Genomic DNA, 72,089 nt, shown 5'->3' with positions numbered 1-72,089 from the left:
GTTGTCTCTTGTATGCTCCTGTTCTGTGTTTGTACACTGCCTAGAACAATAGGGGCCTGATCCATGACTAGGGCTCCTAGGTGCTACAATAATACAAATATTAATACTAATAAAGTATTGTGCCTACACTTTATTATATTGTGTCTTTGCTGGATATTTATAGCTTTTGTGGGTTTTTTCTTTTGTCGCAGCAGTTTATCGTGTTTGTAGGATTTTTTTCCTGAGGAAAGAATTAAGCAGATTTGTGGTTTTATGTTTCTGGTATGTTTAACAAAATAAAGATATAAAAGGTCAAATATTAAAACTGGCATCTAAGGACCTGACCCTGTTGAAATGAGGCTTCGGGAGTTTGGATAGTGACCTTACGAAAACTGAAACAGACCCCAAATGATCTTCTATTTTTACGATAGAGAGACTTCATCACTACTGGTCTTCATCACTCCCTGTCTACTAAAACCATGAATTCAGTTTGGAGTGGAAAGGAAGAACTCCGTATGATGCTGAGAAAGCCATGATTTCACTAGGATTTTGTAGCTTCTGATTCTCAAGGAAAGGAAGTGATGAAGAACAATGCTCAATAGAAACCAGAAGCTCTTAGTGAAACCATGGATAACTTGGGGATGGAGAGCACACAAGGGTTTCAGTAGGAACTTTTGGTTTCTGTTATTTATTTAAGGAGCATCTGGTAGTGACGCTTATATTTAGGTTGTCCAACCTTTTCCATTATAAAGTATTCTTGTGAACTTTTCTTTTAGACGCATTAACATTCCCATTGTTTGTAGCAGGCCTTTGATATTCAGCAGGGTGAAGTCCCTCAAGCTAGGGAAGAGTCTTTTCATCCTCCTATGAGATTCCATTCCAATTTTGCTGATGGTAGTTTTGAACAGACTATTTCCCTTTTGTTGCTTATGTTCCTCAGGATAATTTTGACAATTATAATTGAGCATAGAAACATTCTAAGGCTGGGCTCATGCTGCCACCAAAGCAGCAGCAGCAGACTCAGTATTAGGAACATCTGGGCACTCTGGAGCCACTGTACAGGGATTGGGGAAAGAGGGAGAGAGAGAGCTGGGCTACATAACTTCCCCTGCCAGACCTGGCACAGGACCCAGTTACCCTCACTCCCTTAAGGGACACCACATGTGGTAGAACCCAGCTGGGCTCCACCCTCCGTAAGTCCCCCCAGACCCAGCAACTGGCCAAGTATCCCATTTTCCTCTGCCCTCTAGGGAATTACATTTGTCTGAAGCTCCCCCAGCTCCCAGGGTGGGGATAAAGGAAGCCAAGATGGACTGGACTCTTCCTTCTCTACCTCCCACTCCTGAGATCTTGTACCTAGACTCAAAATCCATCCTCCCCTATGGAATAACAGTTTTCTCTTAGTGCCAGCTAGCTTAGTTAGTTTTCCACCTCAAGTGATGATAGTCTGCGCTGAAGGTTCAGGGTTCAATCCTTGCTGAGGCTGTATGGGGGCAGAGAGGAAGGTAGAAGAGGTTGTTAATTTAATTTTAACATTTTTCATTTTTTAAAAAAAAATCTAGTACATTACATACAAAAATAAATTATATTAAAAATACTACTTAGATTGCAAAGTCAAATACTCAGAAGTTGGGAAATGACAGATGTAGGATTTAAAATTGAAATTCCTGGGCATTTATTTATAGATATATATATCAGACACACTATATATATCACACGCACACACACTTACACCCTTTGCAATTATATATGTTCACTATTCCAGGTTGCAAAATATCTGTGCATCAAACCAGAAATCCTACTCCTCACAAATGAAGTTTAACACCTCAGTAGTCACAAACAAAGATTTTCATAAACACATACTTCAGCAAACTGTGTTTCTGACTCATATTTGGTACACAGGCAGTACCCATTGCAATTCACTTAGAAAGATGAAGATATTCTACATTATAAAAACAAGTATTTTAATGGTGCGGACAGGGCCATGATCACAAATGTGTTCTGTAAAAATCTAAGCACTGATTTTAGAGACACATAATACCTTAATACACATCCATCTTATGACAGGTTTTGCATTATAAACCAGGAGCCAAATCTGCACCCTGTCTGCCAGGCACAGAAACCATGCCCTTCACAGCTCAAGTGCTTATAAGCCCTGATAGTCCTTATGACATATGTTGTTAATGACCTAATACTTTGCTTGTCAGTGGGACTGCAAAAACATAGGTTAGATTGACATGTACCTAATTTGCCTGCAATACCTTGCATCTTGGAACTGGAGGAACAAAGTCGTAGAAGTACATCAATGTAATGTACTCATTTAGGGGCTGTGCCTGGAAGTTAGAGTTAATGGGAGTTAATGTTGCTCAGCATCAATTTTGGGCTTTGGAGCAATAAAAGATGATGCGCTCTACATAAGTTCATTCAGAGGCTACCCCCAAGTGATGCAGCAGGGCCAGTTCTACAAGTTGGTGAGCCAAGCAGTTGCTCAGGGCACCACATTTTAGGGCAGGGGTCGGCAACCTGTGGCACACGTGCCAAAGGTGGCACGCGAGCGGATTTTTAGTGGCACTCTGCTGCCGGCCTGGGGTCCCGGCCACCAGCCCCTCTCAGCCCGCTGCCGGCCTGGAATCCCGTTTGTGGGTGGGGAGCTGTAAATGTAAAATGTATTACTAGCATGCAAAACCTTAAATGAATGAAGACTTGGCATGCCACTTCTGAAAGGCTGCCGACCCCTGGTTGAGGGAGTGTTGCACTGGTCAGCCTTTCCCTCCCTTCCCCCTGCCCCCGCCCCCCCCCCCGGCTGCCTGTTTTTGCTCTGCTTGATTGGTAAGCTTTTTTTGGGTGGAGGGCACCTATGGGGAGGGTTGAGCACCCTGACAAAGTTTTCTATCCTGGGTAGCAAAACATCTAGGACTGCCCCTGACTGCAGCCTCCCAACAAGCAGACCCATGAGTATATGCCCCAAAGGGTTAGAAAGATCTCATTCCCCACTTTCCTCTCCACTACCTCAGGCAGATTTGATTAGTTCTACACCCATGGCCATCCCAAAAATGAATCACGTCACAAACTTAACACTAAACACAGACATGTTAACAGAATGACTGCTTCCAGCTGTCTCTATCTTATGTGCCAAATAACCCACTTCTTTTCCTTCAAATCAGGGCTGGCCTTACCATGAGGCAAGCTGAGGCTGCTGCCTAAGGTGCCAGACTGTGGGAGGGTGCCACTAGGCCCAGAGTGTAGAAAATTGTGTCTGCTGCTGGTGCATATGTATTCTCTCTGCTCTAGATGCACAGAGATGGTGGAGTGCTGTGCCCTCCTTCCTTACTTCAGCACAAGAGACATAACAGGCAGGCAGGTAGGCAGAACAGAACAGGCGAGAGGGAACAACAGAAAGCAGCAGGAGCTGCAGGGAGAGAGAGGAGGAGGAGCCTCTTATGTACCTCTCTAACACCCCCAGGAGCCTGGACTGATTAAAACCAGCTTCTCAGGGAGCTTCCTGCTGCTTCCCTGAACCCACTTGAGGAGAACAGGCAGTCAACTGAAGTAGTAGGAGCCAGTTAGGCCCTTAAGATACTGATCTCTTCCCTCACTCAGGCCCTCCTACCAGCCTGCTTCTTTGTCCCCTTCAAGTGAGTGTTGAGCTGGCATCAGAACACAGAAAGAAGAAAACTCCCCTCAGAGGCAGCATTCAGAAAAAGAAAGAAAGCAAAGGAAGCTTTTCTATCTAAACAGGAAGGAGCTCTCCTGAGATACATACACACAAATGTTCAGGGTGAGCCTTCCGGGCCCAGTGAGGACGTGAGTGGTGAGGAGATGCCTGATCTTCCAATTAGAGTGCAGGTGACCTGGCAGGTACTGCAGCATCCAAGTCTCCACCTCAAATGGATCTAACCATGCACATTCCTGAAGTGTAGATCAGAGAAGAGTGTGGTGGAGGTGCAAGAAACAGCTGCTGCTGAGTTTAGTTCCTTAGATCTAGATGATCCAGGACTGTGGACCCACTTGAGCAGCAGTCTGAGGGACTTCCTTATACTGCATGGGCCACAGCAAGTGAAAAACATCATGTTCCCCAAAGACAATGAAAATAGAAGTTTCCATCCAACACATGACTGGCGTGAAATCCCCAATGGTGACAAAGTAGAGAGGCCATGGTGTATGTACTCAAAAACCCAGAATGCCGCATACTGTTTTTGTTGCAAAAAAACTCTTCCAGTCTAATGTTCCAGCCACATTGGGTTCTACAGGAACAAAGGACTGGAAAAATCTGGCTAGAAATCAGACATGCCATGAGAAGGCAGCAAATCACCAGAGAGCATTCCATAGGTGGAAAGAGCTTGAGATGAGACTAAGGTTAAAGGCCACCACAGATGATCAGCATCAAGAGAAGATTGCATCGGAGTCTCTTTACTGGCAAAATGTTCTGAAAAGGCTCATTGCCACATTGTGAGAATGCTTGCTACCCAAAACCTAGCACTGTGTGGCACTTCAGATCAACTGTATGTGCCAAATCATGGAAACTTCCTTACAACTGTGGGGCTGATAGCTGAGTTTGATGCTGTACTCCAGGAGCATCTAAGAAGAGTCACCACCCAAGAAATGTACACACACCACTACCTTGGAAAAATAATTCAAAGTGAGATCATACAGTTACTGGCAACAAAAGTCAAACAGAAGATTGTGGCAGATCTGAAGTCAGCAAGATATTACTGTGTTATTCTGGACCGCACACCTGACATCAGCCATACAGAACAAATGACTTTAATGGTGCGTTTTGTAACACCACCACAACCTAGTGAAAACATCCCAGCAATGGTGACTGTCAGAGAGCATTTTCTAGAATTTATTGACATTGATGATACCACAGGAGCTGGTATGACAAATGTGCTTCTTAAAAAGCTGGAAGATACGGGAATTGCGAGAGCTGACATGAGAGGTCAGGGCTACGATAATGGTGCCAATATGCGAGGAAAGAACAGAGGAGTTCAGACACGGATCCGAGAGTTAAACCCTCGAGCTTTTTTTGTCCCATGCAGTTCTCATTCATTGAGCTTTTTGGTCAGTGATGCAGCACCAGCTTCTTGTGAGGCTGCTGAATTTTTTAATGTAATTCAAAGCATCTATGTATTTTTCTCTGCATCAACAGCAAATTTTGCAGCAACATCTGGGAACATCCTCTCCGACATTGAAACCACTGAGTGCCACATAATGGGAAAGTCAAGTGGAGGTGATATAGCCTCTCAAACACTAGATTGGGAAGATAGATGATGCCGTAGTTGCCATTATGGAGGATAATGCTATGACAAGATCAGTTTGTGGGAGAACAGCGGCAGAGGGAAATGGAATAACTAGAAACATACATAACTTCAATTTCTGCATGGCTTAGTGTTGTGGCATGACATACTGTTTGAAATAAATGTTGTAAGTAAGAGACTCCAAGGCGTTGACCTTGATATATCTGGAGCAATGGAACAACTGGACAAAGCAAAGTCATACCTACAGTCTTACCGGTCAGATGAGGGATTTCAAAACGTTCTGAAGAGTGCACATATGTTGGCAGAGGAACTTCACACTGAAGCTAATTTTCCCACCTATTCAAGAATACAAGAGTCACCGAAGAAGACGACATTTTGATTACAAGGCATGGGATAAGCCCTTAAGAGACCCCAAAAACAATTCAAAGTTGAATTATCTAACCAGGTGCTAGACTGTGCAATACAGTCAGTTGAAGAACGTTTCATGCAGCTCAAGGAACACAGCTGTATATTTGGGATGTTGTATGATATTCCAAAACTCCTCACTATACCTGAAGAAGGCCTACACCAGCAATGCAGGGCACTACAGACAGTGTTGACGCATGATACCATGTGTGATATTGATGCAAGTGATTTAGATGATGAACTGAAAGCCCTTTCAAGATACATTTCAGCAGGATCAACTCCAAAGGCTGTTCTGGAATATATGTGCACAAAGAAGATGACCACCCTCTTTCCAAATGCTTTTGTTGCTCTGCGCATACTTCTAACACTTCCTGTAACAGATGCCAGTGGAGAACGCAGCTTCTCCAAGCTGAAGTTAATAAAAACACATCTATGCTCCACAATGACACAGGAAAGGCTGGTCGGCCTTGCAACCATCTCAGTAGAGCATGAGCTGGCCCAGACTGTGGACCTTCAGCAGGAAGCAGTTCAAATCTTTGCAACCAAGAAGGCATGGAAAGCACCACTTTGATTATTCAAACAGATAAAAATACCAGTGTTTACTATGCAGAGAAGAAAAGTTAACTTTCAAATGCCTGAACAGCAAATGTAAGTGTTACTTAAAATTTTTGAACAAGGCATTTTAAGTTGTTAGTTCTCCTTTATTGGGGTAGGTAGCAGAGCAGTACCATGAGAGGAGTAGAATGGGAAGAAGGCAGAATTGATACCTTTCAAAGTTTTGGCCCAAGCGAGGGGACATGGGGACATCATTTGAGCTCCCCGCCGCAGGTGCCAAAATGTTTTGGGCCGGCCCTGCTTCAAATCCCTATTTAAAAAACAGAGTTCTAAAAAGGCCCTTCTGTTACATCCTCTCCTTACTTTCCCACTTCAAACAAGCTCTTACGCTAGGCTTGCCATTATGACATGTGGGTAAGGAAGGATAGTCTTGTGGGCAAGGCATTAGACCAGGAGTTCTGCTTTCTCTTCCTGGCTCTGGCACAAGCTTCCTCTATGACCTTGGCAATTTGTGTAACCAGTCTGCCTTGGTTTCCCCATCCAGAGTACACAGTGTTTCGGGCAATCCTCAGCTAGCAGAGACATCCCTATGGGACATAACTTTGAGCAGTATTTATGCCATGGGCAACCCCTTCCCTTAAGATCAGAGCAGCTCTTAGATTCCCTGTATACAACTTGGTCAGTTTCAGAGTGAAAGCTCAGAATAGCTGAGGATCTAGCCCCGAGAATATGATCATGTAATTAAAGATTATATTATAATGAGTATGCACAAGTACATTCAAGGGCTTGGTTTTGAAACCTTAATATTCTAACATCTTGTGTGTCTAATTTCCTAAATTTTTAAAGATGAAAATGGAAAAAACCCAGAAATTTCATCATGTGGTGTCATATTGACATATTGGGTTATCAACAAGGTTGAAACCTTTAAACCATCACATAGACCTCCGTCACTTGAGCTAACAGAGTAACTAATAGCAATAATAGGCTGTCATCCTCCATCAGGACCACCACTAAAGGGCAATGGGATACTTTGCCAGTATGTTTCACAAATATTTGCTGTCAGCGGAGGAATAATGAAACTCGGGTATGTTTGGTTCCATTCCAGGCTCTGGAGGGAAGTCTGGATTAACGGGCACTGACTTTTTTGCCCATTCCCAACAAACTTCACCCCCTTCTGCCTTGTCCCCTACAAATTATCCCTGTCCCAGTCTGGTCTCTTCCCCAGTCCCATTCAGCCAGTCCCATTCTCCACTCTTCAGGTTTCTCATCCAGGTCCAGTCCCCATATCTAGCTCTTCAACTAAACTCAGTGTACCTCCCTCTACTAACCACACACTTCCTTCCCTGGCTTCCAATCCCTTTGTCTAGTCAGTCACATTTCCTCCCCCACCTCCAGTTCCCTTGTCCCATTCCCTTTCCCCCAGGCTCCTTGTCCAAATCTATCTCACCCCAGTCCAACTCTTGCCCTCCTGTATTTATATCAGTCAGCTTTCTTCATCAGCCTGAGCCCAACAGGGAGGTTATTTTGAGCACAGGAGAGACAATTTACCTGCTCTTAATTCAGGTGCCTGCCTGTACACAGACCTGCAACTGACTCAGCCTGCAGCAACCCATGGGTGCAACTTCAAGGAAAGTCCTGCTGAGCCCCAGGCTGGAGCATGCCCAGTCCACATAGAATCTTTGGGGAATTTAGTTGTTAAAATCTAAGAAGCCTCTATTGAGCATCGGCAAACTGCTATATTTCAAGGGTTCATAACTTAGTCAAATTTGGGCAGATTTTCATGTGGTCAGCAAAAGACACATTCTTGATACTAAAGCCACCCACCACTGCCAAAGTTTGGTTCCTTCCCCAAAGCACAGAGGTGCTAGAGCTCTTTTCTTTTAAAGGTCACCAGAATTTAATGTGAGCAAAACAGATTTTGCATAACCTTATTTTCAGAAACAGCTGAAATTTTCAATAAAAAAAAAATATATCAGCCTGAGGCAGACATCAGCATGAAAAATTTTAGCGTGAATGGTAAAAGTTTTGCAAAGTAACAGGAAGAGTAAACTGTTCTAGAAAGAATAATGTACTTAAGGAAAAAATGAATCAGGTTTAACTCAAAGGAGATGTAAGAGCTCTGGCCTTCATATATTCTGAAATGACCTATGTTCTTATGTAAGAACATATTGTGCTGAAATGCTTAGAGTGAAGTGAACGAGAGTGCATACTATTTTAATAGGCTCTCTCACAACTCAAAGTGTGCATGTTGTACTGAGAAAAGGAGGACTCGTGGCACCTGAGAGACTAACCAATTTATTTGAGCATAAGCTTTCGTGAGCTGCAGCTCACTTCATCGGATGCATATTGTGGAAAGTGTAGAAGATCTTTTTATACACACAAAGCATGAAAAAATACCTCCCCTCACCCCACTCTCCTGCTGGTAATAGCTTATCTAAAGTGACCACTCTCCTTACAATGTGTATGATAATCAAGGTGGGCCATTTCCAGCACAAATCCAGGATTTAACAAGAACATCTGAGGAGGGGGCGGGGCGTAGGAAAAAACAAGGGGAAATAGGCTTGAAGAGAGACTGGGAGTGGCTAAGTCACTATGCAAGGTAACCTAAGTTAATTGTATCCAATTTGCAAATGAATTCCAATTCAACAGTCTCTCGCTGGAGTCTGGTTTTGAAGTTTTTTTTGTTGTAATATCACAACTTTCATGTCTGTAATCGCGTGAAGTGTTCTCCGACTGGTTTATGAATGTTATATTTCTTGACGTCTGATTTGTGTCCATTTATTCTTTTACGTAGAGACTGTCCAGTTTGGCCAATGTACATGGCAGAGGGGCATTGCTGGCACATGATGGCATACATCACATTGGTGGATGTGCAGGTGAACGAGCCTCTGATAGTGTGGCTGATGTTATTAGGCCCTGTGATGGTGTCCCCTGAATAGATATGTGGGCACAGTTGGCAACGGGCTTTGTTGCAAGGATAGGTTCCTGGGTTAGTGGTTCTGTTGTGTGGTATGTGGTTGCTGGTGAGTATTTGCTTCAGGTTGTGGGGCTGTCTGTAGGTAAGGACTGGCCCGTCTCCCAAGATTTGTGAGAGTGTTGGGTCATCCTTCAGGATAGGTTGTAGATCCTTAATAATGCATTGGAGGGGTTTTAGTTGGGGGCTGAAGGTGACGGCTAGTGGTGTTCTGTTATTTTCTTTGTTAGGCCTGTCCTGTAGTAGGTGACTTCTGGGAACTCTTCTGGCTCTATCAATCTGTTTCTTCACTTCCGCAGGTGGGTATTGTAGTTGTAAGAATGCTTGATAGAGATCTTGTAGGTGTTTGTCTCTGTCTGAGGGGTTGGAGCAAATGAGGTTGTATCGCAGAGCTTGGCTGTAGACAATGGATCATGTGGTGTGGTCTGGGTGAAAGCTGGAGGCATGTAGATAGGAATAGCGGTCAGTAGGTTTCCGGTATAGGGTGGTGTTTATGTGACCATCGTTTATTAGCACTGTCGTGTCCAGGAAATGGATCTCGTGTGGACTGGACCAGGCTGAGGTTGATGGTGGGATAGAAATTGTTGAAATCATGGTGGAATTCCTCAAGGGCTTCTTTTCCATGGGTCCAGATGAAGATGTCATCAATATAGCACAAGTAGAGTAGGGGCATTAGGGGACGAGAGCTGAGGAAGTGTTGTTTTAAGTCAGCCATAAAAATGTTGGCATACTGTGGGGCCATGTGGGTACCCATAGCAGTGCCACTGATTTGAAGGTATACATTGTCCCCAAATGTAAAATAGTTATGGCTAAGGACAAAGTCACAAAGTTCAGTCACCAGGTTAGCCATGACATTATTGGGGATAGTGTTCCTGACGGCTTGTAGTCCATCTTTGTGTGGAATGTTGGTGTAGAGGGCTTCTACATCCATAGTGGCCAGGATGGTGTTATCAGGAAGATCACAGATGGATTGTAGTTTCCTCAGGAAGTCAGTGGTGTCTTGAAGGTACCTGGTAGCGTAGGGCCTGAGGAGGGAGTCTACATAGCCAGACAATCCTGCTGTCAGGGTGCCTATGCCTGAGATGATGGGGCGCCCAGGATTTCCAGGTTTATGGATATTGGGTAGTAGACTATCCCAGGTTGGGGTTCCAGGGGTGTGTCTGTGCAGATTTGATCTTGTGCTTTTTCAGGGAGTTTCTTGAGCAAATGCTGTAGTTTCTTTTGGTAACTCTCAGTGGAATCAGAGGGTAATGGCTTGTAGAAAGTGGTGTTGGAGAGTTGCCGAGCAGCCTCTTGTTCATATTCCAACCTAGTTAGAGGAGGAGACTAGAAACCAGGTCTCTAGCAATCTCTGCCATGAACTCGCTGTGCAACCTTAAACAAGTCTGTTAGGCTGGGAATTGAAATTCAACTGGAGTAGGGTGCCTAACTCCCCTAGGCTCCTTTGAAAATCCTAGCCTTAGCCTTTCCAGGCCTCATTTTGCCAATAATAGCGCCTTACTTCAAAAGGGTGCTGCAAGGCTAAGTGTGTTTGTAAAGCACTTGCAGATCCTCAGCACTAAATGCAAAACATTACAGAAAATCTTTTCCATTGAATATGGAAATTAATTTTCATTTTATATATTGTATGTCACCTAGTTTCTCTCAAAAGCAAAATTATCAGAGATTTTTATTCTGAAAGAAGATAGATTTAATTGCAAGAGATTGTTTTTAAAGTTCTAGCCAATTAAGCAAATACAGACATAATAAAACCTAAGAATGATAAATATGTATTCCTATTACTGTATATGCTTTTCTATTTCATTAACTGCTTTCAATAGTATTTTTGTTAAGAATTCCATTTTAAAAGCCCACAATAATTTATAAGTCACACTTAACTGACATCACTACTGTGACTGGTTACCAGAGCTGATCATCCTCACAGAATAGCAATGCATCTAACTCACTTAAGAATTCAACCAAGAAATATATTTCACTGTCTTAAAGTATAATAATAAACTCAGGGAAACTATTGAGTTAAATGACCTGTATGTTTTAGCATCTAAGTCTTTTCACACACATACCCTAAAAAGTAAAATGTATGTCTACAGTATGAAATTAGGTTGAATTTTAAAAAGTTGTTTTTTTAGAAATTGTTTTTAATATAGTCGATTGTGTGCGTCCCCACACAAAATGCTCTAAGTGCATTAAGTGCATTAACTCGGCGGAGTGCTTCCACAGTACCGAGGCTAGCATCAACTTCTGGAGTGTTGCACTGTGGGAAGCTATCCCACAGTCTCTGCTGCCCATTGGAATTCTGGGTTGAGAGCCAATGCCTGATGGGGCAAAAAACATTGTCGCGGGTGGTTCTGGATACATGTCATCAGGCCAGCCCTCCCTCCCTCCCTCTGTGAAAGCAATGGCAGACAATCGTTTTGCGCCTTTTTTCCTGAGTTACCTGTGCAGACACCATATGAAGGCAAGCATGGAGCCCGCTCAGCTCACTGTCACCGTATGTCTCCTGGGTGCTGGCAGACGCGGTACTGCATTGCTACACAGCAGCAGCAACCCATTGCCTTGTGGCAGCAGATGGTGCAAAAGGCCTGAAAACCATCCTCATCATGTCAGAGGTGCTCCTAGCCACCTCGGTAAGGTCAGTCAGGAGCACCTGGGCAGACATGGGCGCAGGGACTAAATTAGGAGTGACCTGACCAGGTCATTCTCTTTAGTGCTGCAGGCAGTCCTATTGTATCATCTTACGGTGAGCAGGCAAGAGATGAGGATGGCTAGCAAAAATCTGCTGCCAGTCAAAGATGTAAAAGATAGATGGAGTGGATCAAAACAAGAAATAGACCAGATTTGTTTTGTATTCATTTGTTCCCCCCTCCCTCCTTCCCTCTGTGAAATCAACGGCCAACAATCGTTTTGGTGAGGTCTGTCAGGGGCACCTTGAAAACCTTAATGGAGATTCAGTCCTGCCTGAAATACCAGAGGGAGGGATAGCTCAGTGGGTTGAGCATTGGCCTGCTAAACCCAGGGTTTTGAGTTCAATCCTTGAGGGGGCCATTCTGTGTGACAGTTTTTGTTTCTCTTTGATGTAAAGCCACCCCCTTTGTTGATTTTAATTCCCTGTAAGCCAACCCTGTAAGCCATGTCGTCAGTCGCCCCTCCCTCCGTCAGAGCAATGGCAGACAATCGTTCTGCGCCTTTTTTCTGTGCGGATGCCATACCACGCCTGCCAGCACCCAGGAGACATACGGTGATGGTTAGCTGAGCGGGCTCCATGCTTGCCGTGGTATGGCGTCTGCACAGGTAACTCAAGAAAAAAAGGCGCAAAACGATTGTCTGCCCTTGCTTTCACCGAGGGAGGGAGGGAACGGAGGCCTGACGATATGTACCCAGCACCACCCACGACAATGTTTTAGCCCCAGCAGGCACTGGGGATTTCTACCCAGAATTCAAATGGCGGCAGAGACTGCGGGAACTGTGGGATAGCCACCCTTAGTGCAATGCTCCGGAAGTCGACGGTTGCCTCGGTACTGTGGACACACTCCGCCGACTACATGCACTTAGAGCATTTGTGTGGGGACACACACAATCAACTGTATAAAAACGCTTTCTACAAAACCGACTTCTATAAATTCGACCTAATTTCGTAGTGTAGACATACCCCTAGTGTAGACCAGGGCTTAGAAAGGTGATGTAAGATGTCTTAGGTTTAGAAGGTCCACAGTACAAACAATTAACCTTAGTGGGAAAATGATGTAACAAAAGGAGAATCAGGCCCACGTTTATCTGAAAGTCACTTTCGCCTCAGAACTTCAGACTAAAAACAGAAAAAAAAAACCACACACACACGAAAGCCACCTCTAATTTCAACTGCAAAAAAACTACCCTTCTGATCAACAGATTCAGTAATGATCCCCATCTTTAAGTTAAGAGCTAAAGTTATCAGTTGTAGATTCTGTAGTTCCTTTAATATTTTCAGCATTTTGATCTTTTATGTACACATAAAAAGTAATGAATTTTTTCCATTCTGAAAGCCAACTATCTTCATCATGATGGGCACATATGAACGCCAATTTAAAAATTTTGACTTGCCTGCGTAACGAAGTCATGAAGATCATGTTTGTAACCTTACTTTGAACTCTTGGCAAAAAATAAAGTTATTTTAAAAAGGCATTTGATGGTTTTGATGTATGCCCCCGATACTTTGATCCCCTCTTACTTTGAAGATGATTCCAAAAGGAAATTTGAGGCATATACTGAGATCCAGAACCACCAATTGAAAATTTGTCATTCTAACACAGACAGACAAATGTTTTAAACCAATTCATGCTTTCACAGAAAATGATGGCAATCAAAAGTTTTACAGTCCCTCAGAATGCAGTTACATAATCCATTATGTCTGACAGTTCATTAGATTTCCAAAAAATATTTTATTAAATGAATATAGAGGCAGTAGTGATACAGAAGCAAAACACTTTAAAGTTCTCCATACTAATAACTTCATTTTGAGCCTTTTTGCATTCCAACTAAGAACATAGATTTTTATGTTACCAATTCAAATTTTCCCTGGTGTCTAAATCCAGAAAAAGAGCTTACTTGCATATTTTGATTTGCTTTTTTCAAAAGCAACACAGCTCACCAGGCTGTGTCATTTTAATCTCAAAAGACCAGTTCTGAAGAGCTGACAAACATGTATAGCCTTTTAACTGCAACCACAACTTCAGAGATTGAAATGCACAAGTTGATGTTAAGAGTAACAAGAAGGGTTTCTTCAGGTATGTTAGCAACAAGAAGAAAGTCAAGGAAAGCGTGGGCCCCTTACTGAATGAGGGAGGCAGCCTAGTGACAGAGGATGTGGAAAAAGCTAATGTACTCAATGCTTTTTTTGCCTCTGTCTTCACGAACAAGGTCAGCTCCCAGACTACTGCACTGGGCAGCATAGCATGGGGAGGAGGTGACCAGCCCTCTGTGGAGAAAGAAGTGGTTTGGGACTATTTAGAAAAGCTGGATGAGCACAAGTCCTTGGGGCCGGATGCGCTACATCCAAGAGTGCTAAAGGAGTTGGCGGATGTGATTGCAGAGCCATTGGCCATTATCTTTGAAAACTCATGGCGAGCGGGGGAAGTCCCAGATGACTGGAAAAAGGCTAATGTAGTGCCCATCTTTAAAAAAGGGAAGGAGGTGGTTCCTGGGAACTACAGGCCAGTCAGCCTCACCTCAGTCCCTGGAAAAAATCATGGAGCAGGTCCTCAAGGAATCAATTCTAAAGCACTTAGAGGAGAGGAAAGTGTTAAGGAACAGTCAGCACGGATTAACCAAGGGCAAGTCATGCCTGACTAATCTAATTGAGTTCTATGATGAGATAACTGGCTCCGTGGATGAGGGGAAAGCGGTGGACGTGTTGTTCCTTGACTTCAGCAAAGCTTTTGACACGGTCTCCCACAGTATTCTTGTCAGCAAGTTAAAGAAGTATGGACTGGATGAATGGACTATAAGGTGGATAGAAAGCTGGCTAGATTGTCGGGCTCAACGGGTGGTGATCAATAGCTCCATGTCTAGCTGGCAGCTGGTATCAAGTGGAGTGCCCCAAGGGTCGGTCCTGGGGCCGGTTTTGTTCAATATCTTCATAAATGATGGCGGGGATTGCGCCCTCAGCAAGTTTGCAGAGGACACTAAACTGGGAGGAAAGGTAGATACCCTGGACGGTAGGGATAGGATACAGAGGGCCCTAGACAAATTAGAGGATTGGGCCAAAAGAAATCTGATGAGGTTCAACAAGGACAAGTGCAGAATCCTGCACTTAGGATGGAAGAATCCCATGCACTGCTACAGACTAGGGACCGAATGGCTCGGCAGCAGTTCTGCAGAAAAGGACCTAGGGGTTACAGTGGACGAGAAGCTGGACATGAGTCAGTGTGCCCTTGTTGCCAAGAAGGCTAATGGCATTTTGGGATGTATATGTAGGGGCATTGCCAGCAGATTGAGCGACGTGATCGTTCCCCTCTACGCAAGATTGGTGAGGCCTCATCTGGAGTACTGTGTCCAGTTTTGGGCCCCACACTACAAGAAGGATGTGGAAAAATTGGAAAGAGTCCAGTGGAGGGCAACAAAAATGATTAGGAGACTGGAATGCATGAGTTATGAGGAGAGGCTGAGGGAACTGGGGATGTTTAGTCTACGGAAGAGAAGAACGAGGAGGGGATTTGATAGCTGCTTTCAACTATCTGAAAGGGGGTTCCAAAGAGGATGGATCTAGACTGTTCTCAGTGGTAGCTGATGACAGAATGAGGAGTAATGGTCTCAAGTTGCAGTGGGGGAGGTTTAGGTTGGATATTAGGAAAAAAAACTTTTTCACTAGGAGGTTGGTGAAACACTGGAATGCATTACCTAGGGAGGTGGTGGAATCTCCTTCCTTAGATATTTTTAAGGTCAGGCTTGACAAAGCCCTGGCTGGGATGATTTAGTTGGGGATTGGTCCTGCTTTGAGCAGGGGGTTGGACTAGATGACCTCCTGAGGTCCCTTCCTATCCTGATATTCTATGATTCTATGATTAAATAATTATCAGGGTTTTGATCTATTGGGCCTGACTCTCCAATGCTCTGCACTTTGTTTGGCATTTACACCCAGGAAGAGTATGTGCAAAGTGAGTATGAAAAGCAACTGTGCTCTTAATTATATGTATATTGTATATGATTATACAAGGTGCCTGGAGCTGATGAAGCAAGGCCTGTTATATTTGTACACTTGTCATATGAAAAGTACTTAGCATGCTTTGAGCAGAGGGGTAGGACTAGATGACCTCCTGAGGTCCCTTCCAACCCTGATAGTCTATGATTCTATGATTAACAAAAGTAAAAAAACAAAACAAAAACAAAACACAAAAAACAAGGTAAAACAAGACATCAATGCAGCCATATAAAGGTATGGAAGCTAAAATCAGTGCTATGAAAACAGGTACAACTCCTATTGATTTCAATGACTATTTCCCTCTTCGTACCAGCTTAAAGTCAGCCCAGTTTGAAAAGCATTGCTCTTTTATATAACAAAACTAGGCCACACAACTTCTCCTTGCATTTCCAACATAAGAATCTATGGCCAAAACTTTCAGACCTAAGTGCCCACATTTGCCATGTCAATCCCTATTTAGGCAGTTAAATTAGCGGCGACCTGACTTTTCAGAGATGCAAGAGATACAAAATGCCCACTGAAATCAATATGGGTGTTTCACAGCTGTAAATAAAAGAGTGAGAGCAGAATCAGGCTCACCTTCCCTAGCTACTTCCTCTAGGTAGAAAAATAAAACTGAAGCAACTTTGCTTAATCCTGGAAACGGAAAAAGTGAAAAACAAAGAGCAGTAGGATCTGATTTTATTACTGAATTCCAATTTTCCCCCCCACCAGATCTTCAGCTGGTGTGAATCACAATGGCTGTACTGGAGCAGCCATACTGCAAAAAAATCTGACTCTCCATTTCTATTTGTGTTCAGACACTTAATGTATTCTTCCCACTCTACATTTGGCATATAACCTAATGCAAATCTGAATGTAGTTATCACACAGGTGAGAAGTATCAAGCTTTTGATCTCCAGCTACTTCTAGGGTGAAAGACTCAGAAAGTGGAAGCCCCCCGCTTTTCACTTACAAGGAAAAAAGCCTCAAGTATGACATCCTAGATTGAACACAACTAAACAAGGGGTATTTTCCCTGCAGAAAAAAAGTCAAGCCAAAAACTTTTGCAAGGAAAGCATTTTATCCTGCTCTTTCCAGCAGCACATGGACAGGAAATGAAAAAATTTTGCTCATAGTTTGGTCCCCTACATGCATAGAACTACAGAACAGAAGTACAGCCCACCAGTGGGTCTATCATTTCACTTCACTGTCCATTCAGAAAGGCAGCAGCAGTCCTGGTACAAAATAGCGACAGGCCTGGCCAGTTACTCTAGTCAGTCAAGATCTGTAAGAAAAGCACAAGCTCCTGTAGACCATGGTCCATCTGTGTTTGCCCAGGCCCCCTGCAGAACAGATATATTCTGTTATTGTCCTGGCACCTGGCCCCTCCTTGCTATTTAAATACCTCTGTAGCTGCTGCTCAGTGCAGCAATAATTAATATTAATACTTTCCCACCTCACAGTGTTGTGAAAATAAATTCAAAATTTCTCATTCTAGTGCAATGGGGGCTACATAAAAACCTAGAAAGAGCTTTGTGAAAATGGAGTCTGTCTCTGAGATATTTCATTCAAGATTGATTATTGGAACCCATCCTGCGTTTGAAGCCAATTTCAAATTAAACCTTCGAACAGTCAGGTGACTCAGTGACTATGCATTATTTCTTAATGTTTACCCTCGATCACTGAAGAAACCATGGCATATATCCTTTGGATAGTTCATAGGTAAGAAAATTTCAGTTTTATCTATTGATGAGAGCTGAATTTGAAAGCTCTCCATCTAATACATAAAGTCATAGGTTTAGACCAGAAGTTCCCAAAGTGTGGGGCACCCCCACCCTGGGGGGGCACTTGGAGGAACATCCGGTGGGGGGGAGGGGATGCGGTGGACTCAGGTCAGCCCCACAGGGGGGTGGGGGTGCAGGGATGGAGCACCACCCAGCCCCTCCCCACGCCCAGCTCTGCTCCAGGCCCCCAGCAGCCACGTCCCCAGCTCCCGATCCCATGACTGGCCCTATCCAGACTCCCCAGCCTCCACACAGCTCTGCTCCTGGCCTCATCCCCAGCCTTGGGGCCCCCAACATCATGAAAGTATTTGTTTCTTTTTATGGTTATTTGAATTATGAATCCTTGTATCATATGGGTACATTTAAAGTCTGTCAAATTTTGTAGGCTAAAATAGGACTGGATCAATATGTGGTTGCAAAACCTCCAACAACTGCATAGATATTATAGGAAAAGTAGGTAAGACCCTTCCTTCTGATACTATACTAAGCTAATACAATCTAGTTAAAACAGAGGTCTTCTGTGAGATGCCTACCACATATCGGACGCTATAATATATAGTAATAATTCCTTAGCATGGTGCAAGGGAGCATGATAGTGCTGTCCATTCTATGAGATGTTGTGGTCATTAAAAATTGTTACTTTTTAAGTACAGAGATGTAATTCTCAGTGTTCTGACCACCCTCCAACATGTAATTACATTCTACTTACTCCTTTTCTTCCTCTTGTATAAAGGCGAATAATGTTATATTGTGTGTGGTGTTCCACAGCCATATTTCACCTCACAAGTAGCTGCATTTGAAAGGGGAGTGAAATTATCCCTTTATAAGTTTGCATATCAGTTTAAGTGCATTTTGGGAAGAAAAATTTACTTATTATGGAGGCATCAGCAGTGACTCCACATTTAAGATTACTTTTTAGTTTATATGCAAAAGTCAGTGCAAACTCCTTTGATCCAATTCATGCCTGTGCCAGAGTTGAGCTTTCTGCCACTTCAGTGCTTCCCCTACAATGGGCAAGCCAAGAGCTGCTTCTACACCTGACACAAGTAAGAAGAACCCAAGGGCTGTTGCAACTTGCACCTACCTATGGACCTGCTGCAGCATCCAGGAATAGACTGTATACAGTAGCCCTTAAGGCACTTCCCCATGCTTCAGGGAACACCTTCAATAAGCCTCCTGTAGTGGGATGATATAGAGCACTACCTGGGGAGGTCCCCCTAGACTGGAGAATTCCTTAAGAGCCGGACCCAGCATAAAGGGAGCACAATGTAGTGATGTGGTGGGTGAAATTCTGTGGCCTGCGTTGTGCAGGAGGTCAGACTAGATGATCATAATGGTCCCTTCTGACCTAAATATCTATGATGTTTCACACTTCAACTGAATTTAGTCTTCTGATATGGCATGTCATAAATAAAGGGAAGGGTAAACCCCTTTAAAATCCCTCCTGGCCAGAGGAAAAATTCTCTCACCTGTAAAGGGTTAAGAAGCTAAAGGTAACCTTGCTGGCACCTGACCAAAATGACCAATGAGGAGACAAGATACTTTCAAAAGCTGGGAGGAGGGAGAGAAACAAAGGGTCTGTGTCTGTCTGTATGCTGCTTTTGCCGGGGATAGACCAGGAATGGAGTCTTAGAACTTTTAGTAAGTAATCTAAGCTAGGTATGTGTTAGATTAGGATTTCTTTAAATGGCTGAGAAAAGAACTGTGCTGAATAGAATGACTATTTCTGTCTGTGTATCTTTTTTGTAACTTAAGGTTTTGCCTAGAGGGATTCTCTATGTTTTGAATCCAATTACCCTGTAAGGTATCTACCATCCTGATTTTACAGAGGCAATTCCTTTATTTCTATTTACTACTACTTCTATTAAAAGTCTTCTTGTAAGAAAACTGAATGCTTTTTCATTGTTCTCAGATCCAAGGGTTTGGGTCTGTGGTCACCTATGCAAATTGGTGAGAATTTTTACCAAACCTTTCCCAGGAAGTGGGGTGCAAGGGTTGGGAGGATTTTGGGGGGAAAGACGTGTCCAAACTACGTTTCCCAGTAAACCCAGTTAGAGTTTGGTGGTGGCAGCGGATATTCCAAGGGCAAAAGGATAAAATTAATTTGTACCTTGGGGAAGTTTTAACCTAAGCTGGTAAAAGTAAGCTTAGGAGGTTTTCATGCAGGTCCCCACATCTGTACCCTAGAGTTCAGGGTGGGAGGGAACCTTGACATGGCACAATAAACCTTTAGAGGAAAATGGAATTCTTCATGTATGTTTTCACAATAAAAGAGTGTTACTCATTTTTGCTTGGGTAATGGTTGAAAAATTTCCCTTGTCCTCACATTTGGGTTCCTCCAGTTAAACCAACACACTCCCCATGAACTTCTTACACAGATAACATCTCACACACAGGCCACTTTTGAACTTATATATTTATATATAAATTTTACATAAAAAGAAGAGTTCTTCTTCAGGGTTGACTATTAAGAGGAAATATGAGAAGATGAGGCAGATGTTCTCACTGTGGGCATCTGAACAAAGAGTTCTGAGGACAATATTGGACTATAGTACAGATATTTGGATTATTTACAGCCACTGAAAACTATCATGCAGTTCTGAATTAGTAAGCGTACAGCATCCCTGCATGAGGAGCAGCTAAGCCCATTTCATTTCAGTCTTACCTATACTAAGGAACATGTAATTGCTTATGCCTTTTGCATTATTTCCAATTTAGTAATGATTTCCATTGTAAACAAATCAATTTCCACTTTAATTGTTTAGCTCTGAGTGAACTTACAGAGCTGAGAGGGCAGAGAGAAAAACATAATAAATAGCTCTGCATCCGAATTTTAATCACAAGAAGCAGAACTTATGAACCCAGTCGGTTCTACTGAGTTATGAACTAGTTCTTCCTCCAGTGTAAATTAAAATTCCTATTGCATACAAAAAGCCATTTTTATTGTGAACACATTTTATTACTGTTGAAAGGAAGTGCAGAAATAATGGAAGTCGGTTTAAAGTAAATACACAGCCTTATGCCTCTCTGGCTGATTATTCGCTAAACCCAGTAATTTTGTGCCCTGCTGTTTGAATGTTGTATTTTGTACTGGTGTATTCAAGAGAAGAAGTGGAAGAATATAAATTGCTGGGATGTGGTGAAACGAGAGCTGTGTGATGACAGCACAATCTACTCCAAGCACTGAAAAGGAATATGTCCAATCAAGCATTTTTTTGCTGTGTTTTGCACTTGGTAACCTCAACCCTTTTTCAGGAATAATTTATATATTTTTTCCAAATAGTAACCAAAAATCAGAACTAATAAAAGTAACAAATGGGAGAACTGAAAAATTATAGAGTTTAGACAAAGTGGAATCTGGTATTTAATCTACAGTATTTTAGACGCTTAAAGCTAATTATGACAGGATAGCTGTACAGTGAGCTAGGAGAGCATAGGTTTGACATCATTACCACATTGGAGTGCAGTGACATATGCCCTGGGTGTTTCAGCAAGGCAGCTCCCAAGGAGATAAGCAAGTAAGTACAGCAGTGAAACACAAGAAATGTCATTAATGTAACATGTGAAAGTAACTAGAAGAGTTCTGGAGACATGTAATGGGGAGATAAAGTGTGAAATCTTGACCCCACTAAAGTCAATGGCAAAATTCCAATGAGACCAGCATTTCACCCAAGATATATAGGGGAGACAATGACTAACTTTATATTATGTCAACTCAAATGAAAACTTCACTCTGAAAATAAGATTTGACTTATTCTGGCACTCATCTCGGACAAAAGCCTAGGCAAATTGGTGGGCTTTGCATATGATGAGGCAGAAGGATAACAGCCTCTGATGGTCAGAAATGAGGACCCTTAACTGAGAATACCCTGCTTCTAGAGTTCAAATCTGGGTTTTGGTAGAGTGGCCCTGCTGTTTTAAAAGCGTATAGAGAGAAAATAATTTTCAAAAGCAGCCAGGAATCATCTGGCTCTAGATCAATAGCTCACAGGCAACACCATGAAGTGCATCAGAAACAAGCCAAGCCAGGCACAGAACACAGGAGTAATATGTTCAGCACGGCAAGCTCTTCTAAGTAATGGGACAGAAAGTGCCGAGTGGTCTTCAAGAGTAGCTCATGTAAAACACAATACAATATTGTTATATATGGGACACTCACATACAACTACAAACATGATTTTAAGAGCACACTGAAAACAAGCCAGTCTGCAGACTGCTCCACAATAACTAAGCTGACAATGAAAAATGCATATTAAAGGAAAAAACAGAACTTTCTGTATGCCAAACCAAAATATACCTGATACAATGTAGAATACTTTGAAACTAAACTCGTAAATTGAATAAATTTGTTCAGAGGAGAACTTTGTAAAGAAATGTAGTTTAACAAGATTTTCCTGTATTACAATGAAAGAGAAAATATTTTGTAGAAAATAGGACATTGAGATAATACCTAGTATGTTTACTGGTGTATATCTTCTAATTTCCTACTGCTGTTAATGATCTCTCTTACATGCTTACATCACTCATGACATGCAAATAGGGTGGTGTTTGTTCTTTGCCCCTGGGGTGCTACTGACTGACACTATGTTATCTTGTGTTTTGACATTCCCCAGTTTAGAAAAATAGATATGATAGATAGGAAAGTCCATACGGATTACACCCATGCACGTGTAAAATACAGTCCACAGTGAGAGCAGTGATAAAGCATCCCACCACTGAGAATGAGAGAGAGACTAAAAGAGCTGTTAAAAGGGGTAACAGAGAACAGAATCCAAATTTTATTAAAAACTTTCACCGAAATCTGTTTTAAACCCATAAGGTAATGGCATACAAGGAGAAACCAATTGCTTCCTCCCACTCTTAAGCAATGAAAGAAACCCCCAGCACGCTTACCTTATAGGAGATTTGTTTAACTGTTGTGAGTTTGTTGGATTCAAGAGGCGCTATTAGTACTTTATTAGGTTTCAGAGTAGCCGCCGTGTGAGTCTGTATCTGCAAAAAGAACAGGAGGACTTGTGGCACCTTAGAGACTAACCAATTTATTTGAGCATGAGCTTTTCATGTGAATGAGGATCAGCCTGCTGCTAATTTATAGCCTCACAGAGCACCACTTGGTGGCAATAATTCAACATTGCAGCTTCCCATTCAGGAGAATGGGGAAACTGCTAAGGTACTGATGGCTTGTTGTTTTTAGTGTGAATGTTCTTTCTACCTCTGGTTCGGCCTTTTCTGTCTTCATGGATGGCTGGCATTGGTGGCCTCACTTTCCACTGGTGAGAGGCAGCTAAAGTAGCAAACCATTTTAATGGTTAAACAAATATAAAAAACAACTGAAGAGCAGGGAAAGATAGAAAATGACTGGTTTGCTGAAACCAAAGGGAGATGAAAATAAGGAGACAAAGCTGGTCCCCAGGAACTAGGTCTTCTCTGAAAGAAAGAAGGGTCTGGGAGGAAAGAGGATGGTCTTATGGTCAAAGCAACAGCTGGGACTGTCAAAGATCTGGATTAAATTTCTTATTTCTTTCACAAACTTCCTATGTAACTTTTGGTAACTCACTTCGGTGCTACTTCACAAAAGGTCTTAGGGGCCTAACTCCAAAATTTAGACTCCAGTGTCTCAAACTTCCTGTTTGACAGACTGACAATTTCCTGCAATATCCTGAATTAACTTTATTGAATTAGGTGAATACCATTGGGGTCCGTTGTATTAAAAATGGAGTTGTGTAGGTGTTGTTGTGAAATTGTATGTATTTCTATGGGAAAGCTAAATAGGAGAACAGCAGGTGATGATTATGCAGATTGACTCAGGTTGTTACCTTTCCAAAAGGGTGGGATGTATGTATATATTAGTTAAAACTGAATTCTCCAGGGACCAACGGACAAAGCAAGTATTTTTTAGATAAATAGCCTATGTTTAAACTGGCTCTTCTTCCTCATCCAGCAAATGGGCAGGCTCTCTGGTCCACGGAAGGACATAATCCTTAGGGTTTGATTGGAAGGACTGGACCTGCCAGCATCCATGTTAGGGTTGGGTTGATTCTGGTAAGCTTATTAACCTCTGTGTAAGGGGGGGGGGTTTGTTTTGCTTTTAATGTTTTCTCTAATGCTTTTTACCTTAAAAACAACATAGGCTTGCTTAGGAAGTCTGTGTGTACTTAAATAACTGTAGCAATTACATTCATCTCTGAAGAGAAACCAAGTAGGTGCCCTTGGGCAACATGTCTGTGTTAGGGAGTCCATAGTGAAGGCAGGAAACTATACAGCCTGGAATTACCGCCCCCACCGCCATCAGAAGGAAAAGAGACACGTGTCTTACCCAAGGGAGGTGACCATCACAGGTGGTGGATGCCTGAGAGTAGGTGCGTTTGCTGGACCACTGATGGGAAATACAGGTGCATTGGACACCCTGCTCAGCTGCCACCTAACCCTGTAGGTGCTTAAAATACCTTAGTACATACATTTTCACTGTAAAAGTTTCTGCCTCTGGGCATGAGCACTACTGTCTTAGGCAGGCATTCAGACACCTCTGTCTTGCCTAAGACCTTGCAGGATTCATATATTCCCAGGTCAGAAGGAAACGTGATCTAATCTGACCTCCTGTATAACACAAGCCATAGAACTTCCACTAAATAATTCCTAGAGCATTTTTGTTAGAAAAACATCCACTCTTGACTTAAAAATGCTCAGCAATGGAGAATGCACCATGGCATAGTAAATTGTTCCAATGGTTAATTAACCTTACCATCAAAACTCCACACCTTATTTCCACTCTGAATTTGTCTAGCTTCAAATTCCAGCAATTGGATCATGTTATATATTTCTCTGATACACTGAAGAGCCCTTTATTAAATATTTGTTTCCCATGTAGATACTTATAGACTAATCAACTCACTCCATAAGCTTCTCTTTGTTAAGCTAAATAGATTGAGGCCTTTGAGTCTATCCTTTCATCATTCTAGTGGCTCTTCTCTGAACCCTGTCCAATTTATCAACATCCTTCATGAATTGTGGGCACCAGAACTAGACACAGTATTACAAGAGTGGTCACTCCTGTGACCGATACAGAGGTAACTGTAACTCTCTACTTCTACTCCAGATTTCCCTGTTTATGCATCACAGGATGACATTAGCTCTTTTGGCCATAGTGTCACACTGGAAGCTCATGTTCAGTTAATTACCCACCACAACCCACACATTTTTTTTTTAAAGTCACTGCTTCTGAGGATAGAGCCTCTCCTTCCCCCATCATGTAAGCATAAGCTATATTCTTTGTTTCTAGATGTATACTTTTATATTCAGACATACTAAAAACTCATTGTTTGCGCCCAGTTTATCAAACAATTCAGATGACAGTGTACTAGTGACTTGTCCTTTTCATTATTTACCACTCCCCCAATTTTGGGTCACCTGCAAACTTTATCAATGAAGATTTTCTTCCAGGTTATTGATACAAACGTTAAATAGCATAGGGCCAAGAAGTGATCCCTGCTTGACACTACTGGAAACAAACTCTCTCAATAACGATTCGCCATCTACAATGACATTGAGATTGACCAGTTAGCCAGTTTTTAATCCATGTCATGTTAATTTTATCTTGTTCTAGTTTTTAAAATAAAAAAATGTGTTGTGGTACCAAGTCTTATGTCCACACTAAACAGATGGAGATAGGTGTGGCCTCGCCTATATCACCTGCGAGACCAAGTTGGTATGTGTTCTCAGAGCATGTTTAAGTCCACACAATGTGGCGGGTGGGGGGGGGGGGGAAATCACCCTTCTAACTCAGAGGTAAAGGCACTCACCAAGACCCTGGTTCAATTCATCTTTCTGCCTGATGAGGAAAAGGGAGTTGAATATTAAATCACCACCTCTCAGTTAAATGTCTTCACCACTGGTATAAAGAATATTCTGATGTGGGTTTTTCCCAGTCTCTCCTGTTGAAGCCATTCTACTTTGTATAAATAAATTAAATATGTACTGGGACATACAGAGAGAGTAGGAATGACACTAATCTACTGGTTAGGACACTCACCTCAGAGATGGGAAATATCTGTCTAAATACATCATCATCATCAGGCTGAGGGGCAAACTGAACCAAGGTCTTCTACCTCCCAGGAGAGTACTTTAAGTACTGGAGTAAAGGTTATAAGGAAGCTCTTCTGCCTACTCCCCACCATCAGTCATTCTCTTACTAAACAAAATGAGGTTATAGCTTGCATTCCCCACCAACAGCCAGACAGACAGTAATGAGTATATCACTCGTATCTTTGCTTATCCAACCAATATCAAACAGATTTTCTACCCAGCTGTAATTTATACATTGAATGGGCCAAATCCTGGTAATCTTTTCACTATTTTAACTCCATCCTTGCTCAGGAAAACTCACACTTAAATCAGTCCTAAGAAGTGATAAGCTGCTATAATGTCCATTTATGCAAATAGGGGCTATAGTTCCTCACAAGATGTTCTTCACTTCTCAAGAGTTGGCTTGTGATGACTCTCAGCCCAAGATGCCTGGAGAAGCACCTTGTTACATCTGCCACCAGCACAAGGGAGTCTCACCTGTGTCAACTACACTGAGGACTTAGGACCCATTCTTTCATGAAGCTCATCAAGGTACTTCCTCAGTGAATGGAGGCAGAGTCTTTCTCCAACCTGTGATGGACTGAATCAGTCCTATCTGTGATTAGAGAGACATCAAAGAGATGGTCCTACCATTCCTTTTCACTTCCAAGTGGTTTTGATTTTCATAGTTTGTCTTTGATGGCTCTCCATTAACTTTTCTGGGTTGGTGCACAGGTAGACAATTGAGCAATACGTTATTTAATTGGTTAGCCAGGAAAGGGTGACAACTCCCTCCCTAAAAGGGCTAGCACTGAGCCATATGATTCCTTGGTTACTCTCTTTCCCTCCAAGACCATAATTTTCAATAGGGTTACATTAGTCCTTAAATATCTACAACCTATCCTGAAGGATGACCCATCACTCTCACAGCTCTTGGGAGACGGTCCAGTCCTTGCTTACAGACAGCCCTCCAACCTGAAGCAAATACTCACCAGCAACCACACGCCACACAACAAAAACACTAACCCAGGAACCTATCCTTGCAACAAAGCCCGTTGCCAACTGTGTCCACATATCTATTCAGGGGACACCATCATAGGGCCTATTCACATCAGCCACACTATCAGAGGCTCAAAAAGAAAAGGAGTACTTGTGGCACCTTAGAGGCTAACAAATTACTTCTTTTCTTTTTGCGGCTACAGACTAACACAGCTGCTACTCTGAAACCTATCAGAGGCTCGTTCACCTGCACATCTACCAATGTGATATATGCCATCATGTGCCACCAATGCCCCTCTGCCATGTACATTGGACAAACTGGACAGTCTCTATGTAAAAGAATAAATGGACACAAATCAGACGTCAAGAATTAACACATTCAAAAACCATCGGAGAACACTTCAATCTCTCTGGTCACTCGATTACAGACCTAAAAGTGGCAATTCAACACAAAAAAAACAAAACACCTTCAAAAACAGATTCCAATGAGAGACTATTGAATTGGAATTTATTTGCAAACTGGACACCATTACGTTAGGCTTGAATAAAGACTGGGAGTGGATGCATCATTACACAAAGTAAAACTATTTCCCCATGTTTATTTCCCCCCCTTACTGTTTCTCACACGTTCTTGTCAACTGCTGGAAATGGCCCACCTTGATCATCACTACAAAAGATTTTTTTCCTCTCTCCTGCTGGAGAAAGCTCACCTTACCTGATCACTCTCATTACAGTGTGTATGGTAGCACCCATTGTTTCATGTTCTCCATGTATATAAAATCGTCCTACTGTATTTTCCACTGCATGCATGCAATGAAGTGAGCTGTGGCTCATGAAAGCTTATGCTCAAATAAATGTGTTTGTCTCTAAGGTGCCACAAGTACTCCTTTTCTTTCTGTGGATACAGACTAACATGGCTGCTACTCTGACACCTTACAATGACTATTTATGCTACCCTTTAATCAATGAATACCATGAAAGCAGCATATGACGTATAGTGAATTTGTCAGGTCTGAACAGAAGTTGTTTGTAAGGAACAGTAAATTCTTTGCCAGCTGGCATCAATAAGCCTTTGTGTCATGGCCCAATAGGAGTTTTGCCTGAGTTAGTATTTCAGGATTTGGCCCAAAAAGCGCGCTTTGGATATAACAAACAAGAATTAGTAATCAAATAAGAAATTGCCATCTTGAGAGTCCTTTGTGTGTATAAATTAGAGCCATTGTATTATTAAATATTGTTATACTGGGCCAAATTCAAACCTGGGGTAAAGTGAGTACCACTTCACCTCTTATACCAAATTACCGTGAGACATCGGGATTTTTTTTCAGGGGGGGGGGGGGGGGGGAGAAGAGGGCAGAGCGGGTTGTTTGTTTTTCTTCATTATTTTTACATACCTACAGTTAGGAGGAGGGGTCTGATTGATCAGACACCTTCCAAGTGCTGTCTCTTAATGGCTCTGTGCACATTACCTTCAAAGACTATATATCAAACATGCTAGCAATCACTGTTATTCCTGAAGGAGAGTCAAATAAGCTATTTGTATACTCCAGCAAGCAGCAAGATGATTTTACTAATTGGTAACAAATTGCCACTCTGATTGGAGCCAGCTGCCCAGCAAAAACACACCTCAAATCGTGTGATGATGCTTCAGTATGTTTGCTTCATGAAACCTTTCTGGATGCACTACCATTGATATCCAGCTCTTCCTACGTGCTGCATTTTAGATGAAATGATGGCTCCAGTTTACAGCCGCTGAAGGTTCTCTGCTACTCAACCATACCAGCTGGGATTTTTGAAATAGAGGGTTTAGGTCTTGGAAAATACCCATAGTCCAAGATGAGCAGGTGGGCCAGCCCATCTGCCATTACTGCTTTAAGAGAGATTGAGCCAAATTCTGCTCTCAGTACCACCCAAGTGGATATGGAGTAATTTTACTTAGTTCAGTGGAATTATTTCAGATTTTCACAAGTGTGGGAGTAGAATCTGCCCCTTCAGAGGCGCTCTACCATTGATGATTTATTGGATGTATTTTCAACAATTAACAGGAGGGTGAAGGATGAGAAGCTGCTGTTGAAACCTGTCTTCCGATAATAGGTGGAGATAAATGTGTACATCTTTATCTAGCAGCAGACAAAGAGGTAGGGCAACAGAACATGAGCCAGCAGCAGCAGCACCATTGATCCTTCACTGTTTCCCTTTAGTGCTCTCTACTTAGAGCTCATATATCAATCCTCACGCCAATCATTCTGTTGGCAAGTTGTGAAATCTATTTATTTATGAGCATTCGGTGTAACCTGCATTATACATCATTTTCTGTATAATTAAAAAATGAAAACGAAACAAAAAACTCAATATTCTTCATAGTGAAAACATAATTCTAAGCAAGCTTCTTTCAGCTGGTGATAAAACCAAGAACAGCATAATTGATCTGGTCACATTATTTAGCTAGTGGTGCAAGGCTAAAGAACTTTGAGCCAGAAAGGAAAAATGAAACATATACATGGTCTCTAATCTGCACCAAAACATCTATCCCTCTAAAAACCACTTTATTTTAAATGACCTGATATTTAGACATATGTCAGTGACATTATAGACTTAATCAAAATGAAAGGTTAAGAATGCCTGAAGGAACTACACTGGTTTAGTAACTGGTGAGGGTACTGTGGGTTGCAGATGTGCTGCTGGGTTTCTACTTCTATGACTCATGTTTGCCAGAGAAAGACAACTCCTGGCAAATCATTCACATTTAATGAACTTCATTTAAGAAAACAACAATTCTCCAAAAATGTTGTAAAAAAAATGTTGTCCATTAACATTATTATTGTAGCATTCACAGATAAATCCTCTTGGTCTCTAGCACAGAGGCTAACAAAAGGATAAAAGCAAGGCCAATCCTGAATTTCTTGCACATCTAATTATCCCACTAAAGCCTATAAGCTTCATTCGGATATCAGTGAATTTCTGTATAAAACAAGCCTGTCTATCCTATCTAAGCATCTCACAATCTTTTAATGTATTTATCATCACAATAACCCTGTGAGATAGGAAGATGCTATTTCCCCCCATTTTACACAGGAGGGCCTGAGGCACAGAGGCCTGGATCACAGGGGGTCTTGAAGGCCTGGTAAATTACAGGAACAACACTGCACTCCACAAAGCCTGAGTTAGGCACCTAGGACCCCTATACAATGAAAGGAGAGAAATAGTGCCTAAGAATGCGATCCACAAATGCCACTGTTCTAGGTGAGGAACCAACTAAACTAGCCAATGGGAAATGCCAACCAGAGGGGTATGTTCTAAGCCCTGCCCTCTCACAGAATTAGGTGCCTATCTTTGCTAGCCATCCCCTCTTTTGGGTCAGGTGGCTGAGGGTATGTCTACACTGCAATTAAAAACCCACGGCTGGCCCATGCCAGCTGACTTGGGCTCACAGGGCTTAGGCCTCTTTGATTGTGGTGTAGACATTTGGGCTTGTGGACCTTCCCGCCTCGCAAGGTCATGAGCAGTAGTGGGCAACTTGCGGCCCATCAGGCTGGCGGGCCACCAGACAGCTTACATTTGCACAGCCGCCCACTGGCCACGGTTTGTCGTTCCTGGCCAATGGGAGCTACGGGAAGTGACATGTGCTGCAGGGACATGCTGGCTGCTGCTTCCCATTAACATTGCCCATCACTGTCTTAGAGCCTGTGCTCCAGCCCAAGCCCGAACAGCTACACTGAATTAAACAGCTCCTTGGGCTCACAGGGCTTGGGCAGCCAGCACGTCCCTGTGGCCCATGCCGCTTCCCGTAGCTCCCATTGGCTGGGAACGACAAACGGTGGCCAATGAGAGCTGTGGGCGAGTCAGCTGGCACAGGCTAGCCATGGGTTTTTAATTGCAGTGTAGACATACACTTAAGTCATTTCTTATGAGAAAGAGTTAGGTGCCTGCCTCACTCAAACACAAAACGTGGGTTGGAGTATCAATGTCCTTATAACTTTGAGTCCAGTCATTAGAGCACTCAGCTGGGATGTGGGAGACCCCTATTCAAATCCTCTGAACTGAACCTGGCTGTCCCACATCCCAGCTGAGTGTGCTAACCAGGGGGCTAAAAGTTATAAAGGTACATGCTACCACTTCCATACTTTGAACGGGACCCAATCCCGTAGGTGGCCTCTGAGCACACCTCTCCACAGGTGAAATAGACAGAGGAATGCCTATCTTCCCTCAGTTCATGGATCACACTGCGGCTTAGGTGGGAGATAGGCATCCAGATGCCTAGAGTGAGGAGCAGTGTACATGCCTAGAAGCAGAAACTTAGGTGACTAGGAAATTTTATAGCAGATATTTAAGTGCCAAGGGAGTTTAGGCACCTACAGGATTAGGGCATCAGCCAAGTAGGAGTTTTGTGGATCAAAGTGGTGCCTAAAACTGGAACTTAAGCACCAAAACCCCAGACTTAGGTGCCTAAGTACCATTGTGCATCTGGGCCAGAGAGACTATGTGACTTGCTCAAGGTCACACAGAAGTTAAGCTTGTGTAAAATTGATGTATGAGACATAAGAATCAAGCCTCGTGAGTTTTGAGTAGATAAGCAATGCGGGGGGGGGCGGGGGAGAGGGGAAAAAAAGACTTAAAATATGAAAACAGCAGTTTAAGGAAAAACCACTCCTATTTAAAAAAAAAACACAAACAAAAAAAACCCCACACAGTTCTCAGATTTGGGAATGAATGGCCTGTCTTTTATTATGTTGGGAAAAAAAATCCTTTCACATAAATATGTTATTGATAATGGGAAAGAAAATGCCATTGAATTCCATAATAGTTCAGTGGAACTCTGGTAAAATGCAGCAAAATATTATTTAAAGTTGACTGAAATGTGAGAGTCAGTTTTTAAACCTCTGCATGACTGAGTTGTAGATTAATGTGAGAAGTAGAAACATCATCCTTAGAGCTTTACCACGTATAATCTTTAAGGGAAAAAAGCACAATGAAGGAAGTTTGGTGAAAGCAGCCACCATCATCATTTTCCCCTCAGTGTGCATGCATACATTTAATAGAAACATATCTTTTATATACGCAAACACGTGGTGATATTTGTGATATACAATGTGATAGAATGCAAGCGATGTGATAAAATGCAGCCATTTTGGACCTTTGACAATCCCACTTGCATTCTGTCCACTAATTTATTTTCAGCAGGACTTAATACTGGCACTGTTAGGATTTTTGTATCTATCTCTACAGCTTGTGAGACCCTGTGTTTATAAAAGGAAACACTGAATTGTTCATGCACGTGTTGGTCATTTAAGCTGAGTAAGTGTCACAAGACCTACTTGGGGCTGAGATGACTGATGGTTATTTAATACTCTACAGAAAAAATGAAAAGTGAACTTTCAACCTTGATTGTTCTGTTACTCGTTAACAAGCTGGACAAGTGAAAGCAATTTAAAAAAGAAGATTCCAAGAGATGAGATAATTAGAAAACGTCACCATTTTCCTGAGCTATTGAGAATTAAACAATTGGAAAATGTCACTTATTTCCATGTTTTACCTTGCCTAAGTCCAAGAAAAAGGAGAGTTTCCATGGCAAGCTAGATGAGCTAACAGAGATATTAATTGAAAGGAGAAAGAAAAAAAAAAGACTTTTAATATAGGAAACAGGAAATTCCAGGGTTTCTTTGGAATTCTTCCTGCCCTGCATAGAAGGAGGGGTTCGCTTTCCAAAATCAACGCATCCCCGCCCCTAGAATTTAGGTTCTACCCCTTCCCAAAGTGCAGAAACTCACACCTGTAGAACCTCTTCAGAAAGGCTTCCAATGGGCTTGGAGAAGGAGATCATGGAAGAGTCACCCTATCCTTCTACATGCATCCTCCACATTGGCCGGGTTTTCATTGCCCTCTGCTGGAAGGGGAGCAACAGGACTTGTAGTCACTGAATAGAACAGTTACTGAGCCTCACAACAACTCTTTAAAACAAATAAGTACCCTCAAGTTAGATATACAGTAGCAAACATATCCTTCATGAATAATTACTATAAATTGTGCAATTTAATAAATAATTTTAGATCACATACATTTAGCATACAATGAAAAACACTCCTCTGTGCTTTATTTTAGTATGGAGATTTGTTCCCTACCCTGCGGGAAATTGAGTCATGTTTTATTTGATAAAAACCTATCTCCATATAAAAATTAAAAGAGTTTTACTCATTCAAATTTTATATAGTAAAATAAAACTTAGAAAGATTTTCACACTATAATACATGAGTAGTCTGCAAAGAAATGATTGTTGTTTTTCTGCTGTGAGGGTACTTAACACTGCTTTTAATTTAATCTCTGTCTTTTCATATTATCGTCTACAGAAGCTCATGGCCAAGAGTTTGCCCTGGTAATAGCTGACTGTTCTCTTTGATATCCTCACTTCTTGCTCTTTATGGACAGGCCAATATTCATTGTGATTAGCAAGGGACAATCCTGTCTATCCAGATTAGTCATGAATACTTAGCAATTTACTACATGCATCATAACTAATTGCTGCAAAAGAAAAGGTCTGCATTGTTTGACAAAAATGGCACATATTTTTGTCTCTCCAAGGAAAACAACAGTGTTGTACTTAAATTTGTAGCATTTACTGGAGAATTATTTTCAATCATTATCTGATTAAAAGGAGTAGCTTGTTGGGCAGCTTTCTGATTCTTGTCAGAAAAATTAGGTCTCAGAGTCTCCACCGGTCATGTGTTCTGTGATTAAAAACTTGTGTTCCAAGAAAGAAGTTTGGAGAAAGACAAAGTGGTATAAATAGTCATTCCAGTCTTTAAGCTATACAAAGCTCTGATCTTCCATAGATCCTAATACCAGCCTGATGACAAGGAGTTCAGACTTACCAGGGGATGGGGTAAAGGAGGGTTTATAATAGAGGTGCTTGTGTTAACTTCATTGTTAAGATTATGTTCTGAAACAGGGCTAAAATGAGGTACACAATTTTCTCTACATGTAGATAGCCCTTCAGTGTAAAACTGGACACTTTTAGCTTGTATGTCTATTGAATTTTCAAAAATATTTTTGTTTACTTTCTTTTTATAAATAAGAGGTGTTCACAATTAGTCTGTTCAAATTCATGACTTTTTTGTTAACATGTCTTTTTAAAAACTATTGTCTATTTGCACAAAAATAATGTTAGGGGTATCCTGACTAGATAGGATACACTGGACAGTTTTGTTTTGTTTTTTTAAAAAGAATCTTTTCAGGCTATGGGTCATTTTTCACCAATATTCAGTAAACTGAAACTTCTCTGCAATGCATAGCTAATTACATATCATCTCTGTAAGAATAGTAACTATACTTTTGCATCCAATTTTATCCTGCAATGAAGAAAGTTTTGTGGACAACTGCTGACATAGAGGATTGTGTCTGTCAGAGAAGTACTGCTCTTGACAGATATAATCTTCTCCATCATTAGTTGGAGTTCCGTGGCACAGTTCCAGAAACTCTCTCTCACAAGTCAACCCCTTCCACATATAATCCCCTATTTAAGCATTTAAAAACCTAGGACGTTCATACACAAAAAAGAGGTTGTCATGAAACAATAAAGGCGTACCTTACACAGAGCCACAAAAGCAAGGAAATGAAGAGAAGCTGTACAGAGGCTGAACTCCTCCATCCTCAAACATGCACCACAACAGCCAAACACTAGACCACACCACAATCATGGCTCTTCATCCCTCCACCGATGCCAGCCTTCTATCTCCTCCCAACACATCTAATTTTGTTGGGACGAGGTAGTTTAAAGGAGTGTGTGCAGAAGGGAGGGTAGAAGGTGCAGCAGCAGAGTTAAGGTTATGTTGTGCTGTCTATTAAACAATAGTAGTGGTCAGACTTTCAGATGCAGATTTCTCCCCACAAGCTGTTCTACCCAACAAAGTTTGTTTTATTATTATATATTGTTGTTTGTTATTCTTGAATGTTACATTAGTGCCCAGAGACCCCAGTGAGGACAGGTGCTCCATTTGCAGTGTAAGTGTATGGTAAAAGTCAGCCCTTGGCCCAAAGAGTATACATTCTAAATAATCTTTCCATTAGCTGCTTCACAGTAAGGCTGACCACTCTAAACAAAACCTTTTATTTCTTTTTCATTTCCATGAAAAAGAAGAAAGTCCCTTTACACACAACATAGTTCATGCCAAGGACAAATATTTTAAGGTGACTAAATATAAACACCAATGATTAAAATCATCAAGATTTATATAGCAGGTGAAGCTTGTATGGGGCAGTCGGGATGCCTTCTGTTCCAAGACTCCTCAGTGGCAGCAGGACTGCAAAGAAGTAAGTAACCTGCTGTTTGCTGACCAGCTGGCAGCCACAGCCGAGGACTAAGGGGCACTTCTGAAAGTGTCCTTAATTAATTAGTACATGTGCAGCTAAAGAGCAGCTAAGTCAATTTATGTGCCCGAGCTAAAATTTTGACTTGTAGCTGTCACTATCCAGATGTCCCCATAGTCCCCACAATTATTGTCAAACTTTCCATTTACAAAGGTTATATCTGCCATACAATCTTCATGATTTTTTTGTAGCTTTTCAGCAAACCTGGTAGCGCAATCAGTCTGTTTATTATTAATCCTTTCTGCACCCTCTGCTATCTTGCTGCCACCCTATCACACAGATACTAAATCAGTTTGGTGGCGTTGTTTGTAATTTCATTCCACATTTTTTCAGCGCAAACACAACTAACATTTAATATTACAGAGGCATCTACTGCATTATACATGTTTACATGGTAATAACATGCAAGCAATCTATGCCTAATTCTTCTTAAGGAAATTGGAAAGTTAATGGAAAAAATTGGAGAATTCATGTATCCCCCATCAATAGCATTGGCCAGAAGTGGCAGACAACATGATTTACCATATGTTCATCTAGGTCCCTTTCTCTTGTTTATTCTAGAGGGGTTATGTGACATGCTAATAGCCCTTTCTATACAAGTGATAAACTAGCACCTTATCCTGCAAGTTGACCCCAACAGAACATTAGAACAGCCATACTGGGCGAGACCAACGGTCCATTTAGCCCAGTATCTGGTCTTCCAACAGTGGAAGATGCCAAATGCTTCAGAGGGAATGAACAGAGCAGGACAATTATCGAGTGATCCATCCCCTGTCTTCTACTCTCAGCTTCTGGCAGCCAGCAGCTTAGGGACACCCAGAGCTTGGGGTTGCATCCCTGACCATCTTGGCTACAGCTATTGATGGACTTATTCTCCATGAACTTATCTAATTCCTTTTTGAACCCAGTTATACTTTTGGCCTTCACAACATCCCCAGGCAGTGAGTTCCATAGGTTGACTATGCATTGTGTGAAGAAGTATTTCATTTTGTTTGTTTTAAGCCTGCTGCCTATTAATTTCATTGGGTGGCCCCTGATGCTTGTGTTCAATGAAGGGGTAAACACTTCCCTATTCACTTTTTCCCCGACACCATTCATGATTTTATAGACTTCTTCTTTCCAAGCTGAACAGTCCCCATCTTTTTAATCTCTCCATATGGAAGCACTTCCATATTCTTAATCACTTTTGTTGCCCTTCTCTGTACCTTTTCCATTTCTAATACATCTTTTTTGAGATGAGGTAACCAGAACGTTAAGGAATGGACATACCATGGTTTTATATAGTGGCATTTTATGATATTTACTGTCATATCTATCCTTTTCCTAATGGTTTCTAACATTGTTTGCTTTTTTGACTGCCGCTGCACATTGAGCAGATGTTTTCAGAGAACTAGGCATAATGACGTCAATCTCTCTTTCTGGAGTGGTAACAGCTAATTTAGACTCCATCATTTTATAGGTGTAGTTGGGATGATGTTTTCCAAAATGCATTATTTTGCATTTATCAACACTGAATTTCATCTGCCATTTTGTTGCCCAGTCACCCAGTTTTGAGATATCCCATTGTCACTCTTCACAGTCAGCTTTGGACTGAACTATCTTGAGTACTTGTGTCATCTGCAGATTTTGACACCTCACTGTTTACCCCATTTTACGGAACCTTGCATCTCTGCAGAACCTTATTAACTCCAATGGGACATAAATTCCATTCATCTGGATCACCTTGCCTTATGCTGTATTAAATAAAACATGCCAGTTTTGCAATTATTATTTATGGGCCTGCAGCCATTATGCGTGCACATAGCCCCATTAAAGACATGATTTTCTCTCTCAACTCTGACATTCCTAAATTACTCAATACCAGCTGAATAACTGAAGATTAAAAAAGGTTTAACTGTTAATTTAAGAAACATTCTATTAATTCTGAATCTCAATGATAAAATAGCAATAAATCTTAATCATAAAAATATCTGAAAGATAAATTGTTTAAGTTAATTTAGTTCATAAAAGAGTTGATAAATACAATATATTGTAAATTAATTTGTTTTAGCTAGCATGATCAGAGGGGCTCGTGCTCTGCTAAATAATGGAACAATCAATAAGTTGCAAAGCAGACTTTCACTTCCATTTGCAGAAGACAGGATGGGTCGGATAACCACAAAAAGGAGTCAGTTGCAATGAATATTATAAATTCAAATAGTTTGATCAACCTTAATTACACTAGTACTAATTCAGCAAGCTACTAAGATATGTGCCAAATTTTAATCACCCGAGGTCTCCCAATGAGATCTGCTTATGTACCTTGCTGGATTTTTAATATATATTTGGGATTTGCAGATTAAAGAGAGCTAATTGAACATATTTCTCAATTTATTATCTCCAATATGTTCTGATTTCTAGTCCCACAAAGTTTTTCAGGGGGTTTTGTTACATTCTACATACCATAGATCAAACTTTCCACTACTGTTCATGGGTATTCTTCATTTCATTTCAAGTGTTGATCAAAGTTAGGAAGCTCTTTAGTCACTTCATCTATCGCAGTAGTATCAGACTGCTCTGAAATACTTAGAAACAGAGCTTCAATTCCATTTGATCTATGATGACCTGGCCCTTGACACTGCATGGAATAGAGATTGGTGAATTAATTCTGCTTACTGCCTTTCTTCATTAAGGCCCCAATGTTGCAAGTTCCACAAATGCACAGGGGAATTCAGTGGGGCTCAGGTGTACTTCCACATAGCACAACTTCCAAGACCAGGGCTGAAGACTGTCAGGAGGATTCAATCAGCGCCAACTGTGATGGTGATTTTTTGGGATGTGGCTCTCTATCCTTTAAAACCTAGACTAAGATTGCCAATTTATTTCTTATAAGTCACTGGTCATCAATTTCTAATGAATTTCAGTCACTACTGGCCATGGCTGGTGACCTAGCGAAAAAAGCCTGTACCAATCCACTCATCCTCTTATGTTTATTTTATTGTATTTAAGGAAATATGTTACATTAATGTAACATAGGAAAATAAAATTTAAAAACATCAGGCAACAACAGTAATGGATGTTACAATGCCCTTTGAATTATGTGGGCCAAATTCAGTGCTGGTATGAACTGATGCTGCTTAGAACTCCCCCCGGTTTACTCCACAAGAGAATTTGGCCTGTATATCTGTAAATTGACTGTAGGTACATTCTTTTGACAGTTTAACTACAAAACTACAGTACACCCTGGGGTCAGATCTTCAACTTTTGTAAAACAACATAGCTCCGCTGATTGCAATGTAGCTACGGTGGTTTACGGCAGCTGAAAATATGGCTCTGGAGTATTTTAATTTAAATACATGCAGAAAGGCTCTTTTTCCAAATGAATGCTGAGCCACGGAACATAAAATGTTTACAAACAACCCCCCCCCCCTTTTTTTTTTTTTTTTTTTTTACACAAAAAGGGAAAAGAGATTTTTAACAGTCAAGAAAATGCAGCCATCTAATGCATTCCCATTTACTGATTAGATGGGGCTTGCAAGGATAGTTTAGTTCTTCCACCTGCCTTTGCAGCTTGACAGAAACAATGGTTCTCTAGTGGGATGCTGAACTAAGAGGCATTTTGTTTGTATTGTTAGAATTTTAATCTAAACAGTCACAGAGAAATGTTTTATTATGGAAAGGAAAGGGCTCTTAATAAGGCTCTAAGGAGACTGAGTTTTAATGATGCTTAACACAGTGTTTTAAGCCACACACTTCATCTACATGTTGTTATTTCTTGTTAAATACTAGTTATTTAACAGCAGTCTGGCACCAGATTGCCTGCTGAGGCTAGTTAGGGTTCGTTCATACAATCTCTAACCATCTGAATAGTTGATGGAGCAATAACTGCAATTTTAATTCTTTGTGTATTTTACTTCTTGACACTCTTTGTTGAGCTACTGTATACAACAGAACTACTTAGCATGTTAATAAATGTAAATACAATGAACCATAAAGCTATAGGTACTGAAATGTATAGTTTGGAGCACTGGGAGTTAGACCAAGATTTTCAAAAATAATTACATCTCTCATGCCCATTGGAGCTGCTAAGAGCTCAGCACTTCTGAAAACCAGAATATGAACTAAATAGAAACATAGAAGCCTAACTTCAGGCACTCAGGCCCAGATAGGAGTTAGGTGCCTAAATACCATTGAGAATCTAGGCCTCTTTTGTTAAAGTCTTGGCCTTAAGCTTAACAGCCACAATCACAAAAAGCTGCAAAAGACAGTTGTGTATTAGGAACTCCAATAGTTACTTTATTAAAATGTAATTAGGGCTCCGTTTTTGTCACGGAGGTCAGAGAAGTCACAGATTCAATGACTTCCTCTGACCTCTGTGACTTCTGCAGCGGCCAGTGTGGCTGACCAAGGGCTGCCCAAGCAGCTAGCCCAGGAGTAGCAGCGGGCCCCTTAGGGTTCCTCTCCTGCAGCTAGCCCCTGGCTCCCCCTCCCCCACAGATTCAATCATGAGTATTTTTAGTAAAAGTCATGGACAGGTCATGGGGCCATGATATTTTGTTTGTTACCCTTGACCTGTCCATGACTTTCACTAAAAATACTCATGATTTAATTATACCCTTATTAACAATTGCGGAATAGAACGTTTCACTTCATTTAGCTACCAATTCACATATGTATTTTAACCACATTTGGTGTGAATGTGTTTATTTTAGTGTCATTTTTTCACCTATGACATTTCCACATTTCACTGGGATTCTATAGCATGTCTTACTCAAAAGCCCACTGTCAACTTTGGATACAAAATTAGAGGCCACTTTTTAATATGTGGCACAAAGTGTTATTAAGGAACCATGTATTCAGTATCACTGATTTAAAAGAATGTTTAGAAATATTAAAGCTCACCCACACATAAGGAAAACAAATGAAACACAGATGCAATCCCTTTAAAAAAAAAATCACAGTGACTTGAAAGTCTGATCTTCATCCTTTATATGTAGAGCAGTGGCAAGTAAGACAAACTTTAGAGCAAGTTTCTTAAAGCAAAGATGAGCCTCATTCCTGAAATAGACATAAATTTGAATCAATGTACCATGACTTGGAAAGGTATGGTGAACTTGTGACATTCAGAGAAGGAAAAAGTGTCACAGTTCAGAGAGTGCTGACCCAATTCATTGATTGAAAAATGTGACTTATAGACATTTAAAAAAAAAAATTTCAGGAACACAAGACCCAAATATAGTATTTCTACCTAGCCTAGAAAAGGAGGAAATACCTGCATCATCTTCTATTATTTCTAAGGTTTCTCTTTCTATAATTTTTTTTTAAAGCAGATATTTTAAAGAAGTGAAAGAAAACATATGAAATTTTGAGAAGGTGACTTTCAATCCTGGGACATTTTACCAATGGTCTAATTAGAGAGTTAATCTTCAGGAAGAAAGTGGAAATCATGAAATAATTTAGAACCCCCAAACACATTGGCTGGTATGCAAATCTAATAACCAGTTAGTCAGTTATTGATGTTGACATTTTTTGTGTTGTTCCAAGGATGGGGACTTAGCCTTTAGATTGCATTTTGTGGTAACAGGGCAGCGTAAGAAAAAAAAAAACAGAAAAAACCCCACACTGGAACAAGACTGAAAAATCCTAGCAATTAAGGACTTATAAACTGAAACTCTCATATATATATATATATTAATGGAAGTAAAAATCTTGGTTTAGATAACCAAGATCATGGAATTTATTCTTTGCTGCCATTTCTGATGGATTAAAAAAAGTGATTTAAGTCAATAAGGAATTTAAATCAAAGGCATCCATATGGATAGCCAGTAAACAGGAAACTCACTGGAAAATCTCAATGGTAGTCACAGTCCCACGAGAGGAACAACAACAGTCAGGCTTCCCAGATAAATTGTTCAAGTCTGTGCACTCTAACTCTAAATATGAAAGAAGGAATAATCTCCACCTGGAGGCTTAGTAAAGCATAAAGGATAATAGTGATGGAAAGTACAATACTGTACTCAATAATAGCCATGTCCTCAGTACTTATCTACAATTTGGGACAAATTGTTGGCTCTTGCTAATGTCCTTTTGCACCTCCACAGTTACTCAAAGAGACCTTAAACAGACATGAAGACTAGTTAGGCAATTGCAGCTGTATTTCCCCTCCAAGGTCCATCAAGAGAGCCCACTATAGGCTTTTGCCTCCTCAATCATCTCCTCTCTTGGGTAGAGACCCACGTTTCTCCCTCTTGAACAGGGTTCTTTCAGGCTGCACAGTTCCCTATGTATACTTGATATTCCCAGCAAGCGAGATTGCCTAAATAGGCCAGAAAAGACTATGAACAGCTTTAAATGTCAATCATTATAAGTTACCACACAGCTGTTTCTGAGCATGCCCATTTATTCTTAAAGTAAAAGCACTACAGAGAAAACATTAAAAAGAATAAGAGAACCTTGTAATAGAGCCAGACTCACCCGGCAGCGCCTCCTGCTGGTTGTCCTTAGGAATTAGCTCATCAGCCTCTGGAGCACCCTCTGCCATCTGGTGATCCTCCTTACCACCGGCTCCAGTCCCTCCTAGGACCTGGTCCTCCTCCCACTAGGGTGCTGCCCCCTAGCAGTAAATCCCAACAATCTCCCCTCGCCGGGGAACCCCCACCTTGCCTCAATCTTGGCTACTGCCAGTCATCACTTAGCCCCGCTCCCCGGAGCGGACTGCAGTGTAACAGCCATTCATCACAGATGAGGGGGTTTGGACCTACTGCTTCTGTCTACCCATGGGCTGCCCCCTTGCAACCCCAGTACCCAATAGGCCCTAATCTAGGCCTCGCAACCTAGGGGTTTCTAGGCTGGAGCTCCCCTAGCCTTTCCCCCTCAGCCCTGCTCCTATCTAGGTACTCTCAGGTCCCTGCAACCACAACCTTCTCTCTCTGAGCACAGACAGAGACTCTAGCTAAGCTTTAGCCTAGCAGCCCCTTTATAGGCCCAGCTGCGGCCTGATTGGGGCATGGCCCAGCTGCGGCCATTTCCCCAATCAGCCTAACTTTTCTTGCCCTTAGCCCTGGCTCTCGCCCAGGGCTGGCTTTTAAGCCCCACAGGGCAGGAGCGGGTAACCACCCCACTACAAACCTACATGCATGCGAAAAAGCTAATCAGAGATCACCTCTCAATTCCAACAAGGGCTCTGGTAGGAGTCACTCCTATCAACCCCACAATGGGGTTTTTCTTGTGGTTACAAGTTTATAACAGTCTTAGCTCAGACCTAGCACCACCATAAATAGGTTAATATTTCCTTTACATAGTTTGGGCCTTTGATATTTAGACTCTGAGAACAGCTAATCAGCAGTAAATGGTTCCTTGTCAGAGCACAGCTTCAAAAGACTGGATTTTTGCATAGCTGGAGGTGGGGAATTTGCATTCACCTCCCCCTAGAGATTCCCCAGGCAAACCACTTAACACTCTTTGTCTCAGAAGTCCAACTGTATATAGCATGTTGTTCTTTGAAGTTCATAACTCCATGCTCACATCTTCCCCCTAGAGAGGTTACATACAATCCTGTTCCACAATAATACATAACCTTCCCATTTAATACAATGGACTCTAAAGATATTTAAACTTAATCCAATAAGGTTTTTTAAGGATATTGCAGGAAATTGCCACATCTGTCAGATGACTCCAACAGTGCTAGCATACATACACTTACTTAATTAGTGTTTATAACATCCTTTGAGAACAGGTTTAAAGGTAACCTCGCTGGCACCTGACCAAAATGACCAATGAGGAGACAAGATACTTTCAAAAGCTGGGAGGAGGGAGAGAAACAAAGGGTCTGTGTCTGTCTATATGCTGGTCTTTACTGGGGATAGACCAGGAATGGAGTCTTAGAACTTTTAGTAAGTAATCTAGCTAGGTATGTGTTAGATTATGATTTCTTTAAATGGCTGAGAAAAGAATTGTGCTGAATAGAATAACTATTTCTGTCTATGTATCTTTTTTGTAACTTAAGGTTTTGCCTAGAGGGGTTCTCTATGTTTTTGAATCTAATTACCCTGTAAGATATCTACCATCCTGATTTTACAGGGGGGATTTCTTTATTTCTATTTACTTCTATTTTTTATTAAAAGTCTTCTTGTAAAAAACTGAATGCTTTTTTCATTGTTCTCAGATCCAAGGGTTTGGGTCTGTGGTCACCTATGCAAATTGGTGAGGCTTTTTATCCAACATTTCCCAGGAAAGGGGGGGTGCAAGTGTTGGGAGGATTGTTCATTGTTCTTAAGATCCAAGGGTCTGGGTCTGCAGTCACCTAGGCAAATTGGTGAGGCTTTTTACCAAACCTTGTCCAGGAAGTGGGGTGCATGGTTTTGGGAAGTATTTTGGGGGGAAGGACGCGTCCAAACAGCTCTTCCCCAGTAACCAGTATTAGTTTGGTGGTGGTAGCGGCCAGTCCAAGGACAACGGGTGGAATATTCTGTACCTTGGGGAAGTTTTGACCTAAGCTGGTAAAGATAAGCTTAGGAGGTTTTTCATGCAGGTCCCCACATCTGTACCCTAGAGTTCAGAGTGGGGGAGGAACCTTGACAAGGTAGAATTCATAAGTGCAAAAATGATTTTTAGAATAGTTTTGAGCAACACTGTAACAACTATACACATTCCTGTCTGCGCATCTTTCATGTATTACCCAGAGGGTCTAGAAATAACCTTTACCCTGGAAAACAGTTTGAAAAAGCATTGCATGCATAGTACTATACACCTACATTTATTTACAAAACATTCTATTACTTATAGGTAGTGGGCCGATTCCTAGTTTGTGTAAATGACCACACATCACTGTTGTCAGCAGAGCTTTGCCCATTTCCATCAGCTAAGGATCTAGCCCAAAGAGTTAATCTATTCTACAGTTACCAAACCTAATCCTATGTTCCTTTCTAATAAGTAAATATCCTATTGGCTGAAACAGGAATTTAGTCTCGGGAAGAACTGAAATACTGAGCCTACTATATTCAAAATTATAAATCAATATATGTTGCTGTATAGTTGTATATACACACCAGAAGAAGTTTGGTATATGGAGTGCTGTGCAATAACTGGGGCCTGGGCTACCAGGCCTAGTGATCAGAGCCCAGTGTCACAACCAAAGACAGCATCAAGTACCACCCCAAAGGTCAGAGCCAGAGACAAAGTTGCCAAGCCAAGAGTCAGAGACGGAGGTAGGGCAGGATAGCAGGAACTGGGAGTTGATAAGAGTCTGGGATAGGGGGACAGGAACCAGGAGCAGGTGAAGAAGCAGGGCTTGGGAGTCAGGTAATCATGAGGGTAGCAACAGCCAGCCAGGGATTCTCTAGCTGCTCAGACAAGTGTCTGTTGTTACTTCCTTGTTTATATAGAGTACCTCAGCCAATTGCAGGAGTTGGATGTTTCCCCCAGTTGGGAGTTTTGGGAGAGAGAAGTGACACAGTCTATACCTCGGGAGAGTGCCCTGTAACCCCCATATTCCTCATTTATATATATTTGTGATATTGTACATAAAACAGGCTCTCTGCGGTATCAGGGGAAAGTTTATGATCTGCTGAAAGTCATTGTTCTATCTAAATATGTATATAATTAGTGCATATGAAGTTATCAGATTGTGTTGTATGGTTGTCACTAAAACATGCTGTAAGTTGGGGAATCAGCAGCTCCCCAGAGACAACAGCAAAGAAAAGTAACCAACGCCCGAGCAGGTGTCGAACCACCATCAACAGCCATTGTCCAGCAAGGGAGCTACAATGCAATGACTATATGCACAAGACAACACAAGGAGAATTGCTCAACCTTGCCCTGTGACTCAGCAATACCCACCAGACATGCCTGGACTTGTGTTCTCCAAGCACATAAACAGTGGCCCCAGGCTTTGCCTTTCCTCCCTCCCCCACCTATGATGTAAGCAAAAAGGATGCTCAAAAGACTGAAGACTCCAACAGAGGAGACTGGCCCAGGTTTCAAGGGGGAAACATGTGTACTATGAACTGCAATATCCAGTGGGGTAAGAAAAACTGCTTAATCTAGATGTTGCCCAGTCTAACAGGGTTGAGAGTTTAGACTGTGTGCTTTTATGTTTTATTTATTTATTTTGGTAACTAACCCTGACTTTTTGCCTATCACTTATAATCTCTCTTTTGTAGTTAATAAACTTGTCTTACTGTTTATCTTTACCAGTGAGTTTATCTGAAGTATTTGGTAAATCTGCTCAGGTTTACAAAGGCTGGTGTATATCCACTTTTCATGGATGAAGTAGTAAACCAATTAATAAACTTGCACAGCTCATCTTGTGGTATATTCCTGAGGTACAAGGCTAGGAGCTGTGGGGATTTGGCTGGTGCCTTTCTCTGTGTGATTCACAAGTGGCTCTGTGAGCATTCATGCAGTATAGCAGGGTGTTGTGCTGAATTATCACAGTGCCTGGAGGGGTTTACTGCTTGTCACTAGCAAAGCATTGTAAGTGACAGTCCCAGGCTGCACACTGGGGATTCCTGTCACAGGGAGCAAGGGCCCTCTGCAAGCTGACACTTCCCTGGTTACTCAGGTGAGTTGCTGGGTGTTTGTTATGGCCTGGGGATCCACAGGCCTGGGATCGAGGCTTATGATCCTTCACAGGGTGGTGGCTATATTCTATAGTAGGTTTAACAGCTTATGTGCTCATGTATAGAGGTAGGAAATAGCTGTCTTAGAAATCCATTTGATGGATCTGCTGAACACGGTGCAACTCAAATTTGTTTTAATAGATATTTATCAGAAAAAGTAACCAAAAATATTGCTGCTAGATGATTGGCAGAAGTCCTTCCACAGATTATTTTCACTTGTGTCTCTGCAACCCTCGCCTTTGCTAAAATGATTTTGGATTATAGACAAAAAAAAAAGTTGGTGTTTGCCAAGTGAAAGCTGGAGCCTGAGACGGTCCCTATTCATCATGGACAGTTTTCATTTCTATCTGTCTGACCTTCTCAGCCAGAAAAATTAATTTGGCTAGTCATAAACAACCCTTTTTTTTTTTTTTTTTAAACATATGCTCCACCTTAACCTTGTGGTGCCTCCAGGTAGTTCTTCATGCTGATTTGTTCTAGTCTGACATCTCTGTGTGCTGGGATTTAGGTTAACCTTTTATACTTCTGTAACAGATGCTTCCTACACTCCAGTCAGGGACTTTGTTAATTGCTTCTCCGATGGCAAGACTATCTCAGCTGCAAGGGATTAGGAAAGATTCAGGAAATCAACCACAGGTAAATTAGAATTGGATCAGACACTTTCCCATTGGAAAAAAAATGTAAATGTTAAAAGCGAGGTTTGATCCTCATGTTCATGCATGGTTTCAAAATAGGATTTGTCAATTGCAAATGCAAAGCAGCTCCAGTTTTATATTAACGACTTTTCATGTTTCAGAATATAAAACAGACAAACTGAAGAAACAACCTGCCAAGTATTGATGTAAGCTTATTGACAAAACAGAATGCTTCACAGTAAGGACATCATCTCACAAGGCTCCTTGCAGCATCTCTCTAATTACTGTTTCAGTCTCTGCCTATCAGATCTCTGGCATACTGTGCTTGATTCACCAAAAATAAAAAACTAAAGAATTAGCTGATGTAAGTAAGAATAAATGACCTGAAACAAATAATCTTTCTGGGCTGACAAAACTAGACCTTTCATAAAATGAGCAGTTAGATTTTTTCTGAGGTTTAGGAATAATGAGTATGCTCTGCAATGTCTTGTTCATTAAAGCCCCCTCCAGCTGTGCACAGAACTCTAGCATGCTCTTTATAAAGGTATAGCACTATAGCAAAATCATCTGGAAAAGATCTGACAGAGATAAATCTCACAGAAATAGGCTTATCTCCTATCTGTGTGAAATGCATGTGCTTCCAGTGTGCAAACTATGCATATACTTGAGGCAAGGAAAGGCTTTAGCTAAAGCTTCAATTGGTGGTGGTTGATCAGTTCCTTTTTGGGGATTTGTTTTCATTTTTTTGTGCAATACTGAAATAACTAACCTTTCCACATGATACAAAAATGGAAACAAAGAAATAGGAACAAACTTCTGATTTCAGTTACACCAGTGTAATTAGGAACAGAATTCAGCTCCGATACAGAAGTTCTTGACCCTTAACGTTTAAGTTTGGCTTTGGTAGAGGAAGCTTTGGAATTTTCTCAATTCTGCTTACGCTTTCTGCCATTTTGTAAACTCTATCATTCCAGATGATTTCCTATTTTCTACTCCAGTCTGTTCCTTGCTCTATAGTCTAGATTAATTAAATGTGGAAACTATTGATATTGAGTCAGTCTTTGCTATAAATGACACCATTTGCATAAAATTCAAATGCACAGTGGTTTTGTCAGCTGTGAAGTACATAAAGATTTACACAATGCTCTTGTGCTGAGATTGTGTTCAACCTTCTGAATAATCTCTGGCATATAGGGCCCCCTTGCAGGAGAGAATGTCTGCAGCTTTCTGGGGCATAAAAACCATATAATGCCATGATTATTAGTTGTTGTTTGGGCCAAGTTCCAACCCTATTCAAAGGAATCATCAGCTTGCTCTGTAAGACTGAGAAGAAAGACGGCAGCTCTATTGCATGGAATCTTCAAGCTTCCCAGGTGTAGGGAATGAGTTCCTGGTTATCCAACATTCCACAAATCCCGTCGCAAGAGCTGCCTCTTTTCTCCCTCTCCCTGCGCAGCCCCTTTGGAAAAGGAAGACGGTTGGGACCTGGGCCAAGAATTCTTTTAAGTTAGTAATTTTAAAAAATAAACGAATAAACCAGCAAACTTCTAGTTGTTGTATGCTTGTGATTTCTGGTGTGTGGCAGTAGGGATGTTTGTTGTCACACTGCTAATTCTGTGTCCTCCCAGTATCCTGAGGTGAAGCTATGTAAAAATATTACTTATTTATTCCTCACAGTTTGCCATGAGGTAAGTATCATCAATCCCATTATCAATATAGAAAGCAGGGGGACTGAGAAGCGTTGGGGTGAGATTCTGTGTGGTGCGCCAAGCAGAGGCACAACAACTTGCAGCCTGGGAGGTGAGGTGCCCAAAATGGTTTTAAACCACCTTCATACCCTACCAGTCCTGGGCTGTTCTGGGGGCTGCAGAGTCCTCAGAGACTGTAATGTAGCATGCCCTGTTGCTGCAGCCCTGCCAGGGTTTGCAACCAGGTCTATACTATGGGGGCCTTTGTCTGCTAGTGACTCTTTGTGACAAGATGGGGAACTACACCTACCTTGCTCCATGCCCGCTATATGTCTGTGCCCAATTCTGCATTTGTCAAGTCCTTGTCATGATCTGAACCCTCCTTGCCAGGTCCTCAATAGTCTCTGTCCCCTTCCAGCTAGTGGGCAGTCAGATGTGGCTCTAGTGGGGATTAATCAGCCCTACATCTCCTGGATTGTAGATTTTCTTCTCTTGAAGCCCCCACATGGAGCAGCTAAGGGAACCCAGGCTCATCACACCACTGGGCTCCAGCTCAGTGCTCAGGTTTGGAGCCACGAGAACCAGTCCTTCTCATCCCTTGCTGCTCCCTGAGTTACATACTCTCTCTCCTCCTTTGTAGGCTTCTCCAGCCTCCTGTCCTGCTTCTCCCTCTTTGGAGCGTTGGTTTCTCTAGCAGCTTCTCACCACTCTGCTGGAGGGATCCTCTCTCTGGCAGCCACCCTACCCACCTGCCTTACAGCCCTTTTATCCTCATGGCTGCTGTAGGGTTGCCAATCAGCTCTGGCTGAGAAGGAGGCCACTGCTTTGCTAACCCGCTGGCTGACGAACCAGCTGGGGTGTATAAACTCCATGACAGGGTTCTAAGTGGCAGCCCTACGGCTGTATTCTGAAGTTCCTGCACTGAGGAGTGCCCCACTGGCCACAACTGTGAGATTTAGGTACCTTTTATGCCCCTTCAGTCTTTTACCAAGAGGGTCTCACCCTTGGTTTTCAGAAGTGCTGAGCAACTTCATGTAACCTTTGAAAAATTAGGACCTGGTGAATATCCCAAGGTCACATGGTAACACTGCTGTTCCTGGATATGAAAGAATAAAGGCCTAAAGAATCAGTCAGAGGCCAATAACAGGGTCCTGGAATTTACGCTAGGGGAGCTCTCAAATCCCCACCATGATAGCTGCTGCAGAGCATTGTTCTGTGGTTCTTCACTATGTTTTGAAAGTTGTGCACTACAGATTTTAGAATTCTCCTTGCAGACATCAACACAGTACCCTATCCTATGTTACTGAATACAGGAATTTGCACTTGGATCACTGAGTTGGCTGAAAGATTCAGAATGCAAAGTGATGTGGAGATGGACAACCCTCTGTCTATGCATCCATAAGGTAGCTGCTTTAGTCCTATTTGAAACAGGGCTAAGTACTACTTAGTTCACACTAGCAGGGTACACAGGGGTCAGAGCACAAGTTAGCATATTCTACAGTTCACACCCCTGTCATCAGTGCTGCAGCCTTCAACTATCTGAAGGGGGGTTCCAAAGAGGATGGAGCATGGCTGTTCTCAGTGGTGGCAGATGACAGAACAAGGAGCAATGGTCTGGGGTTGGATATTAGGAAACACTATTTCACTAGGAGGGTGGTGAAGCACTAGAATGGGTTACCTAGGGAGGTGGTGGAATTTCCATCCTTTAAGGCCCAGCCTGACAAAGCCCTAGCTGGGATGATTTAGTTGGGGGTTGGTCCTGCTTTGAGCAGGGGAGTGGACTAAATGACCTCCTGAGATCTCCTCCAACCCTAATAGTCTATGATCTAAGAAGGTTTGCAAGTTTTTTTCCCCCAGCAAGTACTGGGTTCAGGAAATGTGCTCTTGCAAGACTGATAGATTCAGAAACTCTTGTCCGAGATGAATAACTGGTGAACAGGTCTTAACTACACTCCTTTGTCAGACTGAGCACAAATGCAGTGGATGTATGTCTATTCTCTGTCCTAGTGTTCTTTTTAAGAGGACTATAGTATTCTGAGAAAGCTAATTTTGACTATCTCAGATTCATATCTTGTTCCACATTTGAGGGCTCTGGCTGCTTGGATTTGTGATAAGCACAAAATTATAAGCAGTTCACACAATTTATTCTTTTGAGTCAGATGCAAAGAGCTTTATTTAATTTTTCTGCTTCATCCAATTTTTTCATTATTGCCATAGCACTAAAAATAAAATATATAAAAATTAAAACAGGAAGTTTTATAAATATTAAATTGTTCAAAGCACAAACCAATACCGTTATGATCAGTGCAATTTTTATTAAGAGGTCTGAGAATGTCAGGTTAAATTCTCAGTATTTACTAATGGATGTTCGTATCTAAAATTGTGTTGATCAAAGCATGAGTATTCCCCTAAATCGTAATAAAATTGTGGTTTGTTCATTTCCTCTGCAAAATACTTTGCATTGATCTAGACTAACTTTAAAGAGCTCTTTGTTCAGTTCATCTAAATTAAGCTGCCATAGTTATGTAAAATGTCAGATGATCCCTCTGTATTCTAACCCCATCTCTACTACCCAATGTAATGTATGTATCTGAAAGGGGGGGGGTGTTGCAGACAGTACTTCAAACTGTCGGAATCCCGCTACCCATCCATAAAAGGCAATAGATATGAAGCTGCCATTTTGTGTTTCAGTATGGATTGTTACAGTCAGAGTTGCTATACTTTGTCTTATAGAGATTTTATATTCATTCTTTTTTTTAAATCTGACAAGGCAGTCACACTGAAAAATACTTTTTTTTTTTTGGTGGATGAGACAATATAACACCATCCTTCAAATCCAACAAGAGATTTCTCCATTGCACTTTCCTTCCCTCATTCCATTCCCCCACTCTTCCCTTCACTTGACCTACAATTGAGTCTCCTAACTCCCCCTCTTCACTGTCCAACTAACTCAAAACATTTGTTTTACTCTACTAGGAGTGTGTTGGTTCTATAATTTTCCGTATTTTTTTGTGATGCTATTGCAGGGTGCTATAACATGTGGCTGCATTTGAATAAGGATGCTTATCTCAATAGTCAGACCTTTTCTCTTACCCATCTCTGCTAAGGACAATGTTTATTTTTATTCTTCCTATTTGTGAACAATGATTCTTTCCTTATGTGAGGGTAAAACAGAATCTGAATGAATGATTATAAATTTAACCATTCTTTTTAGTACCAATAGTGTTAGTTGTTGGATCTTGTCAGCATTATTCAGCTACAGTATTGCCCAGATTGTTTCTTTACAATTCCTTCAGATTTTTACATATATGATATTCACCCAGAAGAATGAGGTTTTAACTACTAACTGTCTTTCATCATCCATAATTTATGGATCTCTTCTTAACACATAATCTGTAAGTATCACTGTTCCCCTTGACTCAAACTTAAAGCCAAAGCAGTAGTGAACAGAACTTGCATATAACTGTCACTTTCTCCAATCTTTCAGAAATCTGCAGGTTAGATAAAGTTTGTATAAGCTTCAAGTCTAAAAGGAAAAGCTATTAGAGGCACCCTGTGGCTTCAAAATCCATTTTGTTTATTTACATTTTTAACAATGGTTGACGAGGTAAACCTCTTAAAAATATTATATTGGTTATGAGAAAGGGTGCTGAATCTTAAGAAGGCAAATACTCTCATCCATGACAAATGACTCCCACAAAAGTGAATTACAGCTGTCAATCAAAAATATGACTTCATTCTTTGGAATGTAAAGACTGCATTTCCAGAAAGGAGGGTAGTATAGAATTACATGAACATATCTTTGCTCACATGAGGATGAGCAGGAGACAGGATAGTCAGTGATTTCAAAGAGGATAGAAACCCTTTAAGAGTGTAAACCAGACTAATGAATTATTAGACACTTTTCCTAATAAGCACTCCAGGTTCTTGAAAATTAAAATCTGTCATTCTTATTGCTACCTTCCAAGTAGGAATAGCCAATTTAATCAGCTATATACTATAGAAGGCAGTGTTAAATAAATTGTAACAATTATACTGAAGGATAATAAAGGACATTAAGCCTGAATAAATGTGTTTTCAGGCAGTTCTGCACACTCATGTCTGGTATAAGATCAAGTGTTAAATCACTTTAGTATGAATATCAGCACTAAAGATATATATCCTTGTATAAATTGTCAATTTTTTAGGAGCATGGAAATGATATAATCTAAGTATATTCAAAAGCAAGTGTCTAATTAGAGGAACATATCCACTGACTAGAGGACTCTTGGCAAAAAAAAAAAAAAAAAAAAGAAAGGGGAAAACAAAAGTGACTGAAATGTAAGGTCTTGTCTATACTAAGGACTTTTAACAAATTTCACTAGAAGTACCATTGCTGGAGCACTAATCCAGATAGGTCTCGGGCAGTCATCACCATCAATAATGTTACTGTATCCCAGCACACAATGGTTGCCATTTAAATATTATATAGATACACACACACACACACACACACACAGCACTTGCCCATGCATAAAACACAATTATCAGTCATTTGATAAGTGTAGAAGGGAAATATAGTACTTCAGATACCCACATGTGTTTAGTTTTCTCAAATGCACACATTAGAAGAACTGTAATGCTTGCTTTTATCCTCAACCTATACGTTATGAATATATAATTTTTATTGTGTACAGTATTGGGCATTTTCACACAAGCTTGAGACAACTAGCTGAAGTTTCTGTGCACATTTTGTTCATGTTCAGCAGAAAGGTTAAGGACAGAGTTTGGTATCTATTCTCCAAGGTATTTACCTGTTTTAAATAAGTCTGCTTGATGCAACAACTAATTCCTTTTCTCAGCAATAAAAATGCATTTGTCTAATACAAGAATGTAAATTATCCCAATAAAGCAGATGTCTTTCAAGTGTGATGGGTCCTCTAAATTCTTTACTTCATAGTAAAAGAACCTGTTGTTCACCCACTTAGCCTTATGGCCATACATGCATAACTTTTTTCAGAACAAAAGAAATCAGTAACTCAAATATGTTTCATATCTTTTAGAGACAAGATGGTTCAATAAAAGATATTGCACTGACTTCTGTTGGTGAGAGACACACTTTCGAGCTGCACAGAGCTCTTATTCAGACCACTTCTGTGTGGCTCTATAGCTTGTCTCTCTCACCAATAGAAGATATTACCTCACTCATCTTGTCTCGCCAATTTCCTGGGACCAACATGGCTACAACACCACAAACAAAGAATGGCTGAGAGCTATGGCTATATATTTTTAAAATTTAGCATTTCCAGTCACCATACAGTCATTTCAAAAGATATTGCTTGTAGTATCTCAGATCACTGTGGTGTTAGGAAGCCCACCTCAGTGATGAAACTATTTTCCTCTTTCGTTGGATTTAAGCTGAATATCAAATGTAAATAATGTTCTGTTACTCTGTGGAGTTCTCAATGTCTCCCCAAAGGCTACCAGTAATGACTTCTTGTTTAAAGGAATAAAATGTAATGTTGTCCAATATTTCTCAAGATACTTTTACTTTGCTACATCTCTGAAATCAACCTACCTGATCAGGTCATCAAAAAGATATACCCCACTGCTCACACAGAGCTTGGGAAAATTACTACCTAGAAGGATATTACAAAAAAAAAAAAGTTACTTAAAATGCACATGACACTGCTTTGTTTGATGTGCAGGTACATCACATCACAGGATATGATTAAGCTTGACTTGCTGTGCCGTTACAAAAATACCAAAAAGATAAATTGTCCTTACCGAGTTTGGGGTAAAATGCCCCCAAGAAGCAGGTATGCCTTTGCTGTGTAGGCATACCATTAGAGACCTTAGCTAGGTCAGAGTTCAACTTCTCTCTTTCCTGCCTTCTGGGTGGTAAAGGCACCATGTGAGCTCCTGGAAAGGGTTTGGGCCAGCTCCTACAGCCACTCAGGAAGGAAGGATGGTCTAGTAGTGAGGGCACTTGCCTAGGACTTAAGTGACCTAGGTTCTACTGCTGGATCAGCCATAAGCTTCCTATATGACCTTGGGCAAGTCACTTAAAACTACCCTTACCTCATTTCCCCATCTGTAAAATGGAGAGAATAGTTACCTACCTCAGAAAGGAGTTGTGAGTATGAAATCCATTAATGATTGTGAGGTGCTCAGATACAACAATGATGATGCCTATATAGATTGTTGTGCCCAAATGAAACCATAATTTCCTGGTTTGTTTGAGGTCAAGGCAATATTGGTTAGTCTCTCTCACGATTCATCCAACTACACAGGGCCTGTTGGCTGGGATGGATTCCAGGGGTATTCACCTGTGCTCTATACAGGGAGCTGTACTCAACACCTTTGGGCAACTCTGTAGATTAGATCTACCCAGTTCATGTCCCCTTCCTTTTCTTCCACCATCTGCAACTCTCCTCCTGCTCACAGAGTTGCAGCATGGCTGCTTCATGACTTCACCCTCCAACCAGGTCACATTATGATTTCTCTTCCAGCAGGGAATCCTTCAAAGTCTTTCTGCTCAAATGCCATCAGGCAGTCCTCACACCCACCACCATGACTCCCTATCACTCCTGCAGTGACCCAGACAATCTTCTAATTCACTACCCCAAGCAGTACCACTCTGCAGTGGTTGGTAGGGTACCAAAGCCTACTGTCTACTCTGGGTTCCAGTCCACAGCCCTGTAACAAGCAGTTGCAGTCTGCAATTGCATCCACCTTACTGATGTAGCTCCTAGACTACTTCCCACTGTGTTTCTCCAATCCCCCTAATCAGACCCCTCTCTCTCAGGCCTACTAGACCTCAGGAATCCCTATCCCCACTTCCTTCTCCCTTACTTAAGAGGGCTGAGCAACGCTCCGCCAAGCCAAGCCACACCACACCTCTGTCTATAAACCCCACTATTGCCAGCCTTCTGACTTTATAGAAGCTCCCAACTGTTCCCTCACAGGTGAGTTTCTTTCTAATCAAGGCTCTCGATACAACCTAAATCTCCCTTGTTTGCCACTTAATTGGCTGATTGGGCCCACCTGGCCTAATTCAGATCTCTGGGGCCTGGGAGTATACCCCATCACACCTTCCCATATGTGTTTTGGTGGACAGTTATTTACAGAATGTCTTGGTGCACTGAGGAACCAGCTGATTACCATTTAGGGTCAGGAAGGATTATTTTTTCTCACAAAGTTACATTTACCTCTCCTTGCAGGGGAAGAAGGGAACATGCAACTTTGACATGTCCCATCTAGCACTGTCCAGTGACTGCAGCCTGGTTTGAAATCCAGAAAACTACAGGGAACATCAAAAGGCACTGGATATTGTCCTTGATAGTGGAGAGCAGGGGTGTGGATATGAATGTCATAATGACTTCTCTTATAACTCATGTGTAATTCTCACACAAGCCACAAGTATATACCATAGCCTTCTAATGGAATCTGACCCCTTACGTACTAGGGCTCAGTCTGCCTATTACATAAATGAATGATTTGGAAATGAAGTGATAAAATCATCTTCCCATTCTAAGAAAATGACAGGTTTAGGAGCACAAAACAACAATCTTGTATGAAGATGGGGAGACGTTGACTATCTTTTTCTTCCATTTTACCCATTTCAGTTCATAATGTTATTCTTAATTTTTTGCTATTCTTCTCCCACAAACTACCCTTCATAGCCAAAAAAGTTTTGTAAAATACAAAACATTTGGTTTTAAAGATGTGTACTGTTAGAGCCTGATCCCACTCCACTGAAGTCAATAGGAGTCTTTTTCAATTGGTCTTTGATCTATCCCATAACTTCAGAGTACGTTTTCAAGGCTCAGTTATATTGTAACCCCCTCCTCCCGCCCGAAGGTGTTAGTGTCCTGTACTACATCACCCTTTGTCCTGGAAATCTTCTTAGGAGCATGCTGTATGAATCATTCTTCATGCCAGGGTTTCAGCTACTAGGTCTTAAAGCTCTAGCACCTGCTGGGTCTCACACAGAATGCCACCAACCAGCAGGCTCCTTCCCAGGCCCCCCAGCCCACTCCCAAGACACGCTGTTTCCTTGACCAGCTCCTCCCAGCTGTCCTTCTAGTTGCCATGGAACCTTCCTCCTGAACAAACACAATGCCCTCCAGTTAGGAGTGACCTGAGCAGCAGCCCGTTCACCCATGGCAGCTGCATCACAAGGCTGTCTACAGACCTATTGCTGGTCAGATGATTCCTCGCAATATCCTCCTGAGGGGATCAGACATACAGAAGCAATCCCAAGAAGTTGGGTTTCCATGTCTCACTATTACAGCATCAAGGAAAGCTGTAAAGATCTCAAAATAGTCATGCCTGTGAAAAGTAAAGTTACAGGAAAAAAAAAAAGAAGGTCTACAGGCAAAAAAAAAAAAAAAAGTATCAAGGAGGAAAACAGCACATTTTATGTTAGGTTTTGGGGGGGGGGTTGCATTGTGTGTGTATTTTAAAAGCTTATTTGAGGAGAAAAAATTATGAAGCTTCTAATCTTCTGTTTGGTGTGTGTTGCACTCAGGTTTAGGATTAGCATAATTGATACAAACATGGCAGCAAAATGAGGCTAGGCATATGGATGGAATTAAGCAGCAGACCAGGACCTTTTTTAAGCTTTAGTACAGGGAAGGGTGCTCCTTGCTCATCACACATACTTCCCAATACCAGTCATTTAATTGGTTCTAATGCAGAGTTACAGGGCTCCTTACCATATAACCTGTAACTCAGGGTAGGCTTTCCTCAGCATCCCACCTAGGACTCAGCTATCCTGGAGTCTTGTCTCCCCACCCCCTACAAGGGGGACAAAGGGTGCAGAAGACTCAGCCTGCAAAAGCCACAGGTCTCACCCTATCCCATGAGCTCAAGACCCATCACCAAAATCTCAGGTCTTTTACCTCTGGTAGCTGTTCATTTTATCCTTTCAACCACATTGGAAACCAGCTGCAAGCTGTAACAAATTAAAAACTCAACCCAAATACCTCATTTAGGTCCTAATTGCATTCCTACTTAACCCACTGAGCATTGAAAGTGCTGCAAGGAAGATAGAAAAGTTCCTGGTTCTCTGCCAAATTCCTTCCTGACCCCCGAACAGGTGAACAACTAGCCCCACAGCATCTGTCAGGCTAGATTCCCATTCCTACTTCAGGGTGGGGCTGCTGAATCAGAGCCAAAAGAGGCTCTAGATAGCCCCCAGCTCCAGGTTAAATCCTGAGAGCTAGGGAATGCTGGCCAATCAGCACCCTTCCCTCCATCTGGCCAATGGGTGCCAGAGACTTTCAGGGAGAGGAGATATGGTGTCCCTTAGTGAGTGAGTGAGTGTCTGTCTCCCTCTCTGCTAGGTCTGTCCCCACTCACTCACTCACTCACACACCTGCTTCCATTAAGTTCTCCCACGCATTGAGGCAGGTGAGTGGTATTTATGCAACACTATTTTGTACTTCAAGGGAAAAAACAGCTGTATTTAATTTGCATGGCAGTGCTACTGAGTGGCATGTGGAAGTGGTAAAAAGAATCACAGAAAGAGCTACTTTCTTCTAACACTGAACAAGGAACTTTACTAGAATAAAAATAAAAGAATATCCCCAGAGCTTCTTTATTTCCCCTCTGCTATATCGTAAAGCCTTAGTCTAGAATCTATTCCTGCTCTCTCCCTCTTGTGCTAAATTGATTTTTATTCCATGTGAGAAAATGTGTACTGTTTTGTACTATTGTTTTAAAAGAACTGTACATAATTTCTCACATGGAGTAAAAGTCAATTTACTACCTGTAGGTGATTAAACTATTTCTCACTCCTGCTGTGCGGTCACATACATTGTGAGGCTGGAAACCATAACCAAGTTCATTTCACTGAGACCAAGAATAAAGGTGTGTTTTTGTTAAACAACATTTTATTTGCAAAAACAATGAGGAGTCCTTATGGCACCTTAGAGACTAACAAATTTATTTGGGCATAAGCTTTCATGGGCTAAACCCCACTTCATCAGATCCATGGAGTGGAAAATACAGTTGCTGGTATATATACATAGTACATGAAAAGAGGGGAGTTGCCTTACTAAGTGGGGGGTCAGTGCTAATGAGACAATTCAATTAACAGTAAAATACCAAGGGAGGAAAAACCCCTTTTCTAGTGGTAATGAGGGTGCCCATTTCAAACAGTTGACAGGAAGGTGTGAGTAACAGCAGGGAAAAAGGAGTATGGAAACCTACATTTAACATTTTAGTGTATGTTCTTTCCAATGTCCTTTTAAAGGGCATATGTAGTTTTATCTGGTGTACTTAATATTAGTTTTCTCCCTCCTCCTCGCTCTTATTTGCTCAGCTGTTATCCAGAGACTTCCATGTTGGTAAAACCCCAGAGCATATTACATCTGAACCATGCAAAGCAGTTGTCTCTCCCCTCCTCCTAGTGATAACGGGCATTCTAGAATAAGGACCGCATTAAAAGTTCAGATCTGAATCTGAGTACCACAGAAAGCCAGTTGTTTAGATTTGGCTGCAGACTGCTGCAAAATTATCTTATTTGCAAAGCTTGATATGTGGTGATGCAGATAAATGATAACACCATAAACTAGCAAAGGCTGAAAGCTTTATTCTACATATGTCTGTGGCTGACTTCAAATTTGATATTTGTGAATATGCAGCTTTGAACACTTACTCATAAACATGCCATGCAAGCAGCCCTGTGCATACAGCATTTTAATATGGTAAAAGCTGTATTAAAATAGTCCTGGCCATAATGTTATAAATATTTTAACATGCCACTGGAATAAAATGTTAGTAAGAAAATTGGTTGGCAGTAAAAAAGGTTTATGTGCCTGATGTGTTTCCAGCAAAAAAAAGTGGAGTTTTTCCCCTGTCAATCAATCAACGCATGGTTTATTTTAAAGCAGCCATAATGTAGGTTAGAGATTAAGAGACTATTGGTATACAGACAAAATGAAATTAAGTTTTCTTATGTAAAAGAAGCAAAACAAAATAATGACATAATTTAACACCCTTTAACAGCTTCAGAAGAAGAACAGCATGAAGCAACTGGGTCTAAAGTGAATTTGACTAATATCCTGAAAAGGACATAAATTAGCCAGCTGTGATGCAGAAATGAGGTATCGTTATGGACTTGGAGTATGGGGTTTATTATTATTATTATTAATTTGATAAATGACTATAGTTATTAGAGTTGTACAAACACAAAATGAGACTTTGTTTAGTAGATAACCTAAGCCACAATTTTCAAGTGTGGGTACTTAAGACAGCCACCTTACTGTATAGTTAGGCACTTAAATCAAAGTAGCCTGATTTTCAAAGGAGAAAAGCACTCACAACATTTACTGGCTTCAGTGGTAGGTGCACATTTTCACTATGTCTGAAAATCAGGCCACTTTGAGCTAGGTGCCTAAATATGAACTTAGGTGACTAACGTTAGGCACTCAGGCTTGAACTTTTTGGCCCTGGTCTATCATCTTCTGAAGATCAGTTGGACACATCTGCACAAGGTAAGAAGCAGTTGCTCATCTGTCCTGCAGTCTACATATGAGGGACTGAGCACCATCAACTTTTTTTTTTTAAACTTCAATAGGATTTGAGAACATTCAACACCTCCCAATAGGTGCTCACAAGACCCTAAGGCAACAGAGTTTGGAGGCCTGTTTTTTGGGGTCGAAGGAAATCCAAAACCTATGAAATTACACGCACAAAAAACATGTTAAAAGAACATTAAGGTTACAAAGTCATCAGTTGAAAGTTAGGAAATGCCAGAATTAAGATTACCTGTGAAACCTTAATTAAGTCCACTTGTGCATATGAATTAGATACAATCTTTAACTGCATGATCACATAATATTTTTTCCACAGGATTCCTACCTCATTCAGTGCACAGGTTGTGGACCTTCTCTGGGGATAGACCAGGGCTGTCTAGTGAATGATACTGTTGTCTGTAGGACCCCCTGGTATGTTACAGAAGTTGGAAGGTGAGTAGTGACTGTTGCAGGGGATTTCAGGAAGAGAAAGGACAGTCTTATAGTTAAAGCAGCTGAATACTGCCCTGGGGAAATGGATTCTATTCCTGCCTCTGCCAGAGTTTTCTATGCTATGCTGGGCAAGTCAGTTGAAAAAACTTCTCACATGCAGTGGGTGCCTGACATGACACTCTTGGTCTGATTTGCAGAAGTGCTAAGCATCACAGCTGCAACTCAAATCAGTGAAAAATGTGCTTTGAACTTATAAACTGCTAAACAATGCTAAGTACTCTGAAAAATAGGTCTACATGTCTCAAATTGGGCACCCAAAATTAATGGATACCTTTAACCTTAATTTCTCTGTAATACAGTTCCTCACCTAAAAAAATGGAGATCCTCATCACAGAGATGTGACAATACATTAATCGATGTTTATGAAGCACTTAGATCAGTGGTTCTCAACCAGGGGTACACAGAGGTCTTCTAGGGGGTACATCATTGATAATCATCTAGATATTTGCCTAGTTTTACAACAGGCTATATAAAATGCACAAGCGAAGTCAGTAAAAACTAAAATTTCATAGAGACAGTGACTTATTTATATTGCTCTATATCCTATACACTGAAATGTAAATACAATATTTATATTCCAATTGATTTATTTTATAATTATCTGATAAAAATGAGAAAGTGAGCAATTTTTCTGTAATAGTGTGCTGTGGCACTTTTGTATTTTTATGTCTGATTTTGCAAGCAAGTAGTTTTTAAGTGAGGTGAAACGTGGGGATATGCAGGAAAAATCAGACTCCTGAAAGGGGTCCAGTAATCTGGAAACAGCAATGATCTGACCAGTGGACCAAATTCAGTGAAGAATCCTGATCAGGTGCTACGTGGGGCATGTTGCACATATGCTAAGAAGAAGTTCATTTAGCTTGTGCACAGAAGTCTGACAGTATATTTAGTTCATCTACAACAGCGGTTTTCAACCTGTGGTCCGCAGACCCACTGGGGTCCGCAGACTACATCTAAGATTTCCAAGGAGGTCTGCCCCTCCATTCAAAATTTTTTAGGGGTCTGCAAATGAAAAAAGGTTGAAAACCACTGCTCTACAGCATACTCATCTCATTGCTAAAGAGACATGTAACATTTTGACTTCCTAAGAGAAAAAGGGATGATCATGACTAAAATGAGACAAAAATAATTCTAAATGGTGGCATAAGCCCCCAAAAGAAAACATGCCTTTTATATAAGCGCAGTAGTTTTTAATTTCTGAATTGTGCACTGGAGCTTACACTTACTTGTCTTATGAAGAAAAACATATAATTACCTCAGGCCATGTAAAAAATATGTGTTGCTTCCTTTCCCCACCTCTACACCCTCCCCCACCCCCCATCCTTTCTTGGAAGGGCAGAGATTGGTGAGCCAATCAAGAAATTAAAGCTGACATTTCACAACCTGATAGTCATGTTACTGTTTGTTTATTTTTTGTTGCCTATTTAGAGTGAATGTAGCTATCAGGCAAATACACAGAGGAGCTGACATAGCCTTCAGCAGTCTCTGAAATAATCCTTAAGCAAATGAACTCCCAAAAAGAAAATCTCAGGGGGTTATTGTGTTCTTTTGCACTTTCTTCAGTCAATAGAATGCATTTAATCATGCTGTAATTCATTTTCAGTTATTTGTCTTTCATTTTAGGAAAGATCACACTCGCTAGTTAAGACAAAGGAGTCTCAAACTGATCCTGTTTTGGGGGAGCAGGTTGGCTGCATGGAAGGCAAAGCCTCGTTTTATTTTGATTTATTATCTTCTTCCATTGTTAGCATTTTTAGTGGGACAACTTTTTCTATCCCTCTGTTTCTAAAACCAGACACCTTTAGTACTAACCTTTAGTAACAAAGCATATAGACCTCTACAAATTAACTAAAATAACTTTTTGATTCATAATAATGTCATAATTCTAAATTCTGATATCTTGTGACCTACCAAGATTAGAAACAAATGACTCATTGTTTTGGAAAAGGACAGAAATTCTTAGTTATACAATAACTGAAAATTGTTCACGTTCAAGTGTAATAGTAAAGAAGCAAATATTAAGAGCGCATGGGGAAGTGGTTTTCCTGAAGTTAACTTGGTAGGATTGTTTTCTGTACATCAATAAGAATCCTTGTTTGCCTGTCAGCTGGAGATGTCCACAGAAAGATTTAAGCCATAATGGTGGAGGCCTTCACTAGGAGTTTAGGTGGAAGATATATCTTAAAAGAAGGACCTATGCACAGCCTTAAATAAAGATGTAAGACTTACATGTGAAAGAGCAAATTCCAGCTGATTAAGGCTTGTCACTCTTCCCAGGAGAAGCCATTCTTTTCATTCACCTGTTAGGGTTGCTACCTGTGGACTAATAGGTTATGTCTACACTGCATCTGGGACTGAGCATCCCAGCCCAGGTCCACACATTTGTGCTAGAGGAGCTCCTGCTAACAAGCTAAAAATAGTTGTGTAGACAGTTCTTTGACAATAAGGCTTGAGCAAGCTAATTGGTTTGTAGTGATCTAAATGAGAGCACAACTTGGCCTGTTGTTTTGCAAAACCATCAAGTTCAAGGAAACTTAGTCATATCATCTTCTCTCCCATGACGCAAACTCAAAATTCACAGACAACTCACCAGTTAATATTTGCGTTGTGTTCCAAAAATATGATTCACTGAGATGGTTTCTAAACATGCTAAATTATTTAAGAAACTGCAAAGTCTGCATGTGAAAAGGTTCACATGAACCTTGAAAATTCTTTTGTTGCATTATTTAGTATCGTTATAAATGTCAGGTTACTGTTCATAGAGGTACGGCTGTTTAGAATGGCATTTGCAGAATAATGTTTGCCAAAGTTCACGTGAGTATTCCTTTCAATGCTATGGGCAAAGACTTTTTTCCCCCCCTTCAATGTGACAGGTCCCTTTAAAGGAGATGCTGCATTTTTACTCTGTTGTCATCTCACTGTCTCCTGTGGCAGCTCAGAAATATCCCAGTTATAATTTCTGCTCCAAAAAGCACCTAAGCGACCTGGGATGGAATTACTTTTAATTAAAATAGTTGAATAGACAAAGTAGAATAAGTCAACACAATCATTGATGCAATGTCCCATTCAATATGGTAAAGGGCATGAGTTTCAAGGTATTCATATTTTGTTTTCATGGTGAGCTCAGCATCTGACTCCAGAAGTGATTAATGTGCTGCCGTATGTACCTTTAACCTACTGTTTGTGTTCATATAAGAAAACTGATATAATGATGAGGTGTAATATCAGCTGTCATTACTGTGAAGTTCATATTAGAGTTCAGAGGTCCTAAGAAAGCACAAGACTATCTAAACTTTTTGAAAATGTTCTAGCTGTTGTTCAAAACATCTGAACTTTTTGTGACATATATATTTTGTTCAAGGGCAATTACGCAAAATACAGTAAAACCATGTTTTTATATCAACAGATCAGATCAAATTAGGTGAAAAAATTGACTTCCAGGCTGATGTCATGCCAGCCTGACTTGTGCCTAGAAGGAATTTATTAAGGAGTTACAAGATGCAGAAAATAAGCAGCTGTAATATACTGTTGACTGCTTTCCCATGTGCTTCACTACCATGTCTTTTGTGTGCTCACTAATATGATACAGCACGAAGTTCTAAAGGACAGTCAGTACTGCTTACCATTAGTGTGATCTCTCTCACAGAGCTAAGTTTACCCTCAGGAATGGGGAAACTGTTCTGTGTGATGGGTTATAGAGAGAGAGAAGTAGAAATGAAAGAAACCAAACTAATAATTGAAAAAGGAATTCAAAGATCTTCTGGAAAGCGAAAGTGTCTATTCAATAGATGTGGTTGATTATTAGAACCAATACATTGCACAACATTTGGTCAAATATGCAATAAATACAACAGATTTTTTTCCAGACATGTTACACAATTAGAGCTAAGCAAAGCAGTAACTTAGATTGTTTTGTAAACACAGCAAGTATAGAATATACTGCTTCATACCGGCAAAAACATCATAATCAATGGTGGATCTGTTTAACTTAAAACAAATACTGTAGTGTAATTCTGTGTTACTCCAAGAAAAGTATATAATGCTCAAACAAAGGAAAGAGCATGGAAATCTACTGCAAAGCTCACTTCATATTCAGAACATAAACTACAAGGACAAGTGATTATCATAACTTGTTTTAAAACTAGATTCTTTTAACAACTTTCCAGATAGCACATATAAATGTCTGCATTAGGACTAAAACTCCGCTTAGCCTTGAAGTTAGCTAAAACCTAAAAGATGTTTGCTGTAAATGCTTCAGAATCACAAGCAGACAAGACAGACAACATACTGGGAGATATTTCAGGTATCTTTCAAGTGTGGTTCTAATTCTGTTTGCTCTAACACATGAAATAAAAATTCAATTTAATAACATGAAAAAGCTGAGAGTTTTTGAAAAGGTAGAGCAACCTATAGACTGGGTTAACCCATGGAAGAAAGGCCAAATGAAATATGGATTTACAGTTTATCCACATAATTTAAATCAACTATGAAACATAAACATCATCAAATAAAAACTTTAAAAGGCAGTGAAGCTCCATGAAGCAAAATTATTACCAGTAACAGTTGTGTGATATGCAATATGGCAAGTAAAAGTCAAGGTTCTGAACTACTGATGTTTAATACGCTATCTGGACATTTATACATTTAGGAAAATGCTGTTTGACACTAATTCTGCTCCCAAAGTCTGAGCAGACTCAGTTTGAGATAGTAGGTCCAGAAGTTAATAAAAGTGTGAATGAGTAACAGAAAAGGATGAAGCCTTCTTTCCAGCCAGACTCCTCAGAACTAACATACTTACAGCTGTATGCTTTGGGGTTTTGGGTTTTTTTTATAAAGATGTAGGACTTATTCTGATCTCAGTTCCAGCAGTGTAAATGCAGAAGACCTCCTTTGGTATCAATGGAGGTCCTTCAGATACTCACTGATATAAATGAAGCCAGAATTGTTGCAGAGTAGTCTTAAAAGGGCATTTAAAAGGGCATAACTTCATTTGAGAACCAGACTACAGCTTCAGGCCTCGGTCCTACGCTGAGGACCACATGAGCATGCCTTTTGTACATATATAAATCTTCACTGAAGTCAGTGGAGTTCCACATGGACCCATAGGTCTGAGCTCACAGTTCTCCCTGCAGGTTCAGGACCTACCTGAGGACAGTTGCCTTCTAGTCACTTCAGATATTATTTGTATTACTGTATTGATAATCCCATAAAATACACAGTAAAAATTAGTAAAATTCATTTGTTTAGCACATGGAGGAAAGCAAAACATGTATTTCAAGGAATCCTCATATTCAGAAATAAAGATCTACCTCCAGTCCCAAGAATGCCTCTTTATAACATTCTACTTAGCATCTTCTCCCAGTAGGCTAAAGTAATTCAAAAGCACTGAATGGAATTTACTTGTAGAAATTAGCATATTTTCCTATCACAGTAATCCTTGGCCAGTCTGCTGTTTATCAGAGAGAACTGGATTCGTGCAATGTAAATGAAACATTTGGAGACATGCATCCGATGAAGTGAGCTGTAGCTCACGAAAGCTTATGCTCAAATAAATTGATTAGTCTCTAAGGTGCCACAAGTCCTCCTTTTCTATTTGGAGAATAGTGGAGGATGTAGCTGAGACACTAAGCGTTGACAGATAAGAATCTTAATTCTCTTTTTTTTTTAAGTACTCCTGTTAGGTACAAACCTGCCTGAGCCCCAGAGGTACAATTTGTCACAGCTAAGCTATGCTTCCAGTGCTACTACCACTCCATTGCTGTTTATATTCACACTAGCTCTCATTTAGCTCGCATGAAGAGGTGTGTGTGACCTGGGACTCACATCCCTCGCTTGAAGTGTAGAGGTAGCCTTAGAAGGATAGTTTGGCATGAACGAAGACAAAACACGTTTGTTTTCTCCCTGGTTTCCTTTCATTACCTCTCCTGCTGTACATCCTGAAGGGGCGAGCAGGACGATATTCTTGTCTTCGTCTCCCTCCGCTTTTAATTTCTCCTGCATCTTTAATTAAGTTTCCTCCTGTGAGCTTTTATTTATTTATTTAGCTATTTATTTATTTTAAGGGCTTACAGACAGGCTTCCAAAAACTCTCTCAGCTCTATTTTTAACATTCACATTAAAGTTGCATTTAAAAAAATACAAAGAATGGCTGATTACTAATTCCAATGAAACTATTATTGAGAGACAATCTCTGATCAGAATTATACTAATTAATTTTACATAATCAGTCATTTTCTACAGGAGCAGCTTTGTGGGTGCTTAGAGCTGTCAGACTTCACTTAATGTAAGCTTAATGTAACCTTTTGTGCTTCATCATGCTTCATATCCCTTTTTGCATACTTCATCATATGCATATCTTTACCTTTACCTTGCATATCTTTTGTGTTCTAAATACCTTTTTAGATACTTCTTCATAATGTCAACAACTTGTAGACAAAAGTAACACTTAAACCTTTGGGGTATGTTTGAGCTAAAATGGGGATTATCTTCTTTTGATATTAATTACTACTTTGGTAGCATTAAGTAGGAAAAGTGTTCATTAATCTATGCAAAACTTTTCCGTTAAGGGCAATCATTTAATCTCTTTGCAGCATGGTTTCAAACCATAATTTAGCCCTTGACAGTTTTTGTTACGCTTGTTTTTGATAATTGGACACAAGGAGTTGCTTATTGCCATTTGGATGAGCTATTTTACTTTCATGGAGCTTTTGAAAACTATCAATCTTAAATATATCACTCTGTCTGCTGAGCCAGCTTGACAGTTTTGATAGCCCATTACAGTAGTTTAAATTTCATTTTTGGATGATTTCAATAGACGTTTCAGAGTTAGGCTACCTTGAAAGCTCAAGTTCCACTGGAGTCTGTCTTTGATGTCAGGTCATCATTAGTTAATGCAAATAACCCATGGCAAGTTCTTTCATATTAATATTAACCAAAGAACTTTTGAAGTGCTTCTTTCTCATGCTCTTCTATATTTATAACTGTACTGGACAGTTCAAGAGACATCTCTATAAATTATTGAGAACTGTTTCTCAATAATTCAATTCATAATTAAGTTAAAACAATAATTAATGGGTATGGTATTTATTTGATTAAAATCAACTCAGCAATAGCCTGGGAGAAAATGAAGTTATTTGCATTTTATTAAAAAGAAAGTGAAAAAGAAATGCACATTGTAAATTATCTCTGTTGTTTTGTCTCTTGAAATAGTAATCGTAATACAACATGGAGGAGAGAAGGAACAGAAGTGGACAAATTATTTGTGGGTAATTTCAGCAAATCAGAAACCAAGTTTTGACTTGTCACGTTTGCATTCCTGCTTTTGCTTCTCATAAATATTCATCTGAGTGAAGGTTTATTCATTTGGGATGATGGTGAAAATCTATTTTAAACCTGTCGCTTAAACTAGTTTCATCACAAAATTGGAAGAGGAATATTTAGCTATCTAAAATGTGGCCCATAAATTAAAAGTATGGAGCTATATGACAGAAGCAGTGTCAACCTCCTAACCATATATACTGGGTGTCGCAGCTTCACAGAGCTGATTCATCCTTGGTAGTAGTCCTAATGTGATGTGTTAAGATAGGTGAATATGCTGCCCTTTTTGACAGAAGAATACAGGCGTTTAAGGGAATACTCACTGATCTCCTCTCAAACATGAAGAAAGATTTTTTTTATTCACTGTAAATATATCTAAACAGAAGCCATGCAGGGACCTGATACAAAGTCCACTGAAGTCATGGAAAGACTCCCATTGATTTCAGTAACCTTTGGATCAGGCCCAAAATGAGCTTTTGCAGACATTCAGACTAGATATAGTATGCATTCTGGGTTTTTTAATCTGCTCTTCTCTCTCTATCCTTAATAAATCTTGGACCAGAAGACTGTCAACTGCATAGCTTCATTGACTTTAATGGAGTTATACCACCTGTACCAACTAATGATCTAGCCCCCTATTTTTAATAAGTAGACCACTTGAGTCTTAAGACTGTTATTTGGGAATTACGCTCTCGTCATTCTAGAGGTGAGACAAGAAGAAGTGAAGCGAGTGTATCTGTCAGCTATCCTTTTTGGGATTCTCATTTTAAAGAGGCCTGTACTGAGGACTCCCATAAGGTATGTCGATCACATGTCCATGGTCCAGCAGAAACACAGGAAATATCTACTGATCTAGTCAAGGGTATAAATGGTATGAGGAACAACTAGCAAACACAGTTTACAAACAACCTACAAGAGTCAAATATGTTCAAAAAATGTTTGTTCAGTTATGAATTTTTTAAAATCCCAGAGTCTGTCTGTGAACAATTTGCAAACAGGAAAATGGCTGAAATATGTAAAATTATTTATGAAAAACCGTTCTACCAGATTTGGTCTGGAGCAATGTTATCCTTAGCTGCCCACTTTTCTATAGTGCCCATTTACTATTTTTTTGAGAGAAATTCCTATTTTTCATTATCTATATATTGGACAAAATTCTGAAAGACATGATGGCTAGGCACATGCCAGCAAACCCAAGACCAGGAGCAAGAGCAACAAGCTGAGTTTTGCCACCCTATTCTTCCCCACTGAAATGTCATGGAGGGACAACAATACATATACTGTTTGAAAAGAGCAGTGGAAGGGTGTTTCATGTCATGCAATGACTTCTATGCACAGCTCCCACACACAGATAATTCCAACTCTGACAGAATGAGTGAAAAAACTGTATGTTGAAATAGTTTAATCAGAATACAGGTACACAATATTATTTTCCTTCTATGTATATGACTACAAATATGTGGACAGGGAGGCAGCATTCTACCTGTTTGCAGGTGTATACCAACATTTGGTCCATAGTTTATTTAATTCAGTGGTCCTCAAACTGTGGGTTGCACCCTTTTAAGGGGGTCATGGAGGAACATTCGGGGGGGGGGGGTGGCATGGTGGGGTCCAAGCCAGCCCACGGGGGGTGGGAAGGGAGCACCACCCAGCCCCACTCTGCACCCAGCTCCGCTCCAGTCCCGCCTCCCAGCTCCAGCCGCTGGTCTAGCCCCCAGCTGGGCCACCAGCTTCCAGCCCCGCTTCTGGCCACGACCCCAGCTGCGGTTCCGGCCAGGACCGTGGCCCCACTCCCAGCCACAGCTCCGCTCCCAGCTGCAGGCTCTGGCTCCTGGCCTCAACTGCGGGTCAACTTCCAGCCCTGGCTCCCGACCATGGCTCCTAGGGTGGCGCGGACCAGGCAAGAAGGGGGCATGACCAAAAAAGTTTGGGGACCTCTGGTTTAATTTGTATTAACAATAGACAAATTACAGGGGATTGAATTGTGTATTATGTTTATTAAATCAATACTATTTACTACTATACTAAAGCCACTCTTAAAACTATTATTGAATGTTACTGATTAACCATTGGCTACAAATCTTACTTTACTTTGGCATCGCAGAATGAGTTGATTATGATGTTTTCCCCACTGAACATAGGAATCCTTTATGTTCTATGAATTAAGCCAGAATATATGGTCAGAGATGCATGCTGTTATTACTATACACGTTTACTTTTACACATGAGAATACCGAGACTGTATGGACTAGTGATTTGTCCAATTCTCAGTTGGAAGCTTGTGACAGAGCCAGGAAAAGAACTGTGTAAATAGCCAAATTTTTGGTTTGGCAAATTGAAAACAACATCATTTCAGTCAACCCAAAACAAAACATTTAATTTCAGTTTTGAGGGGTTTTTTAAAGTTTTAATTGTTTTTTTCTAAATAAAACTGAGAGAAAGTCCAAAGTGAAAACATTTTTCCAAAACAAAAAGTCAACAATTTTGAAATTTCCTATTTTTTTTTCCTCTTTTCTTTTCTTGACGGGTTTTTTTTTCCCCCAAACCAAAACACTTCACCAAAACTGACCAAAATTTCTGAATTATTTTTGCCAACCCAAATCTGCATTTTTTGGCAAAAAAGGATTTTGCACAAAAAAAAAAGTACCAAGCCCGCAATAAAATCCAGATTCCCCATCTCCCAGGCCTGTGTTCTAACTACAGTACTATCATGAACGTATTTGTGAACACTCACAAGTAAGTTATCTGGGTATGTCTAAAATATTGTGACGATACCACACATTTACAGAATGTACACATAATGAGGTTGTGTGATTAAAAAGCTCGTGTTTTGCTAACAGAAATTGAAAATGTTGCAAGTCAGAAGGATTTGCTGCGAACAAAGATGCTGCCTAGCATGCAGGATTCTTGGTGGTATCCAAGAAACTGTTAAATAAAAGGGAGAGTAGATAAAAATACTGAACCCCAAAATAGCTAAACAATCTGTGTGTTTACAGCAGTGCTAAGGGAATGTGTTTGTAGGTATGCCTGGCAGCCTTTTAGTAGAGAACACTGCCATGATTTTTATCTTCCCAGGAAGAAGCAGTTTACTGTGGAGGTAACAAGGTATTTTCAGCTATGAAGTTTTTTTCTGTGACTTATTTTTACTATTTTTTGCAATTCTTCTAATTCAGTAGGCAAGCCCCTAGGTGTCAGTATTTTGTCAAAAACATGTCTGAAAGATATTACTAATGGATATATGTAAGTAGAGCTGTACAAAATGTTCACAACCAAACTTAAGACTAAATATATGTGATTTTTGTTTACAAAATTGAAAACGTGGGTTATGTTTCTTAAAGGGTTTGATCGGGGTAGATTTCGCTGTTAATGTTTTTTACAGTAGTATCATTAGTATCGTTGGTTACAAATTCATAACTGTCTCAGCTTCAGAACCAGAACCACCATGAATATGTCAGTCTTCCCTTTATACAGCTAGGGCCTTTGATCTTGACCTTCTGTAACAGGTGATTAGCAGACAATGGCCCACTCCTAACTGGAAAAGGGGAAAACCCAGTTGAGACGTTTGAAGGGCTGACATCTACCAGAACCAGAGGTTTGAACTGTGGTGACCTCTGGTCAGCTTTTCAGCATTTGTGTTGGTCCTTTAATTGTTTTAATATGTCTTCTTAATAATGTTTTCACCCTAAGAATAAATATGCTCATCTAGAAAGGACTGTGTGGTAACTTGTAACTGCAAGCAATTATGCTGGTCAGAACCTCTGGAGAAAAAGCAAAGCACATACCCTGACCTTTTAGGCAGTCTGACCTGATGGGGATATCACGGTGTAGGCAGGAAACTGTGCAGCCTGAAAACCTTTGTCAGCAGGGCAAGAGATGTGGGTCTCCACCCCAGAGAAGTGATGGCTGAGGAGCCAGAAGCCTAGAGTGGGTGTCTTTGAAGGACCATGGAAGGGGAATGATGGTGCAGTTGTGACAATACCTATATCAGTGAGTCAGTCTCCTAACCCAGACCAGCACTTTGGAATAGTATGTGGACCACCTCCCGTTCCTCTCACCTCTAGAGTACATTATTTTTATACTAGCAGCTCTGATAATAGCTGGTTTTCTGTCTAAATTATGTGAAATTCATGAATTTTATATGGTTTTATGAAAGGAGAAACTGTGCTGTGCTGATGGGTTTTGCTTTGAGCCTTGTCTTCTTTCAAAATTCATAATGAAATCAGGGGGTGTCAAAATGCCTTCTTAAAGAGGTTCCCAGGAGTACTGTCAGCTGACAATCCCTAGAAACACATCTTCAATGGAGCTATGGTGTCAGGATGACAGAGAGCCACAAAGGGGCTCTGAGCTCGCACGGAGGCCTAGAGCCTCCGGTGGCCTTGGCCTCTGGGGAATCTGTGGGAACTATGGGGTTTGGAGTGGAATGAATAGCCCTCAAGATGACATACCCCATCACCCAAGAGAGCAATTTGGGGAAACTCTGAGAGGGTCCTCACAATGTATTCTGCCCAAGGCTCATTTCCATAAATGTGCTGGAGCTATGAAAGGGAATTGAGAGTAAAAGAGAGAAGGTGATGTATGTGAGGGGTAACTGTATCTATCTTGTTTTTTTCTAAGACACTTATCACCATGGTAAATAAGCACTGCAGAAGACCCTTATATAAGACCCTTATATATCCCTCTCAATTGAAATCCTTAGACATCGGAACTATGTTGGTGAAAGAGTCTATTTTTCTGCATTAGGCTCTTTCACGAATAAGACACCATTTCTACCACTCCACTCATTCCCACAGCTCTTTCATT

The 72,089-nt window shown here is 40.8% G+C and overlaps 1 long non-coding RNA gene across 1 annotated transcript; it reads left to right on the top strand.

Annotated features, from left to right (window-relative positions):
• Positions 1-44,924: 44,924 nt before the first annotated feature.
• On the top strand, positions 44,925-46,587 carry LOC311519189. The gene is made up of 3 exons (XR_014711216.1): positions 44,925-45,034; positions 46,167-46,268; positions 46,429-46,587. It is a non-coding gene; the product is annotated as an uncharacterized lncRNA (long non-coding RNA).
• Positions 46,588-72,089: the final 25,502 nt, after the last annotated feature.

The sequence above is a fragment of the Lepidochelys olivacea genome, assembly GCF_965140295.1.
Source record: "Lepidochelys olivacea isolate rLepOli2 genome assembly, chromosome: 4".
Classification (NCBI taxonomy): domain Eukaryota; kingdom Metazoa; phylum Chordata; order Testudines; family Cheloniidae; genus Lepidochelys; species Lepidochelys olivacea.
The sequence above is the reverse complement of the archived record's forward strand: the minus strand, read 5'-3'. Positions and strand labels throughout refer to the sequence as shown.